Source organism: Nanorana parkeri, unplaced genomic scaffold (genome assembly GCF_000935625.1).
Source record: "Nanorana parkeri isolate BGI_ZX_2015 unplaced genomic scaffold, ASM93562v1 scaffold1312, whole genome shotgun sequence".
In the NCBI taxonomy this organism is placed as follows: domain Eukaryota; kingdom Metazoa; phylum Chordata; class Amphibia; order Anura; family Dicroglossidae; genus Nanorana; species Nanorana parkeri.
In genome coordinates, this window is record NW_017307580.1 from 585965 (window position 1) to 647886 (window position 61922).

General features: G+C 40.5%; 1 protein-coding gene across 1 annotated transcript; it reads left to right on the top strand.

Moving 5' to 3' along the window:
• Window positions 1-28421: 28421 nt before the first annotated feature.
• On the top strand, window positions 28422-58720 carry LOC108797625 (cilia- and flagella-associated protein 46-like; the record flags this gene model as incomplete). Its single annotated transcript, XM_018569248.1, has 19 exons — window positions 28422-28493; window positions 30815-30939; window positions 33232-33363; window positions 33958-34022; window positions 35168-35332; window positions 35426-35549; window positions 37300-37394; window positions 39461-39571; window positions 40980-41079; window positions 43789-43887; window positions 45211-45401; window positions 46005-46233; window positions 47154-47274; window positions 48771-48897; window positions 50444-50571; window positions 51754-51902; window positions 53759-53892; window positions 56718-56930; window positions 58513-58720. Coding segments are annotated over exons 1-19 (2565 nt in total), but the record flags the coding sequence as incomplete, so codon positions are not given.
• Between the last annotated feature and the right edge of the window lie 3202 nt (window positions 58721-61922).

Consider the following 61922-nt stretch of genomic DNA (forward strand, 5'->3'; position numbering starts at 1 on the left):
TGAGATGGAAGCAGTTTAAAAAATAATGTCCATTAAAAATGCACAATTGAAAATGTATGCTTTATATCAATAAATGTTTGATATTTAAAACAGTACTTTACTGTGAGGCTTCATTAAGTAAATAAAATATGGAGATTTAAAGGTAGACTTCAGTAGTGGAACATAAAATCTTGAGACGCTTACATGGAGTGCCTTCTACCTGCTTGGGGGTTAAGTTTTTCATGTAGTCATTGCTGTAGAGAGCAGCTAATTTTAGTGCAGTATTTAACAAGTTTTGAGAGTTATGTCAGTTCCAATCATCTTGCCTCACAATTCAGCTTACACATAGGAAAGTATTGAATTCATATAGGGTAGTGGTAGGATTTTTTTTTCTTTTTCTGCTTTGTTCTCACTCAGCTTTTAAAAAAGGAAAAAAATGCAAAGCCAAAGTACAAAAAAATGAAACAGAGTTATGGGGTCACCTCTCGAATCTTAGAGGGTTATTCACAAAGCTGCCGAAGGCATCCGTGTGAATAACCGACCCGAAGTGAAGTGAGCCGAACGCTTTTCGGCTATTTACTTCAGGCTGAAATCAGCCGTACATCGGCTTGCTGCAGCTGGCTTTGGGTCGGCCGAACATGCTCAGCAAGTTTGGTCGACCAGAAGTGCAGAAGGCTACTCACTGCTGTTCGGCCTATTCTCTTAGGTGCCAATCAGCAGTGAGTGAAAAGTCGAATGCCGCCAAGCTGCATTCGACTCGGCTATTCTGCTCGGTACCTCTGTGGCACTGAGCAGAATAGAAAACCGGTTAAAAAAAGTAGAAAAAAAATAGAAAATGATTGGGCGGAGATAGCAGTGACAGCTAGCTCCGCCCAACTGTTTTCTATCAGCTGGGACCAGCTGTCATTACAATGAGAGCTTAGCGGGGCCGGCGGTGATATCAAAGCCGGCTCCACTAAGCTCTCATTGTAATGACAGATCAGCGTCCCCTCGTTACCTAGTAGATATCACCGCCGGCTCCGCTAAGCTCTCATTGTAATGACAGCTGGTCCCAGCTGATAGAAAACAGTTGGGCGGAGCTAGCTGTCACTGCTATCTCCGCCCAATCATTTTCTATTTTTTTTCTACTTTTTTTAACCAGTTTTCTATTCTGCTCAGTGCCACAGAGGTACCGAGCAGAATAGCGTCCCCTGGTCACTAGGTAACCAGGGGACGCTGAACTGTCATTACACACTAAGAACTTGGCGGAGCTGCCGTGATGTCACGGCGGCTGTCAAGTTCTCATTGTAATGACAGATCAACATCCCCTGGTTACCTGGTAACCAGGGAACGCTGATATGACAATGCAAGTGGCCGGTGCCAGCAGTGAATAGCCCGTACAGCAGCCCTTTGGTTCTACTGAACCGTAGGGCTCCCATAACTGAAGCTAGCTGAAGGATCAGCCGAAGCTACGGCTGGATCCTTCGGCAGCTTTGTGAATAACCCTCTTAGACCCCGTTCACATTGAGCGATTTATCGCGCGGTAATTCCCGCGATATCGCGGCAAATTACCGCGCGATATCGCGCTCCAATGCAATTCAATGGGGCAAAGGGTCCTGCTGTCGCGGGTCGTGTGTCGCTACAGCAGGACCCTTTTTGGAGCGGATTTAGCCGCGATTCAAGCTTGCTCAATGCAAGCTTGAACGCGACATCGCGCTGCAAATCTCGCGATGTCGCGCAATATGCAAATCGCGCGACAAACGCGCGATTTGCATATCGCGCAGTGGGAACGGGGCCTTAGACTGTTCCAGAAACGGTTTGCATTTTTTTTACTTATAAAAAGGAAGCGTTGTGTGTGCCTAGTTTTGATTTAAAGCTGATCTAAAGCCATTACAATAAATTTAGATTTATATTTCTTATGCCCAGTTAAGTTTTGTAATGTATTTATTACCTATAAGTTTGTATTTGTAAGACTCCTGATGTGATGAAATGCATTGAGTGGGCAGGTAATATGTGCTGATGTCATTACCAAAACATGTAAGCTATTGAGGTGGCCTTTTTCTTCTGAAAATGTGAGTGTTTTTTTTATAATTTTGTATATAAATATATTTTTAATAGTTTTACACTATTAGAGTTTTCTTGTGGTTTACTTCCCTTGACTTTCTGAGAAACGTGAGGGGAACCATGGGAGGCTGGTAGACAAGTACTAAGGAATAGTGATACCAGGAAACATAGAGCAGTATATGACTGGTATTAAAAAAGTGGTTAAAACCTTCCAGCGAGTTTTTCCAATTTGGATTTAAGCACAGTGAGAGTTTTGGAGTCACACTTGGAGCACAGTAGCTTTTTCTTGCACTACCAGCACTTTATGAATAAGTGATTGATGGACACAAGCACTTATGTTGGAAATTGATTCATGGTGGAACGATACAGGCATTTTTTTGGGTTGAAATTAGCACTTTATTTAAATTTATGAATAACGGACACAAAAGCCTTTTTGGATTTAATACCGATTGCTATCACAGATTTTTACATATTTTCAATGTCGCAATAGTTTGTGATGGAATTTGATTGATACGTGTGATGTGCATTGCTAATTAGGACATATATGAATTATAATTTTTTTTAGCATAACAGCACTTTATATTTAACAAGTTATTAGGTTTCTTTGTATTAACCACTATTGGGCACAGATAACCCCAGACCATCACCTGTGTTACCATTATGCAAAAAAATTGCACATATCTACTGCTAGCAGTAGATATATGCAAGAACATGCAAGGGTTTAATAACCCTTTAATGTCATATTCTTCCATTAATTTAGAAGTAATGGTCGAACCTAAATAGCGTGAAATGACAGAATATAGGGCCTTCATATGCTGATACAGATAAAGGAGCTGTTCAAATATGCAAGGTATTAACAAAAGAAAGTCCATTCTCTACAAAAGGCTAAAAGTGGCCATTCACATATTGATTTTTGTATAATTCTAGTTTCAGAAAAGTACATGTAGGTTTAGCATGCACTGAGTGATAGATCAATAATTGACAGTGACACAGAAATGTCTTTTTTTTTGTACAATTCTTTAATATTTAAAATTCCTTGACACGTTTCACATTTTGTTTCTTGACCACTGGTACTATGTTACTATGTTTTGTCAGAGGGTTTAAAGTACATTTACAACCACACTTATTTTTTTGTTTTGGAGTTGAAACTCTATCAGGTTTTTATTGCTAAATGTTTAGAAACACAAAGTAAGGGCCACACCAATTGTTGTAGAGTTCAGAAATCTAAATGCATTAGTCCTTAGTCAGCATGACATACCATTTGTTTCAGGGGTTGCTGAAGTCCCTCTTCATCAGGGCTTTAAAAGCTGTATAAGAGTGGGAAGCAGGACTCTTGGAAAAGGGTCCAGGGGCATATTAGTCTGTGTGATAAAGGAGTACTGCAGCAGTAGTACAGTGCGATCGTTATCGTTATCAGCATGTTCCCCTTTAGGGCTAGACAATCTACATTAGGATGCCTTAAATTATTTTTAAATTAAAATGTTCATTTTTTATTGCCCTGCCAGATTACGGTACATTTTGTATTTCTGCAGTATCTTCAGCAGCAAATTTTGGGCTAAAAGATGTACAACTGTTCTTAAGTCAAATGTGTCCTCATTTTTTAAAAGACAGAAATTGCTATCTTTCTATCAAATGTTTTCTTGTGTTCCAGGTGACTGGTGAGAAGATGAATTCATCATTTGTATTCCATCTGGTACATCTGTATGATGAAATGTTTCAGTTCAATCTTTTTGATTAGAGGCACTGTAGAAAATTGTGTTGAACTTTATGTACCTTTAAACCTAAAAATACAACTTTTATTCCAAAGTCCATCTTCCTGCACAGTGAACCCTGTATAAAAAGAAACAATGCTTTATACACCATTGGGCTGGGTAGTGGGCCCTCTGTCAACTGACTTAATTCCTGTGTAGTTGTAATCATAGTGAGGGGGATTTATCAAAACTGGAGCAGCTCTGCGTGGCAACCAATCAGCTTATCTCTTTCACTTTCAATTCCTAACTGAACAAACTGAAGAGAAAAGCTGATTGGTTGCCATGCACAGCTGCTGCAGATTCTGTCTGCTCCAGTTTTGATAAATAAAACCAAAGGTTCTCCAGCTCCTAAGATCTGGTGACATCAAGTTTCAAGTAGTCGTTTGTGCCAGACCTCCACCCACCTTAAGAGCAGTGCAAATGCCACAGAAAAGTACAGAAAAGCGAGTCATGTGTAGGGCAGCATAACACTTCACATTAGTGAGAGGGCACCTGTAAAGTGGGTGTGACCCAGAGAAGACAGTAAATAATAGAGTATAAGAGCAGCAAGTCTTTGAATTATCTGGTAAGAGTGGTGAGCGTTGAAGAGCTGAGCCTAAAGTCATCCCAGCTTATGTTCTGCTCTTAAGAAAAGGAGGCAATGATTTGTTCCAGCTACGTTGTCAGGGTCAAAGTTTAGCCCAGTTGACTTTCACACCCAAATTTGTTTAATTTGGATTTGCTGGCAGGCACCAAATACAGACCTAGAGCAGGAAAAATACATGTGATGCCTTCTGAATATCCCATATATATGGAGGATGTCTGTGTTAAATTTCACTAAACATTCTTAATGAGCACTGCTGTTTAGAAATTATAATGACTTTAACAGTGTTAGTACAAGACTGCAGAATATTTCAGTTCATTTGATTCAATCATTTGTAGTCAGAAAAGTCTGACTGTAGGAATAAAATATCAAAAGTTACAAGGTATTTTACAAATTTTAATTACATGCTTCATTATATTACATTATGCACCTCCAAGCTAGCTAGATAATAAAACAGATATATATATTTCTTTTTCAAGGCACTGCTTTGGCAAATGTGATATTATGATAATTACCATGGAGGTAAAGATTGAGTGTGGTAAAGAATGAATAATTATCAAAAACGTGCACAATTACACACTGTGCCCTGCTACTGTCGAAACACAAGAAACATAATGAATGTGAGTTCACAGAGAATTAGGGATGGTGTGACTGTACAATTGTACAGTCATTGTAATAACAGGGCCAGACTATTATAGGATGCTCAGCTATTTATCAAAGAATATACTGTAAATACCGTATTTTTCGCTCCATAAGACGCACCTGACCATAAGACGCACCTAGGTTTAGAGGCAAAAAAAAAAGAAAAAAAAGTGCAGAGGTCAGGGTGTGACGCACAGTGCAGAGGTTAGGGTGTGACGCAGAGTGTGACGCAATTCATCTTCGCACAACATTTACGTCTTGTTCACACCAAATCCAATGCGTTCCCACAGTGCGATCACCTGCATGGGAACGCATGGCACAGCAATGCCCACGGTGCAGTGCAATTGCAAAAAATAGTGCAAGCAATCACACTGCTGTGCCCTGCATTCCACTGCGGGTGATCGCACTGGATTTGATGTGAACAAACCCTAAATGTTGTGTGAAGTTGAATTGTTTTAAATTACAAATATTTACCGCTAAGAAGTGACCTATGAAAAGCAGGAATAATTACTGTTACTTTTAATACTTTTGATAGCCATTGCATTCAAGTTGTTACTCACCGTTTTGAAAAAAGTTCTCTATACGAGTCACAGCTCTGCCGCTCTGTACTGCCCGCCCACACAGCTGGAGGAGAGGGGGAGAATCAGATGATGCCGGCCCTGTAGGATCAGGACCCGGCTGTTGCCCTGACGAGACTGAACTCGGCACCGTCGACTGGAGTCACCCTCCGGTCGGGTGAGGTCCACAGAACCCCGAACACCCTCCCCCCCACCAAGACGCCGCTGTTCAGTGCCGCCGCCTCAGCAGCTCACGCTTCACCCTGCGGGAGCCGTGTGTGGAGGGAATATTCGCTCCATAAGACGCACTGTCATTTCCCCCCCACTTTTGGGGGGAAAAAAGTGCGTCTTATGGAGCGAAAAATACGGTACCATGTCAAACTTCTCTTAAAAACATAATTTAAAAACTAAAATCCTAACATCCCTAACCATCAATAGTCTATAGCTGCTAAACCACCCCCCACGTGTACAGGTAAGAAAGGTACACACAAGCAACTAAATTAAGGAAGAACTCTGGGCAGAAGATATCTTAACCCTTGTAGTGGGGCTAACCCCATACTGCAAGGGTTACGTGCTGGTTTCATCTAGGGTCGCAAATAAAGATATGAGATGGTCCAGCAAGGGACTAATCTGTGCCAGACATTTGGGAACATAGTCAAGAACTGCACAATAATCAGAATTTGCATGACTAAGGAGGCATCTCAGATAGGGTTGCCACCTGTCCAGGATTCACCCAGACAGTCCAGATTTTGAATGCTTTGTCCAGGATTCATGGCAGCAGAAACCCGGACACAAGATGTCAGGCAGACAGGGGCAACCAAAATTAAGATAGGGGCTACAGGCCCCCCACTGAAAATAGTCTCAAATGGGATATTTACATATTAAATGGGGGGGGGGGGCTATTTACATATGAATGAGCCACAACTCATTCTCCCCAAAAAATATCCGCGCATCGCTAGAGTGTTCGGGTTTCGCTTGAAGAAAAGGTGGCAATCCTAATCTCAGACCAGGAAGAAGATGCTAATTCTGGATGATGGATGGCTAAAGATGGTTCTGGAGAGAAAAGCATATGTAAGCATTGTCAGGAGGAGTACTATGATCTCTGCAAGAGGTAATAAGCAATATGTGGGGAATGTTCTTGATATATTCCCAACTAAAACATGTACATGCTTTCAACTACAGATGTTGTTTATAATATTTGTACTAAGAATGTAGTTAGACTTTTCAGGCACTCAAATGACCATTAAAATTAATAATTGTTTTGTTTATTGAAAAATTCCTATTTTATAAAAGACATAAAATCAACATAGAAAACTCTCCCATATCATCTTGATTGGTATAACTTGTAGGGAAATATTTGGAGTATTCCTCCATGCATATCACAGACAGCATTGCTTCTTCAGGAGCAAACTAAGCAACAGATTTATGAGTTTGTTTGGAGTCTGGACTAGAACAGTATTCACATATTTAAAATCATCCATTCGAGCAATGATAAATAATTGGACACCTGGCGGGCGTAAGGGCACATGAAAGCGATCCCCCTAGGTTACATCAAATCAAAAGATGTATGTTGTAAAAGATAGGGTTAGGGTCATCCACAGAAGGGCTTCTCTCATTCATCAAACCAAGCAAATCCCAGATATACTAGACTATATAGTATGGCATCTCGCCTGTGCTAAATCTGTCATAGGAAGCCAAGGGGTTCCCCCCCATATAGTGTGTCTGGTCCCTCTCCTCACGCATAGCATGGCCATGGTATAGTTAAATCAACACAGAACTACAGAAGGTACCTAGACTTCTCATACCCGCAGGCAGTGCTGATACATTTCACCAAGGAAGAAAACCCCAGATACTACGAGATCTCTTCATGGATTATTTGGGCAGATTTCCCTTGAAGATGGAGGAACCTAATCACGGCTCGATATTCAGCTTTGTCCGGCATGACACCTACTCCATTTCTCTTGGCTCTAACTATAACTAACCACGACCTACAAAAACACAATTTTGCATGCATATCCACCTATAAACCTGCAAAATGTCAGATCCCTAGCACATCTAGATCATGGTGAGGGAAAGAACTTATTGGCCTCCCCTCGCTATATATTTATATAAATATTAATGTTACATATGGCCCTAACTGCTGCAGTCTATTTGCTGTACATTACATAACCCCACTCTCTATGCTGCACTGTATGTTACATTCTGTGCTGTAAGTTACATATCCTTTGTCATCAAACTTTATATGTTGTGCTGTACGTTACATATCCCCCATTATGTTGAGCTGAATGTTATATACCCTGGCATCTTTACAGGTTTGATGTCCTCTTTTTCTTTAGAAGTGTTGTGCTTTATTTTTCTGCATTGCCCTACATAAAATACAATTCATGTAAATGCATTAAAACACAAACACAGCTTTAAAACTGTGTATTAACCAATTTATAGGGAAAAACAAATGTAAGAAATAAACAAAATACCATAATGAGCTCTTGGATATATAATAAGCTCCACCTGCTTAGTAAGTGGACTTACAATGAGTATTCACCTCCGTGGGCCTTGATGCAAAGGGTTGGATGAAGGTTACAGTATACGTTGTGCTGCTAGGGTAGAGGTTTTTTACTTTGCTCCAAGTTCCAGAAATGTAGCAAATCACATTGCAGATATTGCAACAAATCGCCTGGAAAGCATTCATATTTAGCTTTCCTAGAATTATTATTTGTAACATAACTTATGCAAAGAAAGATGACAAATAATAAAGGCAAGCAATATCAGTTTAGCGATGTAATCATTTCTAAATTAATATTAAAAAGCCAAGATTTAAAACTTGATGTTAGGAAGGATAAAAGCAAGCAGATAAATATGTTAAACAGAAGAAGATAAAGGACCTGCAGGCTGATTTCATCTAGCCAGAGAACTGGCAGCATCCTGCATGTATAACGAGGATGAGAATGAGAACTGAAAGACAAATAAATATAGCTGTGTCTTCAATAAGGTCAATTATGTGTTTGTCTGTGATATATTTGTTAAGGATGTCTGCTTCACTGTTCATTATTCTTACACTGTGGAACTTTTGCAGATGTAATCATCTTTTTTTTTTTTTTTATTTGCATGGAAATACCGAATCCCAGGTCTGACTTTTTCACTGCTTATGTCCCTTGAATGGTAGGCTTACAGAGAATTTCCATGTAAATGAAGCTTCTTTGTTCATTGCACGCATGAACATAGGTAGACTTCCACCACACATACTGAGGTAGGGATCATTCTGAGTTACTGCTACACCAAGCCTAGATAGGCAGTTTGGCAATTCATTTGGGATCCTGGGAGCTCTTAATCTCTGATTAACAGAACACTGGCACCAGTAGTATAGGCCGCATGAGTGATAATACCTGAACACTACAGCTCCTCTAAGCTTAGCAAACGTACATACATAATTGTAAATGGTATACCTTGTATGCAAGGGGTGAATTTAGGAAGTACATCACTGTGATGCACAGAGCAGTCGCAAGGAGAATAGCATTTCAGACACATTGTATTATGATAAGGATATTGTATAAACACCTACTCATTTGCTCTCTGAATATAACATAACAGTCAATGAAAAAAGTACCGCAATATCCAACCTTTTAACTGTAGCAGCTCCTTTAGGGACCCTTAAAGAGAACCTGCCAGGGCATACAATTGTCTCAACTAAAAATACTGCAAAACTTTGTTAGTTACCCTTCATATCAATATTTGTGCTCCAGGGAGTCTTTCAATTCAAGCACATGATATATATTTTCTATATGTCTGCCCAAGTTGAAGTCTTTCCTTCTTAGTGCAAGGTAGGAGTAAGATAATGCTTATCTTATCTATTCTTTTATTTTAATGAGTGTCCCCAAGAGTCTGTGTGCCATTTTTTGGTACTTTACTGTTTTGCACTCCAGTTTGTGTTTCTCCATAGAGCTCGTTTATATAAATTTAATGTCCAACAACCTTATTTTGGATCCCAACTAATAGATTGTCTACCATGTCTACCAAGGCTCTGCCCACTATCAACTAACCCTCTGTACACTTGTCTACCTTTAAAGCAACAGATTTGCTTTAAGCCTCCCTCCCCAGCATCATATACTCACCCTTCCTTTGCTTCACAATTTGGTTCAGGTTCTAGAAGCAAAGAAGATATCTGTAACTACTGGGTATGTGACTCACTTTTGTGACAGAACTGGTGCTTGCCACTTGGTAACTATTGTAACAGGGACAGAAAGGGCGTCTACATTTTTTATAGAGTCACCCCAACAGAAGGTGAGGGGAAATTTTCCAATGGGGACACCTGTTTCGGGGAAAATGGTTTAAAGCAACCATGCTAGCTGCCTAAAAAAATATGACTGGCAGGTCTCTACAATAGAAGAGCTGCTATACTCACCTCTCTGTGGACTGTGTCTTCTACCTCCCCTCTGTTCTAAGTCAGACTCCCCAGCATTCAACACTTTCGTGAGCACTGGATGCATATTTCCTCTGCTACACGCTATTGCTCCATCCTCCAAACATTAAACCACTGTTGTGTTCTGTAGTTACTTATTTAAAACTATTTTTACCCTGTTGTAGTGCATGTGTAGCGAAAAAGTTGTTTTTAGCTTCAGAAAGAAAAGAGAAGGATCAGAGACCCTTTCAATTTTTTTTATTGCTGTCTGTGTTCCCTTCTAGATTCACACTCTTGATTAGCTGAGGGCAAATCCAATATTCTAGAGCTGCCACCAGAACACCAGACCAACAGTTAAATGTGTAAATCCTCCAAGGGTCCCTCCTGGCAAAGCATACTCCCCATGTTGAGGGCATGTGGCCTGGTATTGTGTAGGGGAAGGCGGCACGCTCGTTTACACACACCCCCCCCCCTTCTCTGCTGCTCGGGTCAAGGGTCAAAAGACATTTTAAAGGAGACTCCACGCTTTTTCTTTCTTTTTTTGGCGTTGGGGTCCACCCTAAAATTTCTACCAGACCTTAAGAGTCTGGTATGAATTAAAGCATACAATGTCACTTTATTGTCTAAGGTTATTTCTGCAACAAACGTTTGTTCCTAATTATCGTTTAACCGGAATTAAAACAAAAATTTGTAAAGATCCGAATAATTAAACTGATTGACTTTCAGGCCCGAATCCTGAAAATAAAAAAACAAAAACGAAAAATCTGAAACGAAACAAATTTTTGTCCAGCTTACATGTCTACTGGGTACTCTTCTAGACTGACATGAGCTATCAGGAGTTTGATCCGCATACTGTGCCCACTTCTGTTACTAATTACTGGATTACATGGTGTCATAAGGAGTTAGGGGTCTAGGAACAGGAAGAGCTGTACAATGGATACAAAGTGGGCCCCAAAAATAGCTTAAAGAAGTGAAAACCCTGTTCTGGTTCCACATCGGCCACCAAGTAAGAAATAGTTAAACTTTTACTACACCAGAAAATACCTGTGCTACAAAACAAGTTTGCAAGTAGGTGACTTCTTTAGGGTTAATGGAGAAAAGGGAGTGCATGTGCAGTATGCAGTGACCCACTGGCTAAGTGGTGAGGATGGCTGCCCAAGGTAGGCATCTACTCTTACATTAAGTTGCTTTGTGATCTGAGGTTTGTAGTGGAATCTATATATAATATATTGTAGTAGTATTTAAGAAAGTAGGAGATTTTAAAATGATTCAAGTCCAACTGGAGGCATATATATACACAGACCAGCCATAACATTATGAGCACCTGCCTAGTATTGAGTAGGTCCCACTTTTGCCACCAAAACAGCCCTGACCTGTCAAGGTATGGACTCTGAAGGTATGCTGTGGTATCTGACAACAAGCCATATGTAGTAGATCCTTTAAGTCCTGTAAGTTGTAAGGTGGTGCCTCCATGGATCAGACTTGTTTTTCCAGCACATCCCACAGCTCAATTTGGAGGCCAAGTCAACACCTTGAACTCTTTGTTGTGTTCCTCACACCATTCTTGAACCATTTTTGCAGTGTAGCAGGGTATTATCCTGCTTAAAGAAAAATGCCAAAGCATCACACTGCCTCCACTGGCTCGACTTTCTCACATAGTGCATCCTGTTGCCATCTCTCCCCCAGGTAAGCGACACACACAGCCCACCATCCACAAGATGTAAACAAAAATGTGATTCTTCAGACCAGGCCACCCTTTTCCATTGCCCCATGGTCCAGTTCTGCTAGGCACTTAAGGCAGTGGGCATGGGTCAGCATGGGCATCCTGACCCGTCCGAGACTACGCAGTCCCATATGCAACAAACTGAGATGCACTGTGTGTTCAGACACCTTTCTATCAGAATCATCATTACCTTTTTTAGCAATTTGAGCTTGAGTAGCTCTTCTATTGGATCAGACTACACGGGCCAGCCTTTGCTCCCCATGTGCATCAATAAGCCTTGGCAGCTCAATAACCCTGTCGCTTGTTCACTGGTTTTCCTTTCCTGGACCACTTTTGGTAGGTCATGACCACTGCAGACTGGAAGCATCTCAGAGGAACTGCAGTTTTGGTGTTGCTCTGACCCAGTCTCCTAGACATCACAATTTGGCCCTTGCCAAAGTTGCTTAAATCCATATGCATGCCCATTTTTTCTGCTTCTAATACATCAACTTCAAGGACAAAATGTTCACACGCTGCCTCATCCCACCTACTTCCAGGTGCCATTGTAACAAGATACTCAATGGTATTCACTTCACCTCTTAGTGGTCATAATGTTATGACCGATCGTTGTTTATATTCATTATATTTATTGATCATGAGCAATTACCTCTCAAATGTGACATACATATGGTACCGCAACAATGTGTATACAGATTAAAGGTTATATAAGTTACAAGTGTGTGGGGGTGTGTATATGAATTGGAAGGAAGCACTTGTTTCTTATCTTATTATTATGTCAGGGAAAACCCTTTAATCGGATTTCAGACTGTTGCGGTACTTTGCATATTTGTGTGGTTAGGAATCAATTGCCCATCACTAACAAAATGCATACTTACATGCCTCCAATTGGCCTGCACTCTTTTTAAACTCTTCTCCTCTCTGGAATGAATATTGAGGTTTGCTTAATTGGGCAACCTAGGAAAGCAGAGCAGAGCAAAGCCCCAGAGCTCTGTTTGTGAGAGGATTGTACATGTGAGCCACTTGATAGAGGATTTCCAGCTCCCTCGCTCTCTCTTTCTCCCGACAGCTCACACTGCGCTCTAGCTAGACTTCATCTCACCAAATAGATGTGCACAAATATTTTATGAAATCCAATTAATATTTTACAGTAAGAAGTAAGACACAGGGATTTTTTTCACTGTCGTTAAGCATTGCAGAAATTTCTCAACATTAAAGTATGCAAAGCTTTAAAAAGCTGTTAACTGGCACACTTATATGAAATATGTAACAGAAGTCAGTTAAAACTTTCCCGCATAATCAGCCTAGGCTTTTAGGATGCATTTAAGCTTTTAGTGTATTTGTTTATCATTATATTGGTTTACTACTGCAATACATTTGTTGTGTACTGCTTTCGTACAAAATTTCACAAATGAATAAACAGAAAGGTATATCCTGAGATACCAGAATTTAAAATAGAGCCGTGGCCAGAATTGTGTTCATACCCTGAGCTGTTCATATACATACGGGTTTAATAAAGCCATTTTTTATCAACCTCCACCTTTGGGGAGCAGAGTTCAGAGCAGTTCACCAGAAGTTACAACAGTTGGGAAATAACTTAATTAACATAGAACTAACCCAATCAATAAAATCTCATATAGGTTTTATCATGGTAATATAATTCAAAAAAGCAGTTTTCTGTCTTTTTAAAACTGCAGCTTTCATTAAGTAATATCTGGTGATCCTGCCATGAAGATCTTTGTTTTCTGTCAAAGGGTATCTATTGTCAAAAAATAAATCTGTATTTCTATATTGAATTTCCATTGGTTCTAGCCCACTTCTAATAACCATATCAAACTAGAAGTTTCTAAAATTACTTCAGAGATGTTCTTCCTCCATGCACTGACACTATTTCACTCAGCCTTGTGAATATGAACTACCTTGTGTCATATCTCTCACAGAGCCTGCCTAATGAACCACAACTCAACGTCTGAAGAATGTAACATTATCATTGCTTTCTGGAAACAATGCATGATAGGATCTATAGTCTTGGAAAATCAAGATTGCATCACTTCAAGCAGCAGGGAAATAGACACAAAGCACACTGGGAATCCAGGAAGTTGTAGAAAGTGATGGGCATAAAAAGGCAGCATTCACTACATAAAATGGATTTTCTCAAGTAAGCTTTGATTGCTTTATCAAAAACACCTATATAATGTATTCCTATTACAATGCTGAGATTATAACAGGATAGCACATGCTGGCACTTTCGAACTCCTTTGAGGGCTGACAACTGTCTCTCAATTGTGCCTCTGTAACCTGGTAGAGACTACAGGCAGCTGTGTCAACTCACATCATATATGCATTACCTATCATTGTCACTGGAATTAAACCAGTTTGGAAAGAAAATTATGCAGCTGATGCAGGAGTGAGTGCATGGAGAGAGAAAGTCGCTAAAATGTAGAGGAGATCAGCAGCACTAAGGTGCTAAAAAAATGGCAATTGTTTATGATATACACTACTTTAGCAAACTAAATGCCCTCTAGTTAGAGATTAGATCTACTTTAAAACGATTAAAAAAAAAAACACAGCTTGCGAGCTAATGCAGACATCTTTGGGTATCCTGTCTAACAATACTGTAAACAGCTCTAAGACCACTGGGCACTCCATGCTACAAAGCCTTTCTTGGTTCCATGCTGATAGCTCAGATGCTTATTGAATTATAAGTGCTTGGTGTCAACCCAAATTCCATTCAACCCTGAATAGCAAAGAAGCCTTAAAATGAAGTTTTACACTCTGAGATTTTTGACTGGTGTACAAAGGATCAGAACCTTAACAAACTATATCGGTCTGCAAGTTTTGCACTCTTTGAAACTAGAGCACTCCTATTAACTTGTAACACCTTTCCCAGGAGTGAAAGGTGATTTCATTCAACCAGTCCTAACACTTCTTTCAGCTGGAGGCAGTGTGGATTTTTAGGGCTATGTTGTTTGTGGTCAGAGTTACTTAGGCTTCCGAACCTTCATGGCCCCTACTGATACCAACCTGATGTGTGCCATGATTTTGTGGTCAGCGTGCCAGATAAGTGGGCACGCTCTAGTGAAATGATAGACCTGGGGAAGGGCGGGAGGGTCAAGCGCGACCTCGCTGTGACGTGCCCTGAAGCTCCCTGTCTCCCTTCTTAAGGGGAGGAGAGCCGCCGCAACTCCTCCCACAAACACGACCAAGATACCTTGGCCTATTACTTGTATGTAGCAGTTGATGAATAGGTTGGGTGCTAGTTGCTTCAAATTTTCCAAAGTTTAATTAACTTATGAAGTTGAAAGGCAAAGCAGGTGAGGTGGATCAGAACACCCAAAATGTCTGGGCACGCACCTTACAACCACTTTTGTCTTGCGATGGTTGTAAGGTACTTAAAAAAACGTACGATCTGCCTATCTTGCATAGGCAGATCGTACTTGTGATGATCGCAAGCCACGCCCCCTGAAGGGCGGGCTTCCGATTACCGCAATGCCGCACGGGCAGTGTGCGCTTGCGCACACCGGCCCGTACGGCTGTTATCGTACGGACATGCCACAAACCCGCTGAGCATCGTACGATGTACGAACATGTCCGTAAGTTTAAAGTCGTGCGACCTTACAGTAGTAGAGGTTGCACGGCTTCCACACACCTTACGATAATCGTACGATCGCGGGATTTGCCGCGATTATCGTACGATTATCGTAAGGTGTGTGGGCACCCTAACTGTCTCTGCACAGCTTTGTTTGATGTAGCAAAGCTCAACTGCAGAGGTTCTCATGTAGAGTGCCAAAAAGGGTCCTTTGTGTGCCACTGTGCACTTCAGCTGTAGAGGATGCTGTTGCAGCTGTATTTTAGTATGGTGCCACTGCAAACCCTAAACCTGGAGCAGCTGTCATATCCATCCTCTGCAGCTGAAGTCTCTGTGTCAGAGCTGGCTGTTATTTCCATCCCTTCACCTTGCCAATCTAGTGTAGAGCACAAGCACCTCAAAGGCAAAGGAATGACACAGTTCGCTCTCTATCACAGCTTGCCCCGGGCAGCTCCAGATACTTACCCCAACCCTCCCCTCCCGACCTAGATGACTTACTTCCCAACATTCCAATTTTGTGATTTCCTCCTTGCTGTTCTCTTTGATTGCCAAACGGTTGTTCTGTCTATTTAGACCTCCTGCACTAACTGTACAGACATCACATGATAATCGAATGAAAGAGGAAGGAACTGTGTAAAGATATAACTAACTCTACTGGGGTTAAATGTGTTAAGCAGTGATGTTGGGGTAAAGAAAATGCAGCTCAACTCCTATTCCCATGCCACTATCTATCTATCTATCTATCTATCTATCTATCTATCTATCTATCTATCTATCTATCTATCTATCTATCGATCTATCAATAACACCTACTACATTTTAAATCTTTGTCCTGCAAATCCCAAGAGCTTCTACACATTTTTTTAAAATAGTTTTATGTAATTTTTTAAAAATTCATAGTTGCAGTTTAGGGCTGCATGATTTTTAACCTTTATAGAGGGACAATTCACAGAATAAGGTTAGCATTTTTCTGAGTTCAGTTTGTAGATGGAAGAACAGTCAGAAAAACTCCCTCCATCTGGATGCTCTTGGACCAAAATCTAGTAACCCCTTCTGCACCATGCACCGACATAGTCGAATCCCAGATGAACAAAAGAGACTTTGGAATTAGGATAGGGATATCTCTATGTTTTAGTATCTAAAACATTTAACAAGCTGGGACTGACCTATCCTAATGGTAGCAGGGTTTGAGTGGACATACCCTTAAAACAAGTGCAGTAAGAGTATACTTATAACATACTTTTCTAAAGTGCATATATTTTTTTCTGAATCAAGTGTTATCTGCATGGACTTTGCATGTTCTCCCTGTGCATGTGTGGGTTTCCTCCCAGTAGTCTGGTTTCCTCCCACACTCCAAAGACATGCTGGAATGTTAATTGGCTCCTGTCTAAATTGGCCCTCGTATGTATGCATGAGAAATAGGGATCTTAGATTGTAAGCTCTATGAGGGCAGGGACTGATGAGAATGTGAATGTAAAGCTCTGCGTAAATTGTCGGTGCTATAGAAATACCATTAATAAATACATTTATTAAATACAACTGCATGATTTTTACTATGTCAAGTGGGCATTTTGGGAAATTGCATCATTTTTCTACAAATGCTCAAAAAGCTGAGTTTTATAACTGTTCCTAGTTGTGTTTGCAATCCATTTGGCACAGATGTCCTCTTTTTGGAAGCCAGTGACTGACTTTAGTAGGTCTACCATGTGTAGTATTCCTTTAAAAAAAAACAAAAAAACTGGATTTATAATTTATACTATGTGAAGGGGACTTCAGCTAGTCAGGACTCAATAAATTAAGTAAAGTCTGTACCCCAAACTTACTCAGTTTGCCCTGGATCTAAAAGGTTAAAGCAGAACTCCAGCTTTATTTAAAAACATAAAAGAAAGTCCAGCACTCGAAAAAATAGCTTTTGTGGCAATACTTATCTTCAAACCTTTCATGTACCTGGCTAGAGACCGAGTTGAGCAGCAGAAGGCTACACTTGCAAACCTTGTCCAACTCTCCTGAAGGTGATGACAGGCAGAGTGAGGACGCAGTAACGTACAAGTGCCTAGAATGTATGTCAGATGAAGTCCGTGCAAGCGCTTGGGTGCGTTTACCGGATAAGGCAGCCACAGGGTCAGATGGTATTTTGAATGTAGCAGAATACTGGAATAGGCAGCAGAAGCAGAATCGGAAACACAGTGCTGAGTCGATAACGTCCAGACAAAACAGTAGAAAATTGATAACAAGATCAGAGTCAAGTTTACAAGCTGAGGTCAGACAAAGAGAAGCAGAAGCCAGGCACCAAATCAGTAAGCAGAAACGGGGTCAGGGGTCACAAGCCATTGTCCTCTTCTTCGGGAATCAAGTTGCAGGTTGGGTTGCAGGAAAACATGAACATGCAGAAGCAATAGCTCAGAGTCCATACTGGTTTAAATAGGCAGACTGGTGTCAATGAGTACACCAGTATGTGTGCACGCTTGTGCATGCACTCTGAGGCTAACAACTGTGTGCACGAGCACCAGTGCGTGCAAGTTTGCATGCATGAACACCAGCCAAAGCACACTTGCCCATTATACTGAATACAGGACTGAAGGTAGCAGAATGCACGCGAGTATGGACCCGTGTTGTTTTTCTAGTGTATACTAGACCATCCTTACAAAACCAGAGCTGTCCCCAGCAGAAAATACTTTCTGCCATCAGTTAATGCCAGTCTTCCAAGTTGAATCACGCATTTTCTTTTATGCTTTAGACAGAACGGGGAACCCCTGTCAAGTTTCAACACGCCAAGGATGAGTGGGGGATTAGGTGCTGGACCATGAACTTTCTTTAGTCGAGATGGAGCAATATTTGGGCATGATGACTTTGTTATGGCAGCGCTTCACAAAATGAGGGGCCTTCCAAAGGGAGGGGGTGCCTAAAATGAGAACTCCACATGAATGAAGGCTAAAAATAAGGGCCATGTAATTGTTCCAAGCGTAAAAAAAAAAAATTATTTTAGACTCTTGAGGCAATTACCTGGCGCCCTTTTTTAGTCTTGATTCAAGTTTTTCATTCTGTCTGGTTCCTGCTAGGGAGATTCACTCTCCAATTTGTCCTTTGCTTATTGTGTGCTTACTGATGATTTTCATCATAGCAGATATTTAAATTTTAAGGTTAGAAACAGAATTTAGCCAGGCAAAAGCATTTTATATTTTTTTTACAGCTCCATTCTATGCATTTCTCCTCCAAATAAGTGGAGTTAGCTGTTTAATGTTACCGCACAGCTGACAGTCTTATGAATAGAGGTATTTTATGCAGTCATAAACAGTTTTGTGTATTCTAATCATATAAAACACTTTAATACCCGTTCCATATTTTGACAGGTATTATGAGGCGTATGTTGGCTGAGAAGATAAATACGGGATGTTGAAAGGCTCCGTGTACAGGAGCTTTTGGTAATGAATGTTCTTTTCGTCTGCATCTGTAATGAAGCTCTGCTTTATCAAGATTTAATTTCAACACACGGCTGCATACAAGACACCGTGACCTAAAAAGCTTGCCGATAAGATAATTATCTTTTCAGACAGGGCCTGTGGATTTTGGAAAAGAAAAATGTCGAGGTAGTGTTCTGCATGAAAGGTAGTCCTAATTATCCAGTTCCATTATTTGGCCATTGCTTTGTTCTTGGTTAGAAGATGACGCGGCCTCATCTGTTAAAGGAGCTGCATGAGCATAATATAAAACCACTGTCAGTTACGGTAATTGCCAAAAGTTAAGATTATGGCAGGGCATGGATTTTGTTTTACTTATTGGTCCTCGTGTTAATACAGCAATCCACACCTAACAGTCACTGCTTATATCCTGTTATCAGAAGTCATTAATGATATCATGTAGTACAGTCATGAGAGAGGATACAGAAAGACACCACAGTCTACTGTATGAATTCAGTCAAAAAGAGGGCAGTAGTGAGCTAATCTAGAATTAGATTACATGAGCTCTTTAAAGCCCAATTCCAGCCCAATTTTATGTAATGGGTCCCCTTACCACCTCTGTAAAGAAAAGAAAAAATGCAACAAGTACTCACACTATCTCCTCACTCAGTTTGAATGATTCCCAGAGTCGTTCAACGTACGTCTTATGAGACCAGGGCATCAAGGACCCACCCCTTGTAGCACATTGTCAAGCTGCCCATGACTCACAGTAGAATGTCATAAGGAACAGCACTACATTATTATGTGGCTCAGCTCCAGAAAAAGAAGAGGAGGAAGAGGACCCATGATGTCAGACAACTGGACAAAAGACATCAATAAAAAAAAAAAAAGATTTAAAAAAAAAATGCTGAGGGGGAGGGAGAGTCCATGGAAAGGACTATGTTGGGTTGGGAGTGGGTTAAAATTGGAATTGTGCTTTAAGGAGAGCAACATTGAAGCTATCACTGCTAACCTCTCTTTCTGAAAACTGCTAATTGGTTTCAGTACTTGAGTCAATGAACTGAGACAAGTACATGGATAATTGGGCTGATTTACTGAAGTTGACAATCTTTACAAAAAAAATGGTGTGGGTATTCACGTCATTGATCCAATCATGTAAAAAGCAATTTCCCTTTGAATACTCAGTCATGTTTGGATAACTGAAGTTGATCAGCTTCAGATCAGCCAGCAAAAAATTAGTTTAGTTTCGTTTTGATTCGGATTTTCGTTATTTCGTTTTTCGGATTCGGATCCGCAATTGAATTCGTTGCGGGATACGGATTCGGACGAAATTCGTTAGCAGTAGTCGTTTTTCGGATTCGGGTCCCCAATTGAATTCGGATTCGGACGAAATTCGTTAGCGGTAGACCGGTCGAAATTTCGTTTATTTTACAAAATTTCGTTAGCAGCAAAGTGACATTAGAAAAAAAAAATGTTTTTTTTTCTACAGTCTGCAGAAGATGGAAAAAAAAAAAGCGTGAGGTTCCCCCCCAATTCATATCAGACCCTTTAGGTCTGGTAGGAATGTTAGGAGGGACCCTACCCTAAGTTAAAACAAAAAGAAAGTGCGTGGGGTCCCCCCAAAATCCCTACCAGACCATTTAATTATCTGTTTCAGCTGTTTCCCTGAGACTATGCCTGTGTAGTGTGTGTTGAAACAGTCACTTGTAGTCTCCATGAGAGGCCCATGTGACAAAGTGACTTTTGAAACGACATTAACATGTTGAAGCATATATGGGATTTTAGAGATTGGGTTTACATACACCTTAACAAGTCATATATTTTAAAAAATATTACCAAACCATGGCTGCATGGCTATTCCTAGGGTTTAGTGGCAACAGTGGACCATTCTCACATAATGAATGTTGTGCCCGGGGCACAGGGGGGCCTGGCCAGGATGAGGAACAAAAGGTGTCCTCCTGATGCCATGCGGGCCACCTGGGTCGCTATGGCATCGCAGGCTGCTGGCTGTCACTGGCGGCTGTGAGGAGGAACGTGCCGCTGTTCACAGCCGCTGCTGAGTCAGTGACAGCCAGCAGCTGTGGTGAAGGAGGACAGGGCCTGATGTTGGCAGCGGAGGAGGAGGAAGAGGCCAGGCCCAACGGTGGAGGAGGCGGAGCCCGTTGGTGGAGAAGGCTGACCGCTGATCGAGGCTGACAGGTAAGAGGTGTGCAGGGATGTGACCAGCCCACCTGAGACCCTGCAGAGCCCACCATAGAGAGTCTATGGTATATAACATTTTGCTATGGGGCCCTGTGATTTCTAGTTACGCCCCTGGTTGTCACCCTATAACAGGAAGTGCTTGAACAAGGACTTTCACGCCAGGATCACCAAGGATTACTTTATTGGAAGCAGTAGTTTCTAAAAGATTGAAAATGAGTTTTGAAATGACATTAACATGTTGACACATATATGGGAATTTAGTGATTGGGTTTATATACACTTCACAAACCATTTATTTTAAAATAGGATGACTGTCACAGCCAGGTAGGATCCAAAGACATTACTATGAAACAATTTCATAAATGTTAAGTGCCGTGAAATGGGATTATTGGGAAATTGTAAAAAAAAAATCAATAATGACTATGGTGAGAAATGTCTAAAAAAAACAAAAGGACGCCCTTTAGGATGAAGCAAAATCGACTGAGCATTTTGGCCAGCGTGATAATATTACAGTACATTTAGTCATCCTGTGCTCATATGATTCCTCAATGGCATCAGATAAAATATATCCAAAGTTGGTTTAAGAAAATAAGATAGATTAGGGAAGGGTTAAAACCAGGGAAAGGTATTTTGCCATCTGTGTCCCATTGGGGAGATTTCCCTTTGTCTCCTGTTGTGCAGACACAACAGGAAGTGAAAGGAAATCTCTCCAAAAATAGGTGGATGCCTTTTTAGATGGTTGTCACTGGAACATGTATTCTCATTGGATGATTTCCCCTCTATATTTGTTCAATTTGTGGATTATTTACTTTCTGTCCCGATGACAGTGATCACCAGAGAGGGCGAATCTCCTCAATGGGGGGACAGCAATAAAAACCTCAAATTCTAACCCCTCACCACGCCACCAAATCTAAAAATTAAATTAAAAAGTTTACAAACGTGTATGACTATGTCTTCGATGGCTAATCTTTTTATTCTTTTTTAATAGAACACAACACAAAATATCAATGCAATCGAACTTCATTGATTTTTAACTAATTTATCTCCCAATCCGTTTTAGCCAGTAGTCAAATGCCCACCCCATTTGTAACCATGAACCAATCATTGTGGTTTTCCCATGAAATAAACCTTTACAGCTCCCTCATCCCATAATGCTATAAAGTTTCAACTATAAACACAAATATCCATCCACGGCACCATGTCCCACACACTCCACACTGTCCACACACTTAAAACAAGTGTATTACTCCTGCCCGAGCCAGCAGAACACAGCGGCACAGCTGCTGACCGCAGCAGAAACTCCACCCACCGTTCTCTTTTAAACCCGGCGAATCTCCCGCCAATGTTACCCACTTCTTCTTTTCGAGCTTGAGATAAAGGATCTCCTAGAAACGCGTTGCTCTTTTATCACCGTCCCGTGCACCCCCTTCTTCAGCCGTCTGCCACTTTCACCCCATCACGTTTAGAACAACACCGCGGCCAAGACCAGAGACAGCCTCCCCACCAGCCCTCCGGCACACACAGCGCCCAGTTTAAATCTATTCTCCACTTCAGTCTTTGACTCCCGGTTTCACCAATACACATGATGACACCATTCCCAGCCACCATGGCCAAATCCTAGGACTTGTCCTGCTTTGCCCTTACTACTCCACCTGGAGACCACCGCATACCGAATACCATCACACAACACTTCTTGCATCGCCAGAACCGTTATCGCACCCGGACTCCTGACACCACGAGTAAGTTCCCCACTTTCTGTTCATTTTTCCATTATGAATCTCATATAGACGGGCCGTCCTTACACTATTTACACTTTTGGATTTGCGCTCATATTGCCTCATTATTACGTTCACAGGTTTCTCCTCCTGTTCGTTGAGCAGCAATTTACACTATCCACATCCACGCATGCCCCACATCACTGAGGCCCCATTCACACTGCGCGATTCGCAAATCACGCGTTTGTCGTGCGATTTGCATGATTTGTCGCGCGATATCGCGCAAAGGCTTGCATTGAGCAAGCGAGAATCGCGGCAAAATCCGCTCCAAAAAGGGTCCTGCTGTAGCTACACACGGCCCGCGAAAGCAGGACCCTTTGCCCAATTGCAAAACATTGAAGAGCGATATCGCGCGGTAAATAGCCGCGATATCGCAGGAATTACCGCGCGATAAATCGCTCAATGTGAACGGGGCCTTAGCGAGCGCTGTGCTTTTTTCTTCTTGTTGTCACTGAAGTCTATAGCATACCTCCCAACTGTCCCTCTGTCCTCCTCAGTTGTCCATCTTTTTGGTCTGAGGTACAAATATCTATGAAAAGGTTCTATATGTAAAGTGCTGGGCAAACTGTTGGCGCTATATAAATCCTGTATTATAATAATAAAAGTAATAATTAACTACCAAAAGTGTTATTTTGCCCTAAAACCTTCATCTTATCTCTTAATTATCTTGTTTGGTATTTTGAAAACCCAATATAAAGGAAAAGTATAGGTGAAAAATAAAATAGAATTTACATAAAGGAAAAACAACGCAAGTGAGCATTTACTAAGACTAAAACAACTTGGTTTTTCTTTGATTTTACTTCCAAATGTTGAAGTTGGTCTCTTTAAACATTTGTGACATCCCTGGGGTGTGAAGGCTCGAACATTAAGCCTTTACATATAATACATGGTAACATTTAATTACTTTGTACAATGCATTGCGAAGCGAAAAGGACACGAGGATAGGTAGAGGAGTTTTGATCCAGTGCGGCTCCTGTAGGCGGAGTCTGCGCGTCCCCGTTGCCTAGTTACAATGTTGGGTACACGTTCTGCGGGTGCTGGATGGAGGTGAGCGTGTTTTGTGCCCGGCTCGTTCCTCATTAGGAGGTCGGTGAGGTCGGAGCGTGCCGGGTGTAGCGCGTGCATGCGGGTGTAAAGAATACAGTGTCATGTCTCGAGGAACTAAAAGTCTTAGCGTGCCTCACCAGGAAGGGAGCCTGCTGGGACTTGTGGTTCTAGAAGTGCTGGAGAGAGCTCAGTGATCCTGGGGCACCCTGACACTGCCAGGAAGCTGACTATGATTGTATATTGAATATGTAGCGCCATGGTCTTCATTATGGAAGGGATCGGTTAGAAATGCAATGTCATCTCATTATGATCAGAGCGGTACGAGGGATTTTATTTCTGTTGAGAGGAGCAGAAATCATAAAATAAAGATTAGTTTTGTTATAGGGAACATCTAGAAATGTAACATGTATTTACAGTCAAAACAACTTTCTTTTGAATGCAATGAAAGGCCCTGCCAGGTTTTGTGTTTATTACCTGTGTACCAATTGGAAAATGTCCCACTTCTTCTCCTAGAGATGCAGCAGGATGTGTTGTCCCTGGAACAAGTAACGTATAGATGTATCCTGCTGCACTCCTTACCGGGTTGTGATGGAAACCTGTATGGTCCAGGTGGGTGTTTAAAATGACCACGGATGGCACAGTGAAATAACACAAAGTTCAGAAACGTCACCAGCGCTCCAATTCAAACGTGAAAAAAAATCAATTTAATGACACAAACTTGTTATGCAATGCAAGCGCTTCCAGGGCCTCACACGGTCACCGTCATCAGGCTCAGAATGACGATTTGTCATTCTGAGCCTGATGAAGGTGACCGTGTGAGGCCCCAAAAGTGCTTGCATTGCATGACAAGTTTAAGTCATTAAATTGATTTTTTTTCACGTTTGAATTGGAGCGCTGGTGACGTTTCTGAACTTTGTCCCTGGAACAAGTGTTCCCATTGCAAGTTTTCTCTCATCTCCTGTACTGGTGACAACTCTAAAAGTGTGGGGGGCTTGGTGCGAACCCAAGAACGTGCAGAACGATGACTGATAGCCCGCCCCCCACCCAATCAGTTGCGGCTGGGGCTTTTCCCAAAGGAGTGGGGGATGCCCTTTCCATAATAAATTGGGCCACAAGGTGGGTTAGTCACAAGTGGGGGCTTGATTCACACCAAGCCCCCACACACATCACTAAACTCTGATATTTAGGATTTATTTTCTGGGTAACAGTGGTCATCCGTACATTATAGAGGGTGGATCTGGAAGATCTAATCCTATTCAAAGGTAAGAAATTCACCTAAACAGTATTATGATTTGCAGTGATCGGTTCAGAGCTCTATGAAGGGTTTTGTTTTATGATTTTAGAGAACTCCAGGCAAAGAAAAAACTAGGGATGCACCAGGGCTGGTTTTTTGGGTAGCGCGTACAAGTATCAGTATCGGTGCATCCCTAAAAAAAAAAACTACCTTTGTAATGGGGCTACCCCTGCGCTGCAAGGGTTAAGTGCTCGTTTCATCTAGGGGACACCATTAAAACAAATATACTTACCTGATCCTTGGTCCCACCAGCTCCCACCGGGCTGCTAGACTGGTCCCTGCAGCCTCTTCTCCCCTGGGCTCTAAGGACCGCTGACATCATCACGTCTTAAGCTGGCCATACACCTATAGACTATCTGCAGATTTTCTATGGTCAGATGGGAAAAGTGCAACAGATTCCTCCATCTATGCTAAACTGTGTGGCTGGAGGAATCTCCCACTGGGCCAAGCTTCAGTATCTTGCTAGTCGGCCCCGCTGGCTCTCAAAATACCTGAACAATCTGATTGGATGCAGGCATTGCAGAAAAGGGTCAGAAGTCCTTATCTTAAACTAGAGATGCACTGATACCTACAGTATACTAAAATCGGTGGCGATACTGGGCATTTTTACGAGTACTTGTACTCGTGAAAATGCCCCAATACTAAGCCCATATGACAGGTATAACAATTCATATATGATATTCGGGTATCTATTTCTTTATACCTGGGCCAGAAAATCATCCGGCCCTCTCTAACGAAACCTGTCCTGAGCATACATGGTGGCTGCCATTGATGAACCCACTTTTTGAAAATGCTGATTGTCTGGCTGCCATGCTGTTGCGCATGATTTAATATTTTTGAGCTGCTAACCTGGAATATTGTTTTCAGATCTTCTTTTTCCCTTACTAGCTGCATGCTTTCCTCACTTAGCAACTGAGAGTGTTGAGTGTGACATCCAGGCAGTAAGCATTTGCAGAAGAAGGTCAGCAATGGTAAACTCTGTTATCCTTTCAGTACAGTTTTCACTGTAAACCTTTTCCACTGGTGATCAGACAGCTTGTCTTGGTGCATTATAAATATGAGGGGAATTACCTAAGGCTAGAACAGATCAAATCTATAGCAGCTCTACATGGCAAACCAATCAGCTTCTAGATTTCATTTTCAAAGCTTAAGGCCTTGTTCACACCTGAACGTTCTACGCTCGACGAACGCTCTACAAATCGCTCAAACATCTCAATCCCATTGTATTCAATGGGTCTGGTTCACACCTTGGCGTATTTCAACCCGTCCCTAACGCGCTACAAAACGGCCCACGCCTGAAAAGGTATATGTACTACTTTGGGCCATTTTTGTTGAGCGTTTCCAATTGGATACAGCCAAGTAGCCCTCGGAAACGCGCGTTTGTCACGCGATTTTTTTACCGCGAATTGCAACGACCGCGCATATGCAATACGCCTAGGTGTGAACCAGGCCTAAAGGTGCCCACACATCTTGCGATAATCGTACGATAATCGCGGGAACTCCCGCGATCGTACGATTATCGCAAGGTGTGTGGAAGCCGTGCGACCTCTACTACTGTAAGGTCGCACGACTTTTATCTTAGGAACATGTTCGAAAACCCGCCGAGAATCGTACTATGTGCGGCGGGTGTGTAGCATGTTCGTAAGATAAAAGCCGGACGGGCATTGCGGTCATTGGAAGCCCGCCCCTCAGGGGGGCGCGGCTTGCGATCATCGCAAGTACGATCTGCCTGTCCAAGAGAGGCAGATCGTAAGTTTTTTTAATTACCTTACAACCATTGCAAGACAAAGGTCTTGCGATGGTTGTAAGGTGTGTGCCCAGCCTAAAGCTGCCCACACACCTTACAATTATCTGCAGATTTTCTATGGTCAGATGGAAAAGGTGCAACAGATTCCTCCATCTACACGTAACTGTGTGGCTGGAGTAATCTCCACCTGGGCCAATCTGTTGCACTTTTTCCATCTGACCACAGAAAATCTGCAGATAATTGTCAGGTGTGTGGGCAGCTTAACTGAACAAACTGAACAGAGAAGCTGATTGGTTACTATGCACAGCTGCTTCAGATTCTGTCTGCTTCGGTTTTAGTAAATCCCCCCCCCCAAAAGTATTTTGATTGCTACACTCCCCATGTAGACCACGGAGCTCAATTTGACCTGTGAGCTGCTATGGTGGAATTTGTATAACAATAACTTATATTGTTGATTCTAGATTTGTTTCCTAGAATTTGTTATTATTTTGTTGGTTTTTAATATAATATTTAGAATAGCAGTTAAAAAAAACCAAAACAATACAAAATATTTAGTTTCAGCCTAAAGTGTTATTATAATAACATGTACCTATAGTATATTGTGTGCTTTCTTCAGCGATAGGGATATTGTCAGTCCTGTCTTATGCTGTAACCTTGCCACTCTCAGTAAGGTCTCACTTAGGCCCCATTCACACCAGGGCGGTAGCATTTCAGCGTGGTTTCCGTGTGATTTATGAAAGGGCGTTTTCATGCGTTTTTAATCGTGTTTCAGCACTGAAACGCAATTTAAAAACGCACTGAACAGCACGTTTCTATTGAAATCTATATGGAAACGCACTGATCAGCGCTGAAAAAGTGGCCCAGGAAGCAGTTTGGGCGGCAGGCGGATTGAAACGCACGAGTGTGCGCATTTGTGCGAACGTGCCCCATAGGAATAAATGTGTTTTTTACTGTTGGCAGTTCAGTGCGGAACAATCTGCGCGACTGAACTGCCCTGGTGTGAATGGGGCCTTAGGCCCCATTCACGCTATGCGATTTGGGATTACTGCAGCAGGACGCCCAAATCTCCTGTTTAGATGCGGCTGCTGTCATCCGTTCAAGTTAATGCCCGTCTGTAAGCGGCAGTCTGCATGTATGTGATACAAATACATACGGTTTGGAATGGATGCTTGTGGCTGGGCGCACAATAGATGTGTGCAGGGACAGTGATCATTCCCAACTGCATGTAATCATATCATATATATGATTACATGCAGACTGCTGCTGAGAGATGCAGCCACTGTCACCTGGTCATTAACTTGAACAGGTGACAGAGGTCACATCCTAAATGGGAGATTTGGGAATCCCAAACTGCATTGTGTGAATGTACACTAAGAGCACCTGTCAGTACATGAATATGGGAGCCGCTGTTGCTGACCTGTTTTGTAAGGTGCTGTCATCTTCATCCTTGCCATCTCAGCAACTTCCTGTCCTAGAAAAAACAACCAACTATCGCGTGTCAAGGCTTCATGACACCTAATATTTATGTGCTTGCTCTGGGCAATGATTAGCCAAGAAATAAAGGAAGGATAAAGATGACCGCAGCTTCAAAAATCAATGGCAGTTCTTGTATTTGTGTCCCGACCAGTCCCTTTAATCTGCTGATCTCCAGTTTGAAATAATGCCTGCAACATGTAAACATTCTCGGTTGTTCTTACAGATTATTAAAACACTAAAGCTCAATGGATCTGATTATAAGACAACACCTCTGTGTTGCAGAAAGTCAGCAAGGTAAGTCTGAAGACCTACAATGTTATAAATAATACAAAGTGTAATGTATTCTGCCTCAATAAGAATAAGAAAGTGCCACATCCGAATCTATACTATTCAAACAGTTAACCAGAGGAAAACTATTCATTAGAACACTGGCAGACTTTAATGCTACTCATACAACTTCATTCATTAAAAATCAATGCTTCATTTGATTCAGAAGAGCTAATAATATCATCAGAACATTACATTAAAAACAGCACATCATACACATGGAACTGTGAGATTACCTTGCCTTGCCAGCATATTTAGTTTGTTTACAGTACATTCATATCAGTTTATATACGTACAGTGTGTAAAGTTGTATGATAACAAAGGCCCACAAACGAGAACAGTAGCACCTCAATGTGTTTCGCAATACTCAGCCAAATGCTTCTTCAGGAGGCTCTCGGAATAATTTAAAATCAATATACTGTATAATAAAAGGCTCTTCGGGAGGTACATGTTGTTACACCTCCTACATTAGACCACTGATGGCAACAGATAATACGAAATCACCTGCACTCCATACAGCGTACAGACCTTGGATGAAAGGTTGGTGCTTGAAGTGACAACACGGATGGTGCCGTGTCAGATACAGTCCATAATAGAAAGTCACCAGCACTCGATGATATGTGGAAGAAGTAAAGCACTTTTTATTAAATCATCACATGCGTCATACAGCCAACGTTTCGGGGCCACGCAGGGTCCCTTCTGGGCGACACAGTGTCCCATGTCACTTTGTCGCCCAGAAGAAGGGACCCTGCGTGGCCCCCGAAACGTTGGCTGTCTGACGCATGTAACAATTTAATAAAAAGTGCTTTACTTCTTGCACACATCATCGAGTCCTGGTGACTTCTATTATGCACTGATGTCAACAGACACATCCTCTCCAGTGGACATGGGAAAAGAGAAGGAGAAAAAGCTAGACTCCAATCGCAGCAAAAATCTGAATTTGATAAGTTGTATCACATATTCTTGTATCCAGAATATAAACAATTGTCCCAGTGGCTGGGCAGCAACCACAGCGGAAATATGGATTTGATAAGTTGTATCACATATTCCTGTATCCAGAATATAAACAATTGTCCCAGCGGCTCGACAGCAAACACAGCGGAAATCTGGATTGAGTCAATTGTATCACATATTCCTGTATCCAGAATATAAGCAGTTGCCTCAGCGGCTAGGCAATTCCCACTATTCAGGGGGGCAGATGGTACCCAACAGGAGTCTTAGACTGTCAGACAACACAATAGGTGCCAAGTAGGGAACAAGGTCATATAGGTGTTATGGTCTGGTGTCAATAAATGTGTAAAGTGCAATAACAACAACAACAGCAAATTCTTGTTGACTGCTATGGAGTACCAAATTTGGGATGTAAAGTGAATGTATGGTGGTTTTCATTATATTTTCTATTTTTATATCTGATGATCAGGAAAGTCTTCATTGTTCCGCATAATCTGTCATATTCTGCCAACATTAAAAAAAAATAGTAAGGCCTAATTGAGAACACACAAGGGACCTATACATACTACACACCAATAGGACCATACACACATACACAAATAGGTTGGACTTGATGGACATATGTCTTTATTCAATCTCAAATACTATGTAACCCAATTCTATCCAACCCTAGTCTATCCAACTTAAAAAAAAAAAAAAAATGTCTATATCAGAATTCCACTTTTTATCAATTTTTTTAAAATGTAATATTAAAGGAGAACTATGAGGTGAGTGCTTTTCACTCACCTCAAAGTTCTAGCCGACCTGTGACAATGAAACTGTCACAGGTCGGCTCAGTAGATCGGGAAGTGAGCGAACACATACCGGCATTCGCTCACTTTTCAATCCTGTCACGGCTCTCTGCCGTGACAGGGGAGGGGATGGATTCCCTCCTCCCCGCTCCAATCCGCCAGCACTGACTGGCGGAACGGACGGGGGAGGGGGCGGGTACAGCTGGCTCTGCTGTAGCTCGCGGTATACTGAGCTTAGGGTGACGTGAGGACGCTAGTTTGTGTCCTCCCGTTACCCTAAGGAGAACTATGGGGAAAAGCCCTGACCCCATAGTTCTCCTTTAAGATATCCCTTGATTTATATAGATGGTGATGTTTGTAAGCATCCTTCCTTGCTTGTTTTTCTTACTTTTTCCTCCCTCCACTTCTAATTAACTTATAAGTTATGTTCAGCGACTCAGACTACTGTGCATGTGTCTGTCTTCAAGCGAGGACTTGAGGGGCATCCCTGACACTAATTGTGTGCTCTAACAGATGTATTTTCCTTATTTTCTAACCCCTGTCAAGATGCTGATGCCCTGTACAGTGCGTACAAATTAATGAAAGGTACTAACAGGGACGGATCAACAAAAGATGCTCCAGAAATGTTCAGCTCGGATCTGTATGTCCTATGTGCAGAACAAGCCCTTATAGTAAGTGTCTGTAGTGTTACGATATGGAAGACTGATAACGTAAGCTGACTGAGTCTTAATCAAGGTTTTCTTGTACTTGTAATGATCACGTATCAGGACTGTGTGAAAGTGATGGTCTTGCTTGTAGCAGTCAGTTATATCATAGTTATCATTCTTGTAGTAAAGGTTGGAAACTGGTAAGTGGAAAAAAAAGTCCAGCCACCTAACTATCTGCACATACCTAATCTGTTTTTGTTTTCCCTAAAAAAAAAAAAAATCCCCTAAATCAGCTGTCATGTGATCTTTGGGACACTTTTACCAGTAGCATTGGCCGGAAATAGCTGTTTGTTCTCTTCTCCAGTTTGGCTGACTTTGTGTGCATGATGTCCATGCTAAATGCTGCAGGACCTTGTAAGGATCCTGTGCTGAGCCCTGCTGACAGCCAATTGGCAAGGTCCACATGACAAGGAAGCAATACAATCAGTGCAGACTGGACCCTCCAACGCTATGGAGCAGATAAAAGAAGATCTGAGACCCGGTGTTTACAAGACAAGAGTTTAAGGTAAGTATTTGGAGCTTTTTAAAAAAAAGCAGAACTATAGAAAGATGCAGAGCTTCTAAACCAGGGGTGGGGAACCTCCGGCCCTCCAGCTGTGGTGTAACTACAAATCCCATGATGCATCTGTCTCTGGGAGTCATGCCTGTGGCTGTGAGAATCTTGCAGTTCCTCATAGGATTTGTAGTTTCACCATTGCTGGAGGGTCCGAGGTTCCCCACCCCTGTTCTTAACCCTCCACCACTCTACCCACAAGCAAAAGAAAAAGGTTAGTCTGCAGATAAATCCTAATTGATCTAAAGAGAACCTGTCATGATGGCAGCTTCTACATTTCTTTTTATCACATTCAAAGGTTCAAGCATCAGTGGTTTCATTCTTCATTGTGTTTTATTACTTAGCAAGTCACTGACCCAGTATAAGTATTCAGGTCAACTTTCCAGACACATTGCTACCTCGATGCTTGTTCCAGGTCAGTGACATTCAAAATAACAATGTAAAGGTAAGGATAAAAGCCCTGGAGCCCAACCAGCAATGGCTTTTTCTATCCAAACAGGGTCCCTTGTTATATGTTATCGTGCTTGAGTTCAGCCTTAATCTGGCAACAAATCAAATGTTGATATAAAAAGGCTGGAGACATCCCAGAAACCAGGTGGCCAATGCACAAAAAATAGCTGGTGCATTTCCTTTTGAGCCTTGTATATTGTTTTCTGATGCATGCTTCCTGGCTTCTTTAACATTGCATCTTGGTTTGCCTTTAGAATAAACTTGTCTGACTTATAGTACACATAGATAATAAAGCAGAATAAATCCCCTAAATCTGATTGGCTCCAGTGGATTCATATAAAATGACCACCTGCCTAGTATTGAGAAGGTGCCCCTTTGGCTGCCAAAACAGTCTTGACCCATCGACGCATGGACACCACTAGACCTCTGAAGTACGCTGTGGTATCTGGCACCAAGTCGTCAGTAGCAGATCCTTTAAGTCCTGTAGGTTGTGAGGTGGGGCCTCCTTGGATCGGACTTGGTTTTTTTCCAGCACATCCCACAGATTCTTGATTGGATTGAGATGTGAAGAATTTGGAGGTCAAGTCAATACTTCAAACTCACTGTTGTGTTCCTCAAACCATTCTTGAACCATTTTTGCAGTGTGGCAGGGCACATTATGCTGCTTAAAGAGGCCACACACTGCCAGATCTCAATGCTTGTGCTGGGTCATTTGGTTTGACATTTCCTCTAGCCTGACCCCCATTGATTTACTCCCAATCTGATAAAGATCCGGATCTCACAGCTTGCTTGGGGTCATCTGGTCGGACATCCCCTCCAGTCTGACCCTATACATTTACTCCCAATCTGTTAAGCATCTATATCTTAAAGCCTGCCCTGGGTCATGTCCTGAGAACCTACATTGTCTGAGCACCTTAAGTCTTATTCATTATTAGTTTTGTAAAATTAAATCTTTGTTCAGAAACTTTACACAACGCAGGATAGCAGCTTGGCGTTCTATGTGTTTTCCAATAAATAACATATGTAAGTAACCTGTACAGATCCTGATTTGTTCTAGCTCCTTATTGATCTCTTTACTTTTTAAGTTTGGATTACACCCACGTGCTTGTCTGGAAGTCGGTGCCTGTAATGACTCCTACTAGGCTGCAGTCTTTTTATTTTTGCGTAGTACTTTTCGTCTGTAAAGTAATTGACCTTTCCTTTGTAACTTAAAAATAATGCTTCTCTTTTTCTATCATTTTGCTTTGTTGCAGCTTGGAAATCATGCTGTGAGCAAAGACTGCCTTCAAATGTATTTCAACAGCAAACCGCCTCCAAACCAGTTTTATGGGAGAGCGTACCTGTGCAAAGCCCAGTTACACAACCCCTTGTCTGCTAATAATGTGGTATGTGTTTGATTTAGGCAATGTTATGGATTAGTTCAGTTTGTCAGATTTAGTTTATCAGATTAAAGTGGTCCTTTAAGTAACTTCATAAATCTGCTTTTAAACTTTATAAATCTGCTCCTTCCCAACAAAATGAAAAAAAAATACTTAAAAAATAAAAATACAAAATATATATATAATCATTTTTTTCCTAATAAGATCAGTATGATAAAATGCAAACTAAAGAAATCTCACTACAGAAATTAGGCTGCAAACTGATATCAGTAGAGGTAATTAAAAATACAAATATTTTTTTAAAGTATAAAAAACCCCCAGCAAACTTGTTGGTTTAAAGTGCATCAGAATACCTGGGAGTAAAGTGTTATATCAGTGAATGCTGCTGTACAATAAGTTAAAAGAGACTAAAACTTAGTTGTATTGAAAAATAAATTCTATATATTTTTTTTTCTTCAATACTGAACTGCATTCATTGGTGTTTTTCATATCTACCTGGAGTTCAGTTTTAATATTTTTGCCTAAGGATAGATATGTGTTTATCCCAGGTCTGTTTAATTATGCAGTATGTGAATAAGTTATTATTTATTTATATTTTAGGATGAATTGGAAAAGTCAGTGGTCTGCTATCTGAAAGCAATCGATTTGGCAACAAAACAGAAAAGGTGTGAGCAATATCAATCTATTTCATTTTAATAGGCATGTGATATAAATATCTGATCTCTATAATAACTGTATTTTGTAGAACAACTAGATCAGCAGTTTACAGATTACACTCAGCCGTGCCACTGTCACAACCTTTTGCCAAGTCTAAAGGTCCCCATACACCTTACAATTATCTGCAGATTTTCTGTGGTCAGATGGAAAAAGTGCAACAGATTGACCCAGGTGGAGATTACTCCAGCCACACAGTTAAGTGTAGATGGAGGAATCTGTTGCACCTTTTCCATCTGACCGCAGAAAATCTGCAGATAATGGTAAGGTGTATGGCCAGCTTAAGTGTCACCTGTAATAATGTTGTTCATAATTGGACAGAAGTATTAGCCTGCTGCAATCACCACCTGTCTATAATGTAGCAGCCATATGTTTCACTTGTGTTTTCTAAAATTGTCACTTGGACTCTGATCTGGATCCCAGTGCCATTTGCAACTACGCTTCAAGGGATCCACCATCTCCAAAGGTGCCCTTACGATTATCGTACGATAATCGCATGTGATCGACTTTTCGTATGACAATCGTAAGGTGTATGGGTAGTGTGCAACCGCCTGTACTGTACAATCGTACAACTTTTGTCTTTCCTGCATGTTCGGAAACTTCAGTTGAGCGTACGATTTTCACAAGGTTGGTGGCAATTTACCTGTTACTGCTGTTTGTTCTTGGATGGACTGCTTGGAGCAATAAAAATTTGTACCTATAGCACAAAGGTACCTGTATGATGACACCTTCTGTTTCTTCCAGTTTTGGTGAACTCACAAGTTCTACACAGAATGCAGTTCCATCCAAAACTGTGTCTCTGTTGGTGTGATATCTGCTAAACTAAATTCTAGCTCTGATCAACTAATGTGACCATTATGAGAGGTCCTGCTCGCCCTGCTGGATTTTTCATTTATTTTATATTATGGAGAAAGCAACACCAGAAGCCGAACATACAAATCTCCAAGGTGGACAGGAACAAAGCCGGGAATTATGACAAGGAGATCTTACTGTTGGAATATAAAAGATACATAGGAAGTTATTGCTTGACTGGGCTACTGGGCTGCAGCTAAATATTACTTCTGTTTGAATTGACCCTTTATCTGTTTCTTGTCAGATACCAGTTTCTGGTGTACAATGCCTCTGTCCTGTACTGGCAAACAGTACGTCCATTTCTAAAGCCAGGCAGTCGCCATCTCCTTACTAATAGCCTTGCTACTGTTGTAAAGGCTTTGGGAAACACAAATGATGAGGACAAGAACTGGAGAGCTGACTTAATGATGTAAGTATTGTTGGTTGTCTTATTGAAAGCTCAGAAATATTTTATTTTCTTCGTCATGTCACTTGGGCAAACATTACTGTTTTGTCTTATTAGGGAGCTGTTGGAGTGTTTGCTGGATGGACAGAAGATGAAGGAAGCTGTGGACTGTGCATCACTGGCTGCTGTGTTCATTAAAACCAATGTCCCTCAGAAATACCCTCTACTATTTTCTAAGATGGTAATTCTTAGTGTCTAAATTGCATGCATGAGCTGAATATCTGTATTAATATTTCAGTGTATTGTTTTAAAATGAGGAGCTGTTGTGGTCCCTAAATACAATTAGCATTAAGGCTTCCTTCATGGGATGGGGGATCTGCTAACTGTCTTCCCTTTTCCTGCCAACCTTGTAAGTTTTGTGTCTGCTCTACATTACATCATGCTGATTGACAACACAGCTTATATAAAGAAAAGGGGTAGAATCTGACTATATCACGGGTGCCTATCAGAAAACCTATGCTATACTGTATGTGTGGGGGAGCAAGAATTTGTAAAGGAGTAACACAAATTCCCAAATAAGCACCATTGGATCGATGTGTTAAAAAATGCATGCTATACAGTCATAAATAGAACATGTACAGGAAAACTAGAGCAAATAAACAATAAATTGAAGCAAAAGCAAACTATATACAATAGTGCATAGGACTGTTACAGATGGATATAAGAGGGCAGGTTAATGGTCTTGGAAATTAGATGACAAGAGCAACAAGGTAACAGGTAAAATGTGAAGGCACCAATCTGCTGTAAAGTTAGGGACATAAAGTCTACTGGCAGCAAAGCACAGGTTACATGAAAATTGTTACCAGCAGTACCGCTCTACTCCAGACTTTCTGTGCTGCTCGTTCCAACCCTAGGTGGAAGCTGACTCCCTAGCCTGTCCTCCTCTTCTGTGAATCCTTAAATTGCAGCAAGTGTACGATTACATGAGCTTGTGAGTGAATAATGCTAGAGGGAAGGACCAAGGTGGATGAGGAAGACACTGGAACAATCATTTTTTTGACCAGCTGGGGTTGTCTTGTATCCGGCTTCCATTTTCTGTTAATCAGGACAATAGATTAAGGAGGTTCATGAGTTGGAGGGAAATACTTGGTGGTGGTTGTTAGCACTATATGCTGCTGGTTGCTGGGGCAAAGTGGTTAATAGCAGTGAAAGCAGGAAGAAGCAGATTGTGACAGCTGAGAATTTTTCCTGGTTCAGTTATTTGCCCAGGGAAAAGAGTTGACAAATACAGCTACAGAAATTCATGGGTATCCCATCAAATTAGGTTTATTTCAACTGAAGTAGTTTTCTGAAATAATTAAAATGGTTATTGCGTGCTGTCTTTTAGGATAACAAATAGTATTAGATAATTTATTTTTGTTTTCATTTAATGGCAATTATAGCAGTTTTTTAGAGGCTTTCATGTGAGCCAAGTGTAACAGAGCTGACTTAATAGCAGCCTTGTTACAGTGGTGTATAATTTTGCATTCATTTTTATTACTGGAGGCTCAAAATAAAGTAAAATGTGAAGGAAAACTTCCTTTAGGGGAAAGTCTGCTTGTATTCAGTGAGATGTTGTGATTAAGCCTAATTGCAAGACAGAACTATTAAGGGCCTCCAGGACCATGTTGACTTGACAGAGGTAGGTCTCCCCTTTCCCTGTCTAGTTGGAGGTGGGGTGCCAAACCTGAGAAACCAGCATTTGTTATTGGAAATCCAGGGCAGGATTTGAAAACACAAATGTGAATAAATCTGTGAGTATTCAGGAGAATCCTGGTTCATGAAGCCTTTTAGAACTCCACTGTACTTAGCCAAGTACAGTGGAGTTCTTCTAATCATTTATGTAAACCGCCTCTATCCATGTGACTAGTCAATTAGATCTATACATGCAAAGTGCATTTAATGTTTGTTTTCTGTCTGCCATGAATAATGAATTGTTTTCTTACATTAAGGTGCATCACAAATTAATTGACTCTGCTAAAGCGGTAAAGGAAACTAAAAGTTCAGCAAGTTTGTCAGTCATCTATAAAATTCAGAAGCTGAGATCGTAAGTACGGTTTTTTTCACTGGGGACATTCGCTTTCCTGTTATCATGCCATTGCTAGGTGATGCAACAAACAAAATGAGAAGGTTGTTAAATGAGTATGTCAAATAACCAATGACAGTTTAATGCTGTTAAGGGCCCCTAAGCTGTACTCAAATCATGGGACCCTACTCTGCACTAAATGGATTTTCCAGATTATGAGGCTAAAATGACAGCTGCATCATAAAATTATTTTTCTAGATTAATAGTATTGGATCTTTAACATCAGTTATAGCTATTTACTATTCATTTTATATATGTAATAATTATATATATACATAATTATTACATCATTTCCTAATTATTTTTTGCCTCAGTTTAGGAAACTGGGAGGACAAGTGATATGCACATCAACTTTTTTTTAACCAAACTAGATACCCATGTATTTCTTCAATAAAAATATATATAGCTTCAGAATAATACTTAAATCGCTTTTCTTATTCAAAAAAATAAGATTCTGCCAGCTTTCAGATCTTTCTCCAGATGGGTGACAATACTAGAGGGTCTGTATTAAATGCACTGCATCGTTGTCACCCTCAGCAGCTGCACAGCTTTATCGCTATGCATGCACGTAATCTGACAGGTTGCCCTTCATCTGGTAGATATGAAACAGGGCTCCCAGTTGCATCCAACTCCGGAAGACTGAAGACCTCACTGCCACTGTGATAATGAGGAGAACATAAGTGAAAAAAAACCATATAGCATGGTTTTCCATGGGAACAGGCACTGACTTTAAAGTGAATATGTGGCCCTATAAAAAAAATATTAAACACATGCTAGACTTGCCACCTCTTTGTGCTTGCATGGCAGACAGGTGGAGTGTTCTGATGTAATCTAATGTCAATCTCTATTAAAAACACACAAAGCTGAATGAAGAAAGGGAGCACACCCCTCCCATTGACAATTAGCAGAAACTCCCAACTGTACTCCACATGAAGTTTCAATTAGAAAGAAACAGTCAACAATTGAGCTGACATTGTTTGAATGTCTTAATAGAAAAGCTGACATGCTCTGCAAAAATAATTTTATAGAAACATACTGCCTGAAATATTTGTGAAAATATTGCCTATTAATTTCTCCTACGGCTAAATGGTTTACCTAATGAATGGCATCATGATATTCATTCCTATAATTCCCAGTATCCTTATTTTAAGAATGACCCTGAATCTAAACAAAGAGGTGGGTTTAGTGTTCAACGATTCTAAGTACTGATTCTAAGTTCATCATTTCATGCTTTGACAGAACATAATGATGTCACTGCAGACCAGTAATGGTACCAAAAATACTGAGACTTGTGGCTTCATTAGCAGTTCATGTATTCCCCGAAAATAAGACCTACCCCGAAAATAAGACCTAGTACTATTTTTGGGAAATGCTAAAATATAAGACCTACCCCGAAATTAAGACCTAGTTGTGACCATTCCCAGGGCCGGTGGTGGCATAAGAGGGAACTTGAAGAGCCGCGGGAGAGAATCGGCGGTGCCAACGAAGCCAGCGCTAGAGGAAGCAGCACCCCTGATTTGCCCTGATCACCATATTTTTGAATATGAATACATGTAGAATTTTCTACATAAATACGTGTGCATTGTTGTACATAAAAAAAAATAAAAATAGGACCTACTCCGAAAATAAGACCTAGAGTGTTTTTTTGAGCCCCAAAAAATATAAGACAGTGTCTTATTTACGGTATTACACCTGAACAGGAATCTCTTTGTTTACAGGGTATTACATTTTTGAACTTCCATTATATAACTGTGAATGTAAACTGTATAACTATGACTATTTTTAGTACTTGATAAAGCCACTTGCATTTAGTATAATAGTAATAATTAAAGTTAGTAATAATGTAAAGTTCTTCTGTTCCTGACAGTTAGCGGGGCTGTGCCAGCAGAGAAGATGAATGGAATGAATGAGACTTAGAAAAGGGTTTTGTATAGGTAGTTAGGATGTATGGGCTGTTCTGCGGTAATGGTAGTGAACATGAAAATATGTCCCGTGCCTTGTCATCTTTTTTATGTTTTCTCACTTAGGCAATTAAACAGCTCTCTGACAACAAAGGACGTTTTTACAAATTTAAGTGAAATTTTTAAACTTGTGGCTGTTGCTGAGGAACCTGCTTTATGCTTATCCCCATCTGAGAAGTAAGTTTACATGCTTTTATTGTCCTTGGTGTCTACCGGTGTTGTGAACTTTTAAAGCAGAATCTCCCAATTGTTAATTTTTTAATATTGTGAAAAGGACTGGAGCTTTACAATCTACTTTCATTGATCTGAAACTGGTTTCTATGGGCTACTACACTTTGCACTTCATCTCTTTGTTATTTAGGATATCACAGTACCTGAGCGAAGTCTGTGCATTTGGATGTATTAAAGTGAGAGTCGATTAGATAGGAGGAATCATACATAGATTTAAGCATGCTAGTCATGCATTTATTATGGTCCAGGAACAGTCATTTTATTGGAGGTTGAATTGCATTAAGATATATTCACTTGACTCCATAATGAATGTTAATAGGATAATTAGGTTACAACAGAAATTATAGTCTTGGCTGTGATGCTGCAAAGTGCCATTGTATTGTTTGACGCCTTTCATTTTATAAAATTGCTGTCAAGGTTCATGAGATCTCCCTGATATAATTAAAGTCACCCTCCTCCTCCCTTCTCAACTTGTTGGCTTCTCATTCATAATCACAGTTCTACTACCCATGAAAGCTAAAACGTTCTCACTCAGGCTTAAGGCAAGCCACGATGTAATGATTCTGTTTTTGTATAAAGTAAACAAAGAATCAGAACTAGCAGAGGTAACCTATTGCTTGGCAGCTGATACTCCTCAAGCAATATACTTGGTTGGCAAATGATTCAGAGTTAATAAAATATACAATGCACTCTGTGCCAGTAAAACACAATGAACAAGCCGCAAGCACTAAAAGAACAACAATATTCTCCTGAAATAAACAAAATATCTATGTGCCGCACTGTGCTCGAGACCTCCAAGTAAAGTATAAACTTATATAAACATTAAGTGAATAAAGTATCCATGTTATGTATATGTGTTACTGTGTAGATATGCAACCAAAAATGCATAACAAGTCCACAAAACTGTAGTGTCCATTGAAAGAAATGTAGCTTTTTCTTGTATTACAATCGTCCAAATTTCAAGTTTCAACATGTTATCCACTTGCAATGTGCTCACACCTAGTCACCACTTTCTGCATTGAGAAGACACCAAGAGCTAAGCAATCGCTCTACTATCAGTGTGGGAGGGACATCTGCAGCTTCCCATGCCCCATGCCAGCTCTAAGCTACTGGGACAGTTTATTTTACTCTCCCCACACTTGTTCTTTAAGAGGGGTCCCTTTAATCGTTTTTACTGTCCTCACACCGTGTTTATTTACTTTAAGCACTTTATTGGATTTAAGATAATTCAGTATATCAAAAATTGATTTTGTTTTGTACAGAATTTACTGAGCCACTTTATTTGCTGTTTCATTTTTTTATTTTATTTATTAAGCCATAATACTTTACTTTGGATTGTTATATTTATTTACAGAATTCCTCTGCTGATTGAACTTGCTCATCTCTCACTGGAATTAAAATGCAATCAACTTGCCACAGCTTGCATCAATGATTTGAAGTCGACAGATCTCGCTGTATGTTTCTGAGCTATTATGATTTGCACATGCTGTGTTCTGTATTAGAGGGGGCTACTTAATAAATGGGTCTGAACAGCATTTTTCTTTGTTTGCTAATTACAAAACAGCTTTGGATGTTCCATCTTTAGGACCAGAAAAATGCTTGCTGTTTCTCTTGATTTTTAACTTGTGTTTGGTCACACGGATTGTAATCACAAGTACTGTTTTCTGCTATACTGCTCCCTGTAACACGCTGTTAAATGAATCCTGTTTGGTAGTAAATGTAAGACTGCACAGATGGTGATTGAGAAGGTTACGAATTGCCCTGTCTTCTTCAGTTCAATTTTAAAGGTTATTTTTCTGTCCCGTTCTGTGCAACTTCCACCCCTGTTCAGTGGCTGAATGTTATTGTGACTGTGCTATGCAATTTGCTTGTAGGAGATTTAGAAAAGAGATTTAGAAAAACATTGATTTGTTTTTGTCCCCTTTTCACCCAGCCCCCAGAGTTTACTTAAAGTAACATTAAAGTCAGATTTGTTTTCCCCTTCCCAATTCTTATGTAGGGACTTAAATGATGTATTTTTTATTCGATCATCTTCTTCTTTCCTGTCCTCTTCAGCTGTCCCTCCAGTGCTGGTGCGGGTTTCCGATCAAGCGCTGACTCCTCTGTCCTCCTCTTCTCTTGCTGTCCCACGGTGTCTGTGAGGGTGCACGCTGCTCCATATACTTACCTTGTCTCTCGGCCGAACATCTGAAGGGCGCATGCGCCCGCCTCAAGATCCTTTGTGGCCGCCCGAGACGCTTCAGGTGTTCGTACGGGAGAGCGCAGCGAAGACACAGGTAAAAATAAACCTGTTTAAGAAGTTTTTTTTTATGTTTGCATATATCTACTGCTTGCTAGCAGTAGATATATGCAAAAAAATGTGAGGGTATAATAACCCTTTCATGTTTTTCCACCATGGATCACCATAGGGCTTGCATTTTTATGGTGCAATTTCCATTTACCATGAACTTAAAATTTTGAGACAGGGGGTCTCTTGCTTAATAAATGGGTTGTTGGAAAATAGCTGCGAGGGATAAATCTGGGGGTGAAAAAACAAGATGGCTAATTGAACATGCATTTCCATGGCCTGACATGGCCCTTGGTGTTTTCATTACGAAAAAATATTAAATTGCAGTGAATATAGTGTAGTGGGAGCATTGATTTGTAAAATGTTAATAGCAGTGATCTATACTAGCCCTATGTATAACATGTTCTCAGTCCTTTACTTTCTTTTGCAGCATGTCTCCAGCCTAACTTTCAGCATGTCCACAGTCTCTGACCATCATCTCCTCTGCAGTCACTTATAGTCTTCTCATTTTAGCATTTTAAATGCTGAACATGATGTGCATCACTTTAGTGGCACCAAGGGTCACCGTTGAGCTCCCCTATACCTTTTACGTTGAAAATCACTGATTTAGAACTAGCTGAAACATTGCCAGATTCAGTAGCAACACGTGTTATCCAATGCAGCTGATCAGATGAAAATCATACTACTCCAGTGATTTGCAATGAATAGGTGCTACAAATCTGTGCTATAAAATCATTGATGTGGCATGACCCTGTGACCCTGAGTGTTTACTAGTTACGCTCTTTTAGAGAAGCAGGCAGTAGCGATTTTTGTCAATTAATGAGCTAGATTTTGCTGGATCAAATTAGCAATTAGACTGCCATGTCTCCTCGCCGCCTGTGGTGCAAAGTCTGTCTTCCTCAGCATTAGGACTGAGCAAATTCTGATGTGCCAACTAGTATGCCTTGTAATTGTAATTTAGTGTGTATCTAAACCTCTACCCAACAAAAATGTAATATGTTGCAGCTCACCAGCTTTTGATTGGGTCTTTTTTTCCACCTGGTGATCCTGCCAGTAACAGACTTCCTGCCCAAGGGTGACAATGCTACGCTTGCTCACTTTACTGTATCTGTGCAGGTGCAGTGTTGCCACACTAGGGCAGGAAGTGTGTAAGGACTACAGAATGCCTCCCCCTCTATTAATTTCCAAAACAGAGCTGAACTGCTTAAAGCAGAAATCCAGGAATTGTTTTATTAACCCTTGCAGTGGAGCTACCCCCGCACTGCAAGGATTAAGTGCTTGTTTATATCTAGGTGCTAAAATAACAAAAATATACTCACCCAAAGTTCCGAGCCGGTCAGCTGCCACAATGCTCCCTCCAGCCTGTCCCATCCTCCGTACCAGATTGGAATGTTTATCAGCGTCCTCATGACGCTCATGACAGTGTATAGACATGATGATTTACTGGACCTTAGACCGCTGTAGAGGAAGAGGAGAGACATTCCGTGGACCGGTCTAAGGAGAAGCTGGCTTGGAGCTTTGGGTGAGTAAATATTTGTGTTTTTTTAACCTAGACACAAAGGAGCAGTTAACCCTTGCAGTGCAGGGGTAGCCCCACTGCAAGGGTTAATAAAGAAAAATTCCTGGAGTTCTGCTACAAGATTAGACGGCGCAGTGGACAAGACACAGGGCAACACTGGGTTTCTGGCAGAATCAACCAATATTTTATTGCATCTTTTGAAAGGATATAATACCATGCTTTAAACTAAATATTTAACAGACCCACGGAAAGCAAATAAGAGACGCTTGTATACACATTTACTTATATATTAAAGCTTATTAAAGCTTTTTGGGCTTGATTCAATGTAATTTTAAACATGTATTTTCCATTTTCTAGGATCAAAGAACTCTTATAACTATAGAATGTCTACAGAGTGAACTTGAAGTTCTTTCTCTTGGCCCTCATATTGAAATGTACACCAAAAATGTTGTTGAGGTATTTATGATTGTATTTGTACTGTACCTATTACACTTCTGCTTTGTTGCAGAGGACGCAGTATATCTTAAACTTAACAACCACCATAAACATTATTGACTGGTCTCTTCACCCTGACTCTTCTTCCACACTATATATAGTCCCTGAAACACCTATCTATACTGAAGAAACTGCTGCATCAGGCTCCTGTGTTAACCAGCCATGTAACCAGAGCAAAAAACAAAAAGTCACCAGCACTCGATACTAGAAAGCAGAAATGTCCCTTTATTGGACAAAAAGCGTAATAAAGAAGCCGACGTTTCGGGGCCGCACAGGGTCCCTTCTTGCCTTGAAGAAGGGACCCTGTGCGTCCCCGAAACGTCGGCTTCTTTATGATGCTTTTTGTCCAGTAAAGGGACATTTCTGCTTTCTAGTATCAAGTGCTGGTGACTTTTTGTTTTTTGCTCTGTGTTTGCACGGTGCCATCCATGAATCGAGTCACTTCGAGCACCATCATCCTTTAATTGGCCGGGACTGCTGCAAGGTGTGCGGAGGGCTTTCTCCTATTTTTACAGCCATGTAACCAAACACTGGATCATTGGCATTTGGTATTGTAAAGTCGGGGAAAAAAGAAATCAGAGTGCCAGAGTGCAGTGGCTCTAGCTGAACTCTATTCTCTCCAGTTTAGTTTAGGTGGCCAGATACCAGGGCTCGGTAAGGTGTTTGGTCACACTTCCATCTACCAGATTTGGCCAGATTTCTTTAGAATAAGCAAGTATTTCAGGACTTCAGTGGATCGCTGATCAGCGGGGTACCCCTCAATGCTTACTATGTTCACCCAGCTCCAGAATCAAACAGTTGGTTTGCAAGTCTTGGTATAGCTACTAAAAGCTGGTCAGTGTTGAGTATTCTGGAGCAAATTGTTGATCCTATGCATTTTTTGAATCTGCAGTTTTTCATAAGGATGCTGATTGCAGTGTCTGCCATACAGTAGAGCAGGCACATTATAGGAGAACGTTTTGAATGCACAGAACAATGTCCCTGAGGTTCCTGTCATTTTGATTTGAAGGGAACATGTCAATCAAAACAGTTGTGTACGGAGTTGTACTTTGAACACCCATTTTACATACATTTACAGTTAAATTCCTAATGAAACGTTATTTGGACGTACATCATTGAGTTAAAGAACATAAAAAAGTCCCATCTTTTCACAAATCTATAGATGATTACAAAGAGTAAAAAGGGGGGATGGTATTCATATCTATGCACACAACCACACATACATAGGGCTTGTAATTTTATTTCCAGCAGTAAATTACCTGAATTATGTTTTTCTTTACATAGGTACAGATAAAAGTTATCAAAAAACTGGAGACAACATTACAGGATGCTGTACATCTCCGTGACCCAATCTCTATCCAGGGTGTGTGCACAACTCTGTGGAATCTTTGTTTGCCTTTACTGCAACGTTCTTTGCACAAGCACTTGAAGAAGCCTCTGGTGTCTGTTGCAGAAGCATTAGAAGACATAGATAGGCAAGTATTCCTTAATATACATATTAACAAAGTCGTCTAGACAAGGATCAAAATGTTATTAGACTGTTCGGGTTAATATTGTAGGTAGAACTGGGTCTATCCAATCCATTGTCCACAAATGAGTGATACCCAGGCCAACTGCCATTTGAAAGATCCTGAGACGAGGAACCCAGTATTTCCTTCACAGATTACCTATGTAATGCCTGCATAGTAAGCATTTTAGTTTATTGTAAATTATGAGAGCAGTATGATGGGTTTATTGAAAACCAAACAGCAGGCACGGAGGAGAAGATGTTTAGATGTCCTTAGTTAAGTGCCTGGTTCAAGCTGTCCACCCATCAATTGGCTAAGCAAGCAGAAGAACCGAGGCACTAGCTGAAACTTGCATGATCGGGTACATTCTATGATGATGTTCAGGGTTTGATTTTATGTATCTAAAGGTAAAATAGAGACAAACTATATCAATAGAGCATATCATTGCATAAAACTAAGGGCAGGGGATCCATCATTGCATAAAACTAAAGGCAGGGGATCCATTTTTTACTGTTTTTATTCTATTGTAATATTTTGTTCCTAATGCAGACAGTTATCTTCTGTCTTTAGCTTGCTGACTGTAATGCGCTGCCAAATTCACATGGAAATAGCACAGATAGAGGATGAGGAGGATAGGACTGAAGTTGCCATAAGACACATCCAGAAAGCATTGGTTCTTGATGGTACTGGGCAATACCAAAACTTCCTGAAAATGTATCTGCATCGTCTTCATCTCCGAGCTACTCTGTACACTAAACCACAGCGTGCAGAAGATCAGGCAGCCATGATCCTTGAGCAGGTGATGCTTGCTGTCAACTTAGCCTTCATGATCCCACTAGCTTTGATCAGACATTGCAGTTATGTGATTAAATGTATTCAGTTGTATACATATAATCAAAATCAAAGGAAGACCAATTGATGCTACAAGATTTTTATTAGATTGACTTTAAATGTGATTAGAAGTGATGGAAATAAAGGATCAAATTAAACAAATAGTTTGATAACTGTCGTGGACTTTTATCGTCACACTATAAAAGGTGTATGAAAGTTGATTAGTGGCTCCCAATTAAGTTTGTATGATATCATTGCAGTGAGAGACAAAACACCCAAGGTTACGATACCAACTCTTCTAGTTTATTGTTGTGTTCCGGAGTTTTTACCTTATACAAATGTTTACATAAACTTTTCATTTGCTTTTAAGGAAAAAAGGAAATGAAGTTGCAATTTAGCATGATATGGGTGCCGACAAGAGAATTCCAAGAAAGAATGTAGGGATGTCTGATGGAGAGTAAATGGTAGTGTGTGAAAGAAGAAAGATTAGTGTGGAGTGCAAAGCATACAAAATGGTTGTCATCTATATACATAAGTACAAGTTTAGACATTTTAAAATTTCTCACATAACTCAGACTCTAAACCCCCTCAAGAATTTTGCAATCTCTTTACCTCTTTTTCATTTTCATCTAAAGTAAACACAAACAAATGTTTCTTGTATTCAGTTTGAAAGTTAGGTGATTGGAGTGATCAGTCAGTTGTGCTGTAATGTCAGGATAGAAATCATTTAACTCCCATAGCTGTCTGCCATATCTGACTTGTTTTTGAATGGTTAAAGGCCGCAGCATTGATTAGAAGTATTTTGCTGTAGTTCAGATATTTGGGAAGGTAAAGCAGCCATATACAATATAATTTACAAAGCCATTACTTCTTTTATTTTTGTCACAGGCAAAACAGAGCAGCTCTAAGGATTCTGTAAGGAAGAAGCGTCCATTACTTGTGAATGTTGGCCTTTGTCTGGCCCCTGATGTTTTTCAGATGGTTCTGGACAGTGAAAATGAAGCCAAAGGTAATCTGCCAGACGTGGGTTGTGTTCATTTTTAGGTCTGCTCTCAGAAATGGATTATTATGGTAATTGATGGTTAAGAGAACTATGGGGTAACCTTTTTATCCCATAGTTCTCTTTAGGGTCATGGGAGGACATATACTTACCTCCTCCCGTGTCTCAAAACTCAGTATATAGTGGGCTATTGATCGGGAAGTGAGCGAGCGACGGTATGTGTTCGCTCACTTCCCAATCTATAGAGTCGACGTGTGACAGTTTCAATGTCACACGTTTACTCTAACTATGAAGACGAGTGTAAATCACTCACCTCATAGTTCTCCTTTAAGGACACATTTTGCTTTTTCTTTTACTTTTACAGAATAACCCTTGGGTTTTTTTGGTTTTAGTTTTAGAGTTTTTTATTGGAAATTTAGAGATATTTATTGGACAGTTTGGTTGGGCAGTGCTGCCTACAAAATCTATTCAGATTCATAAGTTGAGGAAGGGTCTACACTGTAGGGCTCCTACAGCTCCTCTAAGTGCATATGAACTGAGTATGCTGTAACCACTGAAACACATTGTTTTTGTTACTGTGGACTTTTATGATGGAAGAGACATTTTTACTCTTAAATCATTGGATGGTGTGCTCCATTTCCCTTCCATGTCTTTATTGCTTGCCGGGAAGATTTACCCTTCTATACCCTGATGACCATTCCCACTGGGACAGAAAGTGATGGTAAATCCAGAATTGAGTCTAATTGCTTTTACTTGTGATTCTGTAATGCTGGATCTGGATATATTATTAATACCAATTTTCTGTACATTTAGAATCAGGTTTCAGACACAGGGACATACCTCTTAGTCTGCTCTCCTCGCAATTTATTTTAACCTATGAGCAATGCCAGTTTTTCCCCTACAATGAGAACTAGACTTTGAAACTGTGTACAGGGAGCATAACACACATGGTCAGTCCTTGAGTTTTTCATGTAGGCATTGCTGTAGCACACCAGTTTGCACTGCTCCCTTTTGCAGTGGAATCTGAGAACTCTTGCTTGCAATGCAGGAGAGAAATTCCCAAACACACCCACTGCAGGCTTTTTGCCATCCCTCACACTCAGACTGATGTACAGTAAGCAGAAAATCAGAGAATCAGTACTAAGACGTTTCATACAGCCACCAGTCGAATTCAAATCTACCTGGAAAATTAAATGTGTCCGGTGATTCAGTAAGCCAAAAAAACTACACTCCCAGTGACCATGTGAAAGGCTGGATTCTGATTACGTGAGTAATAGAGAAGTAATATGAGTAAACATTCTGATTCTAGCAGATCTGCAATGTATGCTGGGTAGAATGATTGGCTTACTTTTATTTGTTGTCTGTAATTGCTTATTAAGGTAAGATGGGGAGCAGCTCTCATATATATCGTTTGGATTTGGGTATTGTTAGGCATTTAATAAAAAATACTTGCAGTACATTTTTTTACTTGTGGTGGTATAATACTTATCATTGTCTTATATCAGTCTCCCTAGGTAAAGGTAATAAAGGACGTTTAAGTCACTTATGTATGAGGGCACGACATCATACAAAGTGTGTCCTGAAGACTGAAGGCCATTTAATCCGAACAGACAATAAAAATGATGCTGAGAGGTGAGTATGTCTATTTATCACTTTTTCCACTTACATTACTTAGTATAACTTCTGTTTGTGTCCTTATTTGATAACCACAAAATAAATGTGCTTTGTAAGTCGACAGCTGCAAAATAACAGTTATGTTGTGGGTAACAAATAAAATGTACCTTCAATGTACGATTATTGCGGGGAAAAAAAAGTCATACTTTTATGGAGGCTCCTCAAACTTTGCTTATGCAAAACTACTTTTATAACACAAACCTGTGAATTAATTTTGGGGGCCACTAAGCTTTTAAAATGGATAACTCTCCTAAAACAGTTTATAAAAATGTTCTTTGGGTGAATATGTTACATATGTTGGATAATACCTAGGACAAGAAGGATGGTGAGTCCAATAAAACTAGTAAGCAGCTGTAGGAGTTGGCTGTCACCATAAGGTGGCAGCTTCAGGTTTTCTCTCACCAGTACTTCCTGCAGCCCTCCTAAAGTGGCTATTCATATATCAATTTTATCAAAGTCAGCGCTGGCATGGCCATATGTATGCTCATTATCTGTGATAATAACTGTGTTTTGCTTATGTACCAAGCATTACTCGGAATATAATGAGGTAGTTTAGTATTCTGTCCAAGAAATGATTAAGCCCTTGAGGGTGAAATGTGTCGGCAGTGATAGTAGTGGGTTGCAAGGCAGGGACTACACCATGCTTGCTGCTTGATTTGAATAAACTATTTGTACGGTAAAGTTAGATGTGTGCAGCATTTTTTTGGACTGTGTAACTACGTAGTGTGGCCAGCTACTGGTCTGCACCCGCATTGCATCTACGCAGTGGAGCTTGGAGTAAAATAGATCCGTGAAAAATTTTCTACATTTTTGTATTATGAAGTAGTTTGGTACTTTTTAGTTTTTTTTTCTGACAATCGTCCTTTGTAACATACATTTAGCATTAAACTGCTAAAGTTTAATGCTGTAACCTTGAGGTCATCTATTAAGTCAGGCCTTTGGGGGTACTATACAGGTGATATGCATTGACAAGCAGGTAAGGTGGGGAGTCTGCACTGAAATATAAACAGCTATCTGATAGATCTTCTATGCCCAGAAGTACATTTTAAGGTGGTAAACAAACACACAGCTGGCTTCTTGCCAAAAGTATACAATATTCCTTTGCATCCTCGTCTTTTCTTGAAATCAATATCCAAGCATTTAATGTGGCACTATCATTATGTTTAACAGGGTTATTCCCAAAAGGGTGAATAGTTTGGAGAAGGCAGGAGAAGTGAACGATCTAGGCCAAAATAGATGATTTGGAAAAATTCACCCATTCAGCTCACTGTCCAGTTCAGCTATGTTGTCCTAGATTGTTCACTTCTCCTGCCTCCTCCAAACTCTTCACCCTTTTGGGAATAACCCTGTAAGTGCTTCTTGATTTTGTCAAATGAGGAGCATGAATGAAGGAAATGTATACTTTTCTACCATACTATATTATACTTGAATATATTTTAATATATCATACATGATCACATTCTGCTGCACTTCCGTTGTTTCATGGTTGTTGATGTTGCACTAGGGCCAAACTCTGGGCAGACTTGGCCAAAGTTGCTCGGAAACAAGAAGTCTGGGATGTGTGTAGGACCGCGTGCAGGTTTTGCCTCCTTTATGATGATGGCCGCTGGAGTGTGCCCACACAAGCTGTTTGTAAGTTTACTTTCTTTCCATCATTTATAATATATGCAACTTCTTTCATGTGTCTAACCTTTTTATTCTCAGAAGTGTAGAATAAAAAATATGCGCTATACATTTGTTCTAAAGATAGATATGTGTCAAAGGGTTAAGCATCTGGTGTATGAATTATGTAGCTTTTTTTCGTTTAAAGGACCATGATTGTGAAAAATATTGTATACATACATATAACTGCATACAGCTAGTAGAATACAATATTCTTTCACTATTGCAAAAATGTAATTGATTTGGGTTAACTTTAATTTTAACGTGTCTAAGTTTTTATACTGATGTTCTATATCTGATTGTTTGGGGGTTGGAAAGACACATGATACAGCAGTAGTTGTATCCTTTCAGATATACTGTTTCTGATTGAAACTTCGGAGAGAGAGGGGGAGGGTTCACTGCTCTGAGTCATTCACTTTTGTGTAAACTTCAGTTTGAGCTATTGAGCTCTGTAATCATGTTTTGACAGCAAAAGAACTACTAAGGAAAAGTGTTAAAAAGAGATTAAAGCAACACTGATAGTAATATTGTGCAGTGGTTCATACACCTGTCTGTGGAATTCCCCCCCACCCTTACTTCACACACACTCTAGCCCCCCATATGTATCTGTGTTGTCAGTCATATTACTTTGTTTCATGGGTTTTGAAAGCAGTGGTTGTGACATGGCTGGAATTATTTATTTACATTTAGTGCCATAGTAACAAACATTTTCTGTTATAACCACATTGCTCAAAGGCTACGTCTCAGATTACCGCACAACCGAGCAGCAGTGACGCGACGCTCGGCGAGGTAAGTAAGAAGACGCGCTGGCGCTGACTCGAGTATAAGCCGAGGGGGGCACTTTTCACCCAAAAAAATGGGCTGAAAATCTCGGCTTATACTCGAGTATATACGGTATATGATTAAAAAAAGACAAACGAAGTGTACTATTTCACTTGCCACTGATTTTGCTTTCTGACAATCTCGGCTGCGTTTACTTCATGTGGTGACCCATTACAAATATGTCTGCCATCTAATTTGGGTCCCGACCCTTTGTTTAAGAAACCAATGCTTTATTTCTGTAAAATATCTTAAATGGAAAACATATGTGTCTGTGAAACTGCATTGATTGACCTTGCTAACCTGTTGGTTTTATTTACAACCTATCATTAGCACAAAAGGCAAAATCTGTGTCCAATGCAGTGGAAGAAGGCAGAAGTTCAGAACTGGAGTCTTCTAAGACCAAGTCCAAGACTGAGCTGTTCAGTGATGAGAAAGCTTTATTAAGAATGCTTGCAGAAATCCGATTCATCAATGCAGAGGTCGGTGTTTGAGTTGAACATACTGTTTGCTTCTGCTTTTCTTCATAGCACATTGATCTTGTTGCTTCATATAAAGCATTAGGAATCAGGATGTAAAGAAGATGCCTAAAAACACCCAATAAAAAAAAAACATGCATATTTATATACATTTGTGGGTTTTTACATTACTTAGGGCTAATCTTTGTCGGCAGGTTTAATCTATTGCTGCTGAGTGATTTAAATTAAACTTGTCACAACAGAAACAAGGAGACTACCATTGCTTCTCCTTCCTTCTGAAACTGCTAGTTGCTTGTCTGTCGTGCTAACCTCACCATCTTGCTTCAAAACAAATATGTAGATTAGGAGTTCTGATGTATTCATACCTTTCTTTTTCTGGGTTTTCAGAAGTAAATGGAAGCTCCCGATTTTATCATATGGCAGGTTTACGTTAATCATCTGTAAACAATAACCTTGCTGAAGAGTGGCTATCACTTTATTGGGGCCTTAGCTAAGTACCTATGAGGTACCTCTAATGATATGTGCCCCACTGGTGGTGGCTGCTTCTTTCTTGAAAACATTTATTTACATGAACCATCTGCCATTGATGTTTCTGATGGAGTTCCCGGCTGTGAACCTGACAGTCAGGGATGGAGCATAGCGATTACAGTCATAGCAATCACAGTGGGTCGCTCACTCTGCAGCTCCCCCACTCAGAAAATGTCTTCTTATCACAGAACACCTTGTATTCTTTGAATGGACAAGGGGAGATCATGCTGTTCACATGCCCCTTACCCAATCACAGAAAGCTTAGTATTCTTTGGAGAAACAAAGTGGATAACAATGTAGATATGAGGTGACACGAAGTGTTTAATTCTCAGGATTACCAGGTGAAAAAAGAAAAAAAAAAAAAGACTGAAAAAAGAAATCTAATGCAGCCACCACATCTAAGGATTGATAGCTGTGATATATTATTTTTTTGGTTTTGGGTATAGATATGCTTTTAATCTCTTTATAATTAAACTATAAAGGTTCCACCTGCTGTCGATCTTTTTACGCTGTTTATAACTGTATCCCTTCCAGTGTTAGCAGCTCAAACAGAGCTTTTGCCTTCATACAGGAGAGATTATCAGCAGAAACACTTCACTGATTATTATATTATCTCTTATATACAACAATAAATCAGTATTATAGATCTTTAAATTACTTTTACAGGTTTGAGTCAACTTTTGCCAGTGGTCAGAGGTGGTTTGTCTTTATACAACAGATAACAATTCCAAAATGAGTCCCTGATGTTTATTTCCTCAAGCATCTCCTTACAGCTTCAAATGTACATTACTAAGTGGTAGCTTAGTCACATCTGTATTGCTTGAAACCAAAGTAGTGCTAGCTGGAATTCTCCTTTTTTATGCAGCTAAACTTTTGGTCTGAGCACTAGCTTTAGAAAGTCTTTGGGAATGAAAGAACCCAGCAGATGTTATGTGATGTTTCACGCTGCGGCTGAGGTGCTGTCAAAGAAGTGTCAGTACTGACACTTCCATTTGCCATAGGTATATATTATCTCTTTGGAAACTGTGGAGAATTTTACCCTGCCTCTGATAACTAAAAGTGCAAAGGTTCTCACTGCTAAAGAGACGTAAGAGTAGACGCTCGAGCACAGGACATGTTATGAACATTTTAACTATATAAAAAGAAGAAAAGAAAATATAGCCAACACCTGCCCTTTGGAAGACCATTTACCAAAGCAGTGTTTTGCATAAAATACTTGAACAGTGCCTATGAGCTAGTCAAAAATGATGCACATGAGCTAATGGATGTATACAATGTATGTTTATAGTTTCTGGTACTGATGTACAACTTTTCTACCTTATAATGTAAAGGCCATAATACACCTATTGAAGTCAGAGGGCTGTAAAATCAATGAGCCTCCCATCCCACCAGAAGACACAAGTATGCGCCCAGCATCTTATATACCTGTGAATCTGGAGGAAGACCCCGAATGGATTGTTTATAGGTAAGAATGTGTTACCATACATGTGATAGATCAGTGCACTCAAAAAGAGACAAAACATTGATAGGTTGACACATTGTGATAAAGGATACCCATAGTTAAAGACAGACAGATACAAAAAAACGCACCTGTAAATGCAGTTATGTATTCATTAAAGATCATGGAAAGTGTTTTAAATGCAACTAGTGTAATTACCAGACTCTCTCTTGATGTCAACCTTTTGTTATCACCTGTGCTGTAGATTGGGAGAGGAAAGGACCACACTAAGAGCCAATCAGTAGTACTGCATGCACATGTGCTGGCAAGTAACCTGGTGAGGGAAGGAAAGTTGAGAGATGATCTCATCAGTCTGCTGTTGCTCCCTCACTGTCCAGTCAGAGTCAGGGAGATGCCTATGCTGTATTGCATGGCTGAAAGAGAGAAAAGTTAGCTCCCCAGCCTGGCCAAGCTGTCTGGAAGCTGCGTAAATCTCAGCATTTGGACACAAATAAAATTACTTTTCCAGGTAAAGTAGGAAACATATCACATTGTTCAACTATGTAACTTAGCTGTATGCCTAGAGTTTAGCTTTAAAAATGTAGTCTTCATTATAGATTTATTTAATACAGATTTCTTCATTCCAGCATCAACATTTATTTTATACTGTTTTATATTACTTGACTGTCTGTGATCTGGTCAGTGGACTATTGCACCTCACAATACTAGCGAGCTGTCACTTGTCACTGGTAATTCCATCCCCATCAAAGTCACACATTACGGTGCTGCTGAGACTCTGATAGAGATTCTTTGCCACAGAAACACTTTAGGTTTCTTATGCATCTGAAACATGGGCTGCTCTCTCACATTTGGTTTTACTATTTTAGTACAGCCTGACCCTTTTAGCATTGCCAAGAAAGATGTAATCTCTAAGAATAATTCTTTATCTTGCTGTAGCTCTAGTAATTAAAACTTTTTAGCTTTGGACATTGGAAAAGTTACAGAGCTGTGATGTGAACAGAAACTTTCCAGTTCAATTGTGATATATGTTGACAATGTTGATTCCCTTTCTGATGTTAGTGCCCGGAGCCGCTTTTGGTTCTGTTTATCTGGTTCCCAGCAGGTTCTGGTTCAGTGATCATACATGTACTTCAGGGATGCTGTCATTCTCAATAAAAAACAATACCATTACATAGAATCGAATAGCATGATAACCACAAGTTAGGCTGTGATATGATGTGGGTCATTAAATGGGAACTTTGTATTTTACATGGGTAACTACATACATGATAAGGATCTTCTTATTGGATGTTTGTAAAATAGATCTAAACCATATAGCTAGATGGCATTTAGTTTGCTGAAGCCCTTTGTATCGTAAACAATTGCCGTGGTTTTCTTTTCCATAAAATACTGTTTTCACCTTTTTTGCATCTCAGTGCTGCAGATTTCTTCCAGACTCTTTCCTGTCTACATGCACTCATTCCAGTGCCAGCTGCACATCATTGCTCTGGACCAGCTTTCCGATAGTGACAACAATCACTATCAGAAAGTCAGTCACTTGTTGTATCCACCAGGGATACATGTAATGGAATGACAAAGCAGGTGCACATTTGAGAGTTGTCACCACATGCCAAGAAATACATGAACAAGGCATAACCACCTTTTGGAGAGAATATGTCCACTGATATATACTGTATCTAGGGATATGTCAAGCAAAGGTAGCAGAGTTATCAACACAGTCCTTCCACACTCCAGCAAGGCTAATTTTACTAGGCCTAAAGTCAAGCAAACTTTTAGGAACCCAGTGGTGCCCGACATACAGTATGCTATGTGGACAAATGTTTGAGGACACCTGACTATTACACCTATTGTTAGACCTCCTTTTCCAATTAATATGAAGTTGGCACACCCTCTTTGCAGCTATAACAGCCTCTACTCTTCTGAGAAAGCTTTCCACAAGATTTCAGAGTGCGTGCATGGGTATTTGTGACTATTTAGCCAAAGGAGCATTTGTGAGGTCCGGTACTGATGTTATGTGAGAAGACCTAGATGTACAGATATTTCCCATGCACTCCTTACAGAATTCACGGCCTTGGTGCTCGTGACTAGTCACTGTGTCGCCCTGATGAAGGGACCCTGCGTGGCCCCGAAACAGTGGCTATATTGATATACAGTATGTGAAGCTGCTTCATAATAAATGAACACAAGGATTCAGCAAAAATCTTCTGTGTGTGCTGATGATCTTCCTCCTACACATGTGAGAAGACCTGTCTCTAAGTTGGCGTTCCAGTTCATCCCAAAGGTGTCCAGTAGGGTTCAGGGTCTAGGTGCAAGGGACTTGAGTTCTTCCCATTAAACTCATAAAGCCGTGTCTTTATGGAGCTGGTTTGTGCACTGGGCACAGTGATGCTGGAACACAAAACTGTTGCCACAAGGGGGAAAGTGCACAATTGTAAAAAAAGGTCTTAGTATGCTGTAGCATTAACAGTAGTCCATTTTGGAAACACCTGAACTCAATCATTTGGAGGGGTGCCTACAAACATTTGGCCATATAGTGTATATTTACCATAAAATGTTTGTCTGGAATTACCAATAAAAAAATAACTGTAGGCTAGACACAAAATTCAGAAATAATTATAGAAAATAAACTTGTGTTTAGCATTTTATTTTTATATTATGCTTAATATGTGTACAATTAAATTGCAATATAGTTTCTGAATCTAACAGCCATTTGAATTACAGAAATCAAAATTCAGTTATAGTGCGTTAACAAACTTAGTTGCTGGTAGTATTTTTCACAATTAATTATTGAACCTCATAATCTAGATTTGTTTTTTTCATATATCTTTTAGAGACTGGATTTCTCAGCTTTCCAAATATGCAATGGACAATTTTTTGAATGCTGCTGAGTTAGGTGTGGAACTACAGGAGGGGTGGATAACTCACAATGCAGCTGTGTACATCCTTAACCACAACAAACATATTATCAGTTCTGGAAGGTTATCCATGCTTGTGGAACCATTAAGGAAACTTCTTACAGGCATCAAGAAAACTGGACACAATGGGTAAGTTGCAGGCACGTCTAAAGGGATGCTGGTGATGCGTTTTTTTTCTCAGATAATTGATGGCAGAGAAAACTAATAGCTGTAGGAAGGGGGGAAGGAGCAACGATAGTATGGATCATGGCAGGAAATTATTAATGATTCACACAGAAAATGAAGTTGTGTTCAAGATAGCTGCTGCAGTTCAAAGGGTTTTATTGTGTAGATGCATGTTTACAGGAATTTGGGAGTAATCAGTTTTAACACAGTAGAAGTTTTTCTACAATTGTGGGAAAAAAGGTAAGGCTGGAGTTTAGCTTTAGAGATAAGATTATAGTATTTCTGCCTTCATTTTCCTTTAACCCAGAACTCTCTGGCCCTCATTGTCTAGAACAGTGGTTTTCAACCTGTTCTTAAGTGGTTCTCAACCTCAGCACCCACATTTGTCCTTGGTCATTAAGTCGTGACCCAAGTCGCACTGCAATGGAATGCACAGCGATCGGACTGTGGGTGGGAGGTGCGTTTGAACTGTTATTCAAATTAATGGCAGCGCAACACACCCTCCACACAGAAAGCATAGTAGGTGCGATTGCGCGGTACAGTGCATTAATCGCAATGGACTGTGCGAATAATGCACTGTACTAGTGTGAACAGACCCTCAAAAACACTGACAAACGCACACAACCACAGACACAATCTCACACTCTCAGACATTCTCACACACACAAAGAGACTCTAAAAAAATCATTTTTTTTTTAAGATCCACCTAGTCTCCCTACCTTATGAGAACTGGAGTGGATCCTCAGCTTGGGGTCCAGTGTGGGCTACTGTGCTGTGACGGAGCTCCATCCATATGTACATTGTTTGTACAGCTCCCTTGCGTGCCCTGTAGAGGTGCCAGGAACCAGAGTGTGCCGTCACTCCACTCCAGGCACCTCTATAGGGCACATGTGGGAGCTGTATGCAATGCACATATGGATGGAGCTCCCTTATGGGCATACTTCCAGCCCACCCCACCCCATCTGAAGCTGACACTCAGAGCCGGGCAGCATATTTTGAATGGCGCAAGAACTGACCATGCCGCACTAGGGGGAGGCTGAGGAGTGCCTCACCGAGAAAAGTGGAAGGCATGTGGCAACCCACTGAACATGGGGGCGTGACGCACTTTTGGGTCACGACCCACCAGTTGCGAACCAAAGGTCTAGACATTATATAGGATGAGCATGTATTTCCTGAAATAAGATGCTGGTCCATTGACGATTCAGTCATGACATTTTCCGTACCTGCATTGCAGTCTTTATGTTTTTGCTTGTGTGTATACATGTAATATTCCACACAGATCAACCCCTCACCACCTACCTACCAGCACGTTTTTGGACAGTGATGGGAGTACTGAATTTTACTTTTCTAATGTTAAAACTTAAATATAATTTTACTAATGTAAAAATATTTCCCTTTCTAAAGCATATACACATCTTTTTTTTCAAGTTCTGTAGAACAATAATTTCTCCCAAATGTATGCTTTACTTAATCTCCCTCTTGTATATTATGTATTGAACAGTTCACCAGAGCACCAGCTTATGTTGCTTCTCTTTTTTGCGCTTAGGAACCCTGTGCTATTGGTAATAGTCTCCAATACTTTAGCCAGAGGCTTAATTCAGCCTTGGATACCTGTGTTAGAAAAAAGACCAGAGACAAGTCAGCATATAGAGAAGAGGAAGAAAGTTTCAGGGAAGGGACCTGAAAAATCGAACACAGCAAATGTTTTGTCAATTGATCCAAATGGTCTTCCTGATGTCAAAATCGCCCTGGAGGTACTGTTCAATTTTACAGCAGTATTCATTAAGAAATTAATGATATTTTATATGGTGCTAACATTTCCAACGTTAACCAAGATTGCACAGTGCTGGTAAGCTGTCTGGCTTCTCTCAATAACGATTGAAAGGTTTCTTTGTAGATAATCACCTCATTCTCTGCTTTCTACATAGAGCCTTAAACATTTTCAGTGTAATAGAAGATTTCAAAAGCCATCAAAACTGACATTGAGATTACACTTTAGCCTTCAGGTTACCATATAATCTTGGACTCACAAGTATATTGTGCTTTGAATATCAAAAGACCAGAACTCATGAAATTTAATTAGTTCTGTAGAATTCCTGGGGACACAGAAATGTAATATCCTATTGTTACAATTGTCATTCTTTGATTTAGTTTGTACCAATGTCATTTGTCATTTTCCATTGATCAGTTGGATTTTTCAGACTTCTCACAAAAGTAGACCTCACCTTGAGGTTACCTTTTCCAATTTTTGTACCAACTTGCAAAAAGGATACCTAGAAAATGTACAGAAACAGATGTTTCCCATGGCATCTAAAGTGTGTGGTGTCACACGCTCTACAATCTGGGACCTTTTGTAGTTGTAAAATTCAAAGAATGTATAAATAATATGATTGCATTCCACACTTACAATGCAGAATGTTAAGGTATTATTAAGTACAGCATATAAATGTATGCCCATAGGTTTTCTATAGACAGGGATCCTGTAGTGAAAGCAGTGGATGCTCTGCTGACTCCGTGAGACCAATTCACCCTTTTGCCTTTCCTTCACTGAAATGTCTTCCTAGTCTTCGCAGGATCAAGATGGAGGGCATTCCAGTGACCCACATTGCTCCAGATTGGCCCAGACAAATGTGGTATGGCAACCTGGTAAAACACCCTGGCAGATGCCCCATGGGCTCTACTGGATCATCAGAATCTTCTGTCCCAAGAGCCGATTTGGTATCCTGCATTCACAGTCGTGGCATGCCTGTTGAAGCCTAGGTTCTAAAGGACAGAGACATCTCTGAGTCAATTCTAAAAGCTAGGAAGTCTGCTTTACTCATGGTCTATCATCGGACATGAAAGGCATATTTTAGTTGCTTTTAGTCTTTAGTCTTGGGGCTTCCATCACAGAAGTTTCCCTGTGGGAAGAATCTTATTCCTTCAGATGGGTCTGGACTAGTGTTTGGCTCTCAGCACTATCAATGTTCAGGTTTCTGTCTTATCTATTCGGTTTCAGAGGCTGTTGGCCTCACACTCTTTGATAAAGACCATTGTTGTACCGGGGATCTCCCATGTAGCTCGCCCCATCCATTCTCCTATTTTAGCGCCTCCCCGCCTCACACTCACCGCCTGCCCACATCCACGATTGGCACAGGGACGCGGGGAGATGTAGTAAGGAGGAGCAGGTGTGGGGGGTGACAGCCGCTGATAGACAGGTCCAATCTCAGAAGCAAGTTGCTGGAAGACAACAAATCCCAGCAATAGTACATTATACAGCACAATGCAGAATACCACCAGCTATAATGTACTATTGCTGGGATTTGTTGTAGTCCTCTATAGCTGGTGATATTCTGCATTGTGCTGTATAATGTACTATTGCTGGGATTTGTATTCCTCTATAGCCGGTGCAATTCTGCATTCATTGCTGTATAATTTTACACTTTCCTTTTCACTATATTGCACACCACACTATTTTTTTCCACCGCTCCAAGCTTGCTCCTGTGATGGACTACAATCTCAATACAAACTAGTAGTCCCATAACTGGAGCCATTTTTTTTTTATTGTTTATCCGATTAACCGATTAATCGAACTTAATAATCGGCTAACTAATCGATTTTGAAAATAATCGTTAGCTGCAGCTCTAGTGTCCAATACTCCTGTTTTGGACACACAATACTCCTGTTGGCGGCAGTATAACCCAAAGGTTAAAGGCTTCCCCTGTCCCTCAATAGGAGTAAAAAAATAAATTTTAGGGTGTGTACAAAAATCTTCTTTTTTTTTCTGGAGTAACATTTCAAAGTTTCAAACACAGAAAACCTATAACACTTGGTTACATAGTTACATAGTATTTGAGGTTGAATAAAGACATTAGTCCATCAAGTCCAACCTATTAGGATCTCATTCTAGGAGTACCCGTACCCCTGTATATTACGGTCCCTTAAGAAATCGTCCAAAAGTTTCTTGAACAATTCCACATTATTTGCTGAAATCACCTCCTGTGGCAGTGAGTTCCAGACCCTAACTGATCTTACTGTGAAGAACCCCTTTCGCCCCTTGTGCTGGAATTTTTTTTCCACCAATTTTAGGTGATGGCCTCTAGTTTTTGTAACGGAGTTAATTTTAAACAGTTTATCGCTAATGTTGCTACCACCATTAAACATTTTGTACATGGAAATCATATCCCCCTTAATCTCCTCACCTCTAATGTGAACATGTTTAAATTTAGAAGCCTCGTCTCGTAGCTCTGGTCCTCCATACCCCTAATTAGTTTGGTTGCCCTTCGCTGGACTTTTTCCAGCTGGTGTGCTGTGAAATTGTATCTATCTAATTAGTAAAGTAAGTGTCTGACCTTCAGTCACTGAGTCCATGTGAGGTGCATTTCAAACTCTGTTCCAGTAGAAGTTAGTTAGTCCCTGACTTGGTGGCTCATAAATCCAGCTCAAGAAAATCCTTCCTTCCTGTCTTTTGAAGAATCCTCACAATAAATGCCACCCTGTCAGGCCAGGCAGAGGAGAAATCCTGCGCAGCCTGTTGGTGTAGGGGACTTGGTCTTTAGAGAACTCTTGTCTTACAATCAGCAGTCTGGAATTGAGGTCAGTTTGGCTGTCTCTGCAACGTTGAACCATCTTACTAGAGCACCATCCGATGAAGATTCATTTGGACAATGCCACAGTGGTGGTGTATATCAATGATTTAGGGAGGAGCCAGAAATCTTACTGCAGCAAGAAAGATAGATCAAATTCTGTCCTCATCTGAACATTCTAGTCCTGTCCAACGTGTATATTCCAAGAGTAGCCAATAGGCAGTTAGACTTTCTCAGCAGAAAGCATTTGGACCTGGGTTAGTGGTCAATACACTCAGAGGTATTCCAGGACCAGGTTGGGTACATTAGGTGTGGACTTTGTGGTCTCCAGTTTCATCCAAAAATGGGACAGGTTTTCTATAGACAGGGATCCTGTAGTGAAAGCAGTGGA